The sequence below is a fragment of the Lycium barbarum genome, chromosome 4 (assembly GCF_019175385.1).
Source record: "Lycium barbarum isolate Lr01 chromosome 4, ASM1917538v2, whole genome shotgun sequence".
Classification (NCBI taxonomy): Eukaryota; Viridiplantae; Streptophyta; class Magnoliopsida; order Solanales; family Solanaceae; genus Lycium; species Lycium barbarum.
In genome coordinates this window covers 67671484-67743572 of record NC_083340.1, presented here as the reverse complement: position 1 = coordinate 67743572, position 72089 = coordinate 67671484, and the positions used below count along the sequence as shown (strand labels likewise).

The 72089-nt window shown below is 38.0% G+C and overlaps 1 protein-coding gene and 1 long non-coding RNA gene across 2 annotated transcripts; one reads left to right on the top strand and one right to left on the bottom strand.

The window, feature by feature from the left end:
- The first annotated feature begins 10202 nt into the window (after positions 1 to 10202).
- LOC132638440 (uncharacterized) lies at positions 10203 to 12065 on the top strand. The gene is made up of 3 exons (XR_009581736.1): positions 10203 to 10402; positions 11047 to 11118; positions 12012 to 12065. It is a non-coding gene; the product is annotated as an uncharacterized LOC132638440 (long non-coding RNA).
- Positions 12066 to 37796: 25731 nt separating this feature from the next.
- LOC132636068 (DNA gyrase subunit B, chloroplastic/mitochondrial) lies at positions 37797 to 55313 on the bottom strand. Its single transcript, XM_060352741.1, has 21 exons — positions 55069 to 55313; positions 53796 to 53940; positions 51334 to 51414; positions 51105 to 51218; positions 50647 to 50703; positions 48326 to 48427; positions 47015 to 47165; positions 46848 to 46924; positions 46417 to 46527; positions 45222 to 45292; positions 44869 to 45010; positions 41116 to 41214; positions 40862 to 40990; positions 40619 to 40733; positions 40283 to 40350; positions 39860 to 39973; positions 39652 to 39768; positions 39451 to 39504; positions 39262 to 39367; positions 38488 to 38618; positions 37797 to 38315 (listed from the first exon to the last, which is right to left on the bottom strand). The coding sequence occupies exons 1-21, from the start codon at positions 55194 to 55196 to the stop codon at positions 38247 to 38249; spliced, it is 2181 nt and encodes a 726-aa protein (XP_060208724.1). The 5' UTR covers positions 55197 to 55313; the 3' UTR covers positions 37797 to 38246.
- Positions 55314 to 72089: the final 16776 nt, after the last annotated feature.

The following is a 72089-nucleotide window of genomic DNA, read 5'->3' as shown; positions in this document are numbered from 1 at the left end:
GTTAGAACAAATGCTAACTATATTCATTTAGCAAGATCAAAGAACTGCACAAAATAAAACAGGTTTCAACTCCTATGTCCATACTCTCCCAATCCCTTCGTTAAAACAGGCTCTAATACCCCCTCCCCCCCCCCCCCCCCCAAGTAAGACAAATACAACTATAAAATACCTTTGTTTCATTTAACTAAGTCAAACTATTTGGGACCCATTTCAATCTTGTTTTATCATCTTTCTTATTTAGAATTTCCATAATGACTCTGAGAAAGGTAATAGAGGCTATATGAGTGACTCCAATTATAAGAACCGACAAAAGGTGTTAGATAATCCCTGTTTTACCCACTGTGTCTTTAAGTGAAGACATTAATAACCACATTCAATTCTAAGTACATTATCTCCACCTTATAAGGGAATATCAGAATAGGCTCATGTATGTATGTACTCAAGCAGACAGGATTCTTCTCAATAGGATTAAGACATTTACATGCTCATAATCTAATCAAATTCACACGGAGTCACCAAATAATTTAACTTCATCAAGTTCATACTCTTTAGGGAGTGTAGTCATCGAGACAGCTTGAAGTATTTAAGGCTATTTCCCTCTTATTTCTATTTTATTTTATTTTTAAAAAAAAAAAACCAAGGTTTCCAAGCAAAAGCATTAGAGTTCATATGAGCAAACAGTTGAAATAGGCTTGAACTAGTTCAATTTTAATGCAGGCCTCTCATTTTAGTCTAATTAAACCTTTGAAATGTACTCAAGTCCTCAGAAAACCAGTCTTAGTCAATGCTTAATCCCAATTTACCAAACATCATATGTAGATGTAACAACAGAACAAAAATAATTGTACTCACAAATGAGTGATGTAGTAAACATCTAGGTTCCGACCGCATTCCCAGTGACCTAACTTTAAAGACCAATTCAAAACAACTCATGATAGCTTTTCCTCTAGACATGACTCCATATAATGATAAACAGTATACTATAAGATTTAGAAAATGTTTATGTTGCTCTGCTCTTCCCTTCCCCCTACCTATTGCACATTTTTGGCATCACAACGGTTAGTTCTGTAAAGCAGTATACCTGCTCAATTCATTCTTAATAATTAATGACCCATTATTAACTCACACACTTCCTTCTAAATAACTAATAGCCTTCCATTAGTTCAAACACTTCCTAATCTCATTTACCTCCTAGTTCTAACCCTTTAATTAATGCATATCATTGACTCAACAATAGACAGCCTAGGCAAATGAGACCAAAATGTTTCATTACCAATCTTTCAGACTCAAATTACTAAACTCAAGATCATGTATCAATATATTGAGTGTCTAAAGAATTGTACCGTGCTCAACATATAGTTGAACAGCCAAATAAACTCCAATATCAAACACACTACTCAATTCATCCAATATTCAGTTGCCACATAATTAGAACATTCATACCAATAAATACCAAATCAATAATCAGATCCATACTTTAACTAAACGTCTTAGCTAAACATAAACTAAACAAAAGAAGAAAAATGATAAAAAATTTACCTTTTTGATGCGCAGCCGCGAGCAAGAATAGAGTTGAAAGCCTTTGTGCTTCCCGTCCTCAACTCAACCATACACAAGAAGGTAAAAATCAAATTTTTTTAACTAGAAACCTAACCTTTAAAAATTTAAGTGTAAAATTTTACTAGAACAGCCCAGAACTCGAGTCAAAACTCAAATCTTAAGCTTTTGCGTATGCGTGAGTGTTCAAGAACTTCTTCCCCTTTAATTCAATGAAGTGGGGGTTCTATTTATAGAACCCCTAAATATCCAACCTTAATTCCCCAACTGATGTGGGACTAGTGTGATTTCTGAGAAATCATCCTTCCATCCAACAACCAACGGCTAATATTTAACCAAAAATAACTTTGAACGGTTGATTCTTAACCATCACCCTCAATTTGGTCGGTTCATTAAGAACCAATGAGATTCGAGGGTTGAAACATATCAAACCAAGGTCATCAATGCATTGTGTACTTAGTTCAGATGAAAAAATTAAAAATAAGAGAGAGAGGAGCGAGAATTACCCAGCTTAGGTTGCGTTTGGTGAGAACGAGTGGAGAAAAGGGAAGTAGCAATTAATGCTACCTCATATGGATGTGCAGGGACTGAATGGGCCTGCTCTTCTCTGCGCCATTGCCATTTCTGGCATGAGAGAGAGGAGAAAGCCTAGGCGGCTACTAAGGCTAGGGTTAAAAGAAGAAGAGAGGTGAGAGAAGGGGATGTTTGGCATGAAGGAAAAGTGAAAATGAGGAAGAGAACTGGTGTTACCCCTCTTCTCATTGATCTGGGCCGGGTCAGTCCGGTATTAGACTGGGCCTGTTATGACCCGTGTTTTCACACGTTTGGAAAAGACTTGAATTACATTGGATTCTTGAGATATAAGATCAATTTGATATTTTGTTGAACATAGGAGTTATGCATGAAAGAATAGAGTCATGAAAGTGTGGGACAAGGTTAAGGGTAATTTTGGAATTTTGGAAATTAGTTTCGGGAATTACAAAATGTGAATTATAAGTTATTGGGCTCAAAAATTTAATTGGAGTTGAGGCCCAAAATAGGGGTCATGGCCGGCCATACAAGGCCTTGACCCAAGCCCAATTTTAGTTGGTCATGTGTTTGGTCATGTGACCAAGCACTTCAATTACATATATCATAGAAGACTTAAGGAATTAGAAGATAAGAACAACAAAGAAAAAAAAAAAAGAGCAAGAGGTTTCGGGTTTGCCTTGGAAATTTAGGTACCAAAAATATTGCTTCAAAAATTCTTTTCTTGTTGATTTCCTACTAAGTCAAGGTTCCTTTGTAACTTGGTATAGTTGGATTGGAGTGGGGAGCATTAGAATCACCAAAGTGATCATATTTCCAAGTGAAGAAGACTTGAAGAAAAGGTAAGAATTTCTACCTTTTTATTGTGTTATGAAGTTTTGATTGTGTTGTAGTATGTAGAAATGTGTTGATTGTATGGAAAACTGGAAGTTTGCAATGTGGGTTTGGTATATGGCTTGTAGCCGTGTGTATATGTATGTTGTATAGCCAAGTTGTGTTGAATTTATGTTATATTCTAGTTGTATTTGTGATGAAATGCATATGGGAATTGAAAGTTGGATGAATTTAGTTGATATGGAAAAATAGCATATGGCCGTGTGGTATGTTGGCTATGGAATGGAATTGACTAAGTTTGTTTAGTGTATTGGAGTGTTGTTGTAATGCTTGGCATGGAAATGAAGTTAGAATGATATAAGTTTGTATTGAATTGGAATGTAGAAACTTATGTCGTTTTAGTATGATTTTCCGACATTAAGGAAATGAAGTTGTTTGGTTGTTAGTTGTGATGATCATTGATGAATTTGGAAGTTGGAAACATGTTATGAAATTGTATGCCAAAGATTTGATGTTTTGCATAAGTTAAGACTTTGGCGGAAAGTTGTATATTATGGATATCGAGTGTATATCTTAAGGAAAATGAAATGAAATGTCTCTAAATCTATATTGTGATGATCTTGAGTGATAATGGATGTGAAATCATGATGTTAGTTCGAAAGTTTGGGTTGAATTGAAGATTATGTCAACTTGTGAGAAAAATGACTAGTTGAAGGATATTTGTGTTTTTAATGTTTATTGTTGATATTGATGTTGTCGTTTGGGTTGTTGTTGATGAATTATAGCCGAGTTGAATTCTCGGGGTGCTATATGTATAGGGGAAGTGCTGCCGAAATTTCGGTAGCCAAATATGCATTAAGTTGGAACTTTGGTATTCATAACTCACAATTGGTAAACTTGACCAATTGCAGTTTTTCGACGAAACGGGAAGTGAGTTTGGAAAGGCTTAAGGAGCGTGAAAGGTATGTAAAGCAAACCCAATTCTTCCCTTGGCATGCCCTTAGTGTATTAGGGTCGGATCCGGGCCTCGAAGGACCTCTTGGCCCTCGGAATCCGCAAGACAAAATTTTAGTTTTTCCTTCAGTAGAATTGAACCATTTTGATACGCTTTTTCTGAAATTATGCAATTGTGCTCTAAATTACTCAGAAAGTCATAGGATGTCTGTATAACCTTCGTAGATGATATTATATGTTTAGAGGGCACAATTTGAGCCCGCCGCCTTATTTGTTCTGAGGCGGGCCCACTATTTACGGTTTTGCCCCTAATATGCTAAAGCTTCCTTTTTAAGCGATTTTTGAAAGAAATGTTTTAATTACCCTATTAATCGCTTAACGAATATTATATTAGATATTCTATTAAATCTTATAAATTATTTTGACACTCGGAATGACTTCAGTAAAGTTATATTTCTGTAAATTATTATGATATCCGAATTGTGATAATTCTGATTCCGTCCGACTCCATTTGATTTGTTTGTCTTTGCTACGCCTCATCGAGTCTTTGAAAATACTTATGATATTTTTAAATTGCATTAGTCTCTCACTACTCCATTCGTGGATGTCCCAATGTTTCCCACACTGAGCCCGGGCCAGGATATGTTGTCAAGCGTAATTCTCTGCATTGTTCGCCGCGTCCCGATGTGAGGGGGCAGGTATACGCGTACATGGGTCTGTGGAGTATGATGTGCCATGTCCGCCTATTCTGATCTGATCTGTTATGGCCATTTTGATATGATATTATATGATACGGGGCCACACCCCTTTTCTGATTCCTCTGTATTGTGGCACCAGTGTCGGGAGGGTGACCACGTTCTGTCTGCCGAGTCCCGTGGCAAGGATCGGATATGATATGACATATGTTTCTGTACACATTCTGTCTGATTTGGAAATATGCATTTGACACTCTGGATTTTGTACCCATTTTCTGTAATCATTATGATTTGACTTCTGTGATTCCGCTTTACATATTCAGTACATATTTCGTACTGACCCCCTTTCTTCGGGGGCTGCGTTTTAATGCCGCGCAGGTACAGACGACAGGTTTGCTGATCCGCACGTTTAGGATCCCATTTCTGCTATTTTGGGGCGCTCTCTTCTACAGAGCCCATCTTTTGGTACAGTCTGTCACTGCTATCTGGATATGTACTTTGTTCAGGGTATGACGGGGCCCTGTCCCGTCTTATGATTATGATATGTTCTGTAGAGGTCTGTGGATACATCTGTGTGGGTTCTGTACATATGTTTGGGATGTTTTGTTTTATGATAGCCTTATCGGCTTCTGTGTGCCAAGTCTGCTCTTCGGCTAAATTCTGTAGCATCCATTAATGTTATTATTATATTATTATTCTGATAATATGCTAATTTGGGTATCGGGTACGTATAGGTGCCCAGCTAGGGCACTGGTCGCGGCCCACGGGGTTGGGTCGTGACAAAAGTGGTATCAGAGCAGTTCGTCCTTGGAATGTCCACAGACCGTGTCTAGTAGAGTCTTGTTTATCGGTGTGTTGTGCACCACGCCTATAAACAGGAGGCTACAGGGCATTTAGGATACTACCCTTCTTTCTGTCTTAGATCGTGCGATAGAGCTGTGTTATCAGGATGACCCCTTCCTAACGAGTGGCTATGTTTGTAGATATGCCTCCAAAAAAGGCAACAGCGGCCCAAAAGGCCAAGTCAGCAGCCTTGGGAGAGACTAGCCGGGTCCAGAGGATTACCAGGGCCCAGGCACATATTCCTCCGGGGACTTTTCCCCAGACAGAGGGTTCGTCTACACCGCCACTCGTGGAGGAGATTGGGGCGGCCGCAGCCGCAGATCGGGGGGCGGCTCCACCGCCAGCTCCCGCAGTTCTAGTACCTGAGCCTCCAGCTCCACGTCTAGGCACTGAGGATCAGTCTATGAGGGAGGTAGTCCGGTTGCTGACGAGACTGGTGGCAGGGCAGGTTCAGGGGCATGGACTGGGAGGTGACCGGACAGTCAGGCGTGATAGTTCGAGAGCCTGTGAGTTTTTGACTTGTAACCCTCCAGAGTTCTTTGGGACAAAGCCCGAGGAGGATCCTGAGGAGTTTATCAGGAAGATGCGACGCACTCTAGATTTGATTAATGCTTCCGAGACAGAGTCAGTCGCGTTAGCTTCGTACCGGTTATATGATGTGGCGGCAAATTGGTACGAGTCATGGGGGCTATCCAGGGGGGACGGCGCTCCTCCAGCAGCTTGGGGCGATTTTTCTCAGGCGTTTCTTGGACATTTTCTGCCCCCAGAGTTGCGACGAGCTAGATCTGATAGATTCTTATTATTGAGGCAGAAGGGCCGCAGTATCCGGGACTATAGTTTGGAGTTTGATTCCTTGGCCCAATATGCACCTACTGTGGTGGCTACTATGGCGGACCGGATGCACAGATATATTATGGGGCTGGATCGGTATTTTGTTGATAGCTGCTTAGTATTGGCTGCTCAGCCCGGTATGGACATTGCCCGTATCCAGGCCCATGCCCAGGGTATGGAGGATCGGGGCAGAGGAGGACACACCAGCCTGACAGGGGCCAGGATCGGAGACAGCCCAAGAGGGCCAGGTCATCTGGAGATTTTCGGGGCAGACAGCCCCAACAGCCGCAGCAGCCTAGCAGATTTTCATCTCAGCCGGCGCAGAGCGCGCCTCCCCAGCCTACAGGTCGCAGGTTCGAGAGCCCAGGGTATTCAGGAGCGGGCCAGAGCTCCAGGGTTTCAGGTTCACGGACAGATAGGGGTTCTGGTCAGATGAGGCCACCCAGGGTTCAGTGTTCCTTTTGCGGCAGATACCATACGGGAGAGTGCTACAGAGCCACCGGTGCATGCTTTTCTTGTGTCCGTCAGGGCCATTCTGTGAGAGATTGCCCGTATAAGGGTAGTTCGGGTGGTGCAGCGCAGCCTACCGGATCAGCCGCTGGGTCTTCATCTTCGTCAGTGGCTATGCGCCCTACGGGGCAGGGTATTTCGGCACCAGCGGGTCGCGGCAGAGGCCGTGGTGGAGCTTCTGGTATTAGCGGTCCTTCGAACCGCATTTATGCTTTGGCCAGCCGCCAGGATCAGGAGGCATCTCCTAATGTCGTTACAGGTACTTTATTGGTCTTCTCTCGGTCTGTGTATGCATTAATTGATCCAGGTTTGACTTTATCATATATTTCACCTCTTGTTGCCGGTAAAATTGGTATTATGTCTGAACCTATAGAGCCATTTGAGGTAGCCACACCGATAGGGGACTTTATTGTAGCGAAACAGGTTTATAAAGACTGTTCTGTGATTGTATGTGGCCGTGATACTAAGGCAGATCTGGTAGAGTTAGATATGACTGAATTTGATGTTATCATGGGTATGGACTGGCTAGCTTCCTGTTATGCTAATGTTGACTGCCAGAATAAGGTGGTTCGCTTCCAGTTTCCCGGGGAGCCAGTTTTAGATTGGGCTGGAAATACAGCATCGCCGAAAGGTAAGTTTATTTCATACCTTAAGGCAAAGAAAATGATTAGAAAGGGTTATATCTATCATCTGGTACGGGTGCAAGACTTGGACGCAGAGACGCCGACACTTCAATCAGTCCCCGTGATTAACGAGTTTCCAGATGTTTTCCCCGACGAGCTTCCAGGTCTTCCTCCAGAGCGGGAAATAGATTTCTCTATTGACTTACTCCCAGACACTCAGCCTATCTCTATTCCTCCGTATAGAATGGCGCCTGCAGAATTAAAGGAGTTGAAGGAGCAGCTGAAAGATTTGTTGGATAAGGGCTTCATCAGACCCAGTACTTCGCCTTGGGGAGCCCCGGTATTATTTGTGCGTAAGAAGGACGGGTCGCTGCGTATGTGTATTGATTATCGGCAGCTGAATAAGATAACTATAAAGAATAAATACCCCCTCCCCAGGATTGATGATTTGTTTGATCAGCTGCAGGGCGCTAAGTGTTTTTCGAAGATAGATCTTCGATCCGGTTACCACCAGGTGCGAGTACGAGAGGCCGATATCCCTAAGACAGCTTTCCGGACCCGATATGGACATTACGAGTTCAGGGTTATGTCTTTTGGGCTTACTAATGCTCCCGCAGTATTCATGGATTTGATGAACCGGGTATTCAGGCCATTCTTGGATATGTTTGTAATTGTATTCATTGATGATATCCTGGTTTATTCTCAGTCTGAGGCGGAGCACGCAGATCATCTGAGATCGGTATTAGGGGTACTCCGACATCAGAAATTATATGCGAAATTTTCTAAGTGTGAATTTTGGCTGTCTTCAGTGGCTTTCTTGGGGCATATTATTGCAGCTGATGGTGTCCGGGTGGACACACAGAAGATTGAGGCCATGAAGAATTGGCCCAGACCTACTACGCCCACAGAGGTACGCAGTTTCCTGGGATTAGCAGGTTATTACAGGAGATTTGTGGAGAAGTTTGCTTCGATTTCAGCGCCTTTGACAAGGCTGACTCAGAAGGGAGCTAAGTTCCAGTGGTCTGACGCTTGTGAACGGAGCTTCCAGTTACTGAAGGAGAAGCTGACTACAGCCCCAGTTCTGACTCTTCCAGAGGAACCGGACGGGTATGTTATTTATTGTGACGCTTCTGGCATGGGGTTAGGCTGTGTATTGATGCAGCACGGCAGAGTTATAGCGTATGCTTCCCGGCAGCTCAAAAAGCATGAGAAGAATTATCCTACCCACGATCTGGAGCTCGCGGCGGTGATTCATGCTCTGAAGATATGGAGACACTATTTATATGGCGTTCATGTGGATATCTATACTGATCATAAGAGTCTCCAGTATATTTTCAGGCAGAGAGAGCTTAATTTGCGACAGCAGAGGTGGCTGGAGCTTCTGAAATATTATGACGTGGATATTCTGTATCATCTGGGTAAGGCTAATGTTGTTGCCGATGCGCTCAGTCGGAAGTCTATGGGCAGTTTGGCCGATTTACAGCCAGACAGGAGAGAGATATCCCGTGATATTCAGCAGTTGGCTAGTCTCGGGGTTCGTCTGGCCGATTCTGGAGATACACGGATTTCTGTTCGAGGGGTTTGAGTCATCCCTCAGGGACGATATTAAGCGGCATCAGTTCGAGGATCCTGTCTTAGCTCGGTACAGGGACACAGCCTATGATAAGGAGAAGACTCCGTTCGAGTTTCCACCAGACGGCACTTTGTTATACAGAGGCAGGTTGTGTGTACCTGATATTGCAGGCCTTCGGCAGCAGGTTATGAGCGAGGCACATTATGCTCGCTATTCGGTCCATCCTGGGTCTACGAAGATGCACCATGATCTCCGATGCTTATACTGGTGGGACGGTATGAAGCGGGATATTGCAGAATTCGTCGCCCAGTGTCCTAATTGTCAGCAGGTCAAGGTTGAGCATCAGAAGTCGGGTGGACTGTTGCAGGAGATGGAAATCCCGACTTGGAAGTGGGAGGTTATTAATATGGACTTCATTACAGGTTTGCCTCGCACTCCACGGAAGTATGATTCCATCTGGGTCGTCGTTGATAGGCTGACGAAATCAGCCCATTTTCTTCCCGTCAGGACTACCTATTCGACCGAGGATTATGCCAGGCTCTATATTAAGGAGATTGTGAAGCTTCACGGGGTTCCTATATCTATTATTTCTGACAGAGGCGCCCAGTTTACGGCGCATTTCTGGAGATCTTTTCAAGAGGGACTAGGGACTCAGGTGAGTCTGAGCACCGCATTTCATCCTCAGAGCGACGGGCAGGCCGAGCGCACTATACAGACGCTGGGGGATATGTTGCGGGCCTGCGTTATTGATTTCAGAGGCAGATGGGATGATCACTTGCCGTTGATTGAGTTCGCATATAATAACAGTTACCATTCCAGCATCCAGATGGCTCCGTACGAGGCTCTATATGGCAGGAAATGCAGATCGCCGATTGGCTGGTTTGATATTGGCGAGTCAGAGTTGATTGGCCCAGATATGGTCCAGCAGGCCGTGGACAAGGTAAAACTTATTCGAGAGCGACTGTTGGCAGCCCAGAGTCGACAGAAGTCATACGCGGATAAACGGCGTCGACCATTGGAGTTTCAGGTAGGCGACTGGGTATTCCTGAAGGTATCGCCTATGAAAGGCGTGATGCGGTTCGGCAGAAAGGGTAAGCTCAGTCCGCGTTATATTGGGCCTTATCAGATTGTTCGGAAGGTTGGAAATGTCGCCTATGAGTTAGATTTGCCATCTGATTTGGAAGCGGTACATCCGGTATTCCATGTGTCTATGCTCCGCAAATGCATTGGTGACCCTTCCAGAGTATTCCCCGCTGATGATATTCAGGTGACGGAGCAGTTATCGTACGAAGAGCAGCCCGTATCTATCTTGGATCGTCAGGTAAGGAGGCTCCGGAATAAAGATGTGGCCTCCGTTAAGGTACTGTGGCGGAATAATAACCGGGAGGAAATGACCTGGGAGTCTGAGGAAGAAATGAAGAAGAAATATCCTCAATTGTTCCCTATGCCCACAGGTAACCTTAAATCCTGCTTAATTTCATTTCAATGTCAATCGTATGTCTTATATGTTGTTTGTAAGCATGAACTCCCCCAAAGTATTTTCCAACCCTATAAGATTAATTTTACATTCGAGGACGAATGTTCTAAAGGGGGGGAGGATGTTATGACCTGTGTTTTCACACGTTTGGAAAAGACTTGAATTACATTGGATTCTTGAGATATAAGATCAATTTGATATTTTGTTGAACATAGGAGTTATGCATGAAAGAATAGAGTCATGAAAGTGTGGGACAAGGTTAAGGGTAATTTTGGAATTTTGGAAATTAGTTTCGGGAATTACAAAATGTGAATTATAAGTTATTGGGCTCAAAAATTTAATTGGAGTTGAGGCCCAAAATAGGGGTCATGGCCGGCCATACAAGGCCTTGACCCAAGCCCAATTTTAGTTGGTCATGTGTTTGGTCATGTGACCAAGCACTTCAATTACATATATCATAGAAGACTTAAGGAATTAGAAGATAAGAACAACAAAGAAAAAAAAAAAAGAGCAAGAGGTTTCGGGTTTGCCTTGGAAATTTAGGTACCAAAAATATTGCTTCAAAAATTCTTTTCTTGTTGATTTCCTACTAAGTCAAGGTTCCTTTGTAACTTGGTATAGTTGGATTGGAGTGGGGAGCATTAGAATCACCAAAGTGATCATATTTCCAAGTGAAGAAGACTTGAAGAAAAGGTAAGAATTTCTACCTTTTTATTGTGTTATGAAGTTTTGATTGTGTTGTAGTATGTAGAAATGTGTTGATTGTATGGAAAACTGGAAGTTTGCAATGTGGGTTTGGTATATGGCTTGTAGCCGTGTGTATATGTATGTTGTATAGCCAAGTTGTGTTGAATTTATGTTATATTCTAGTTGTATTTGTGATGAAATGCATATGGGAATTGAAAGTTGGATGAATTTAGTTGATATGGAAAAATAGCATATGGCCGTGTGGTATGTTGGCTATGGAATGGAATTGACTAAGTTTGTTTAGTGTATTGGAGTGTTGTTGTAATGCTTGGCATGGAAATGAAGTTAGAATGATATAAGTTTGTATTGAATTGGAATGTAGAAACTTATGTCGTTTTAGTATGATTTTCCGACATTAAGGAAATGAAGTTGTTTGGTTGTTAGTTGTGATGATCATTGATGAATTTGGAAGTTGGAAACATGTTATGAAATTGTATGCCAAAGATTTGATGTTTTGCATAAGTTAAGACTTTGGCGGAAAGTTGTATATTATGGATATCGAGTGTATATCTTAAGGAAAATGAAATGAAATGTCTCTAAATCTATATTGTGATGATCTTGAGTGATAATGGATGTGAAATCATGATGTTAGTTCGAAAGTTTGGGTTGAATTGAAGATTATGTCAACTTGTGAGAAAAATGACTAGTTGAAGGATATTTGTGTTTTTAATGTTTATTGTTGATATTGATGTTGTCGTTTGGGTTGTTGTTGATGAATTATAGCCGAGTTGAATTCTCGGGGTGAGGGGAAGTGCTGTCGAAATTTCGGTAGCCAAATATGCATTAAGTTGGAACTTTGGTATTCATAACTCACAATTGGTAAACTTGACCAATTGCAGTTTTTCGACGAAACGGGAAGTGAGTTTGGAAAGGCTTAAGGAGCGTGAAAGGTATGTAAAGCAAACCCAATTCTTCCCTTGGCATGCCCTTAGTGTATTAGGGTCGGATCCGGGCCTCGAAGGACCTCTTGGCCCTCGGAATCCGCAAGACAAAATTTTAGTTTTTCCTTCAGTAGAATTGAACCATTTTGATACGCTTTTTCTGAAATTATGCAATTGTGCTCTAAATTACTCAGAAAGTCATAGGATGTCTGTATAACCTTCGTAGATGATATTATATGTTTAGAGGGCACAATTTGAGCCCGCCGCCTTATTTGTTCTGAGGCGGGCCCACTATTTACGGTTTTGCCCCTAATATGCTAAAGCTTCCTTTTTAAGCGATTTTTGAAAGAAATGTTTTAATTACCCTATTAATCGCTTAACGAATATTATATTAGATATTCTATTAAATCTTATAAATTATTTTGACACTCGGAATGACTTCAGTAAAGTTATATTTCTGTAAATTATTATGATATCCGAATTGTGATAATTCTGATTCCGTCCGACTCCATTTGATTTGTTTGTCTTTGCTACGCCTCATCGAGTCTTTGAAAATACTTATGATATTTTTAAATTGCATTAGTCTCTCACTACTCCATTCGTGGATGTCCCAATGTTTCCCACACTGAGCCCGGGCCAGGATATGTTGTCAAGCGTAATTCTCTGCATTGTTCGCCGCGTCCCGATGTGAGGGGGCAGGTATACGCGTACATGGGTCTGTGGAGTATGATGTGCCATGTCCACCTATTCTGATCTGATCTGTTATGGCCATTTTGATATGATATTATATGATACGGGGCCACGCCCCTTTTCTGATTCCTCTGTATTGTGGCACCAGTGTCGGGAGGGTGACCACGTTCTGTCTGCCGAGTCCAGTGGCAGGGATCGGATATGATATGACATATGTTTCTGTACACATTCTGTCTGATTTGGAAATATGCATTTGACACTCTGGATTTTGTACCCATTTTCTGTAATCATTATGATTTGACTTCTGTGATTCCGCTTTACATATTCAGTACATATTTCGTACTGACCCCCTTTCTTCGGGGGCTGCGTTTTCATGCCGCGCAGGTACAGACGACAGGTTTGCTGATCCGCACGTTTAGGATCCCATTTCTGCTATTTTGGGGCGCTCTCTTCTACAGAGCCCATCTTTTGGTACAGTCTGTCACTGCTATCTGGATATGTACTTTTTTCAGGGTATGACGGGGCCCTGTCCCGTCTTATGATTATGATATGTTCTGTAGAGGTCTGTGGATACATCTGTGTGGGTTCTGTACATATGTTTGGGATGTTTTGTTTTATGATAGCCTTATCGGCTTCTGTGTGCCAAGTCTGGTCTTCGGCTAAGTTCTGTAGCATCCACTAATGTTATTATTATATTATTATTCTGATAATATGCTAATTTGGGTATCGGGTACGTATAGGTGCCCAGCTAGGGCACTGGTCGCGGCCCACGGGGTTGGGTCGTGACAGGGCCTCAGTCCAGATTTAAAAGAAAAGGAAGGGGCACCATGTGTATATTGTATATGTGTATGTATATTTAGTGTATATACGCGCATAAAGGGCAAAGCGGGTAAATTGAATAAACAGGTAAATTTTAAAACATCGATAATTGGTCACAATATTTCAATTATAATCAAATTAGGATATAATTAACCGATTAATTAATTTAAAATACGGTCAATTATGCAAATGGGCTTATCTTTGCAAATACAGCGTTAATTGATTTAAGTTAATTGATTATTTCAATTATGGTCATATTTGGCCTAATTAGCCAATTTAAAGTTAATAATGACCTTAATTAATTTAAGCCAATGAATTTGGTTATTTTAATTAAGGCCATAATCAAATCAATTAAATCATTAAGAGGCCTAAAAAAGAAAAATGACCCCAATTACCTTAAACCATGAATTTGGTTAATCCAAATGTGGTCGTAATGTAAACAATTAGTAATTAAACCAATTTGCTATAATGACCCTCTAATTGATTAATTAATCTAATCCAACACTAAAATAATTTATTAATTTCAAACAGTTATGCAAACACACAGAATTAAAGATTGAGGGGTAAAATGGCCAATTCCCTTGATTACTCAAATTCCTTGGATTTAGAGGGGATAAATCATTTGTCAATTTGACTTTTAACAATTTAGCTATTAAGTAAATAATGTTTTGCCTTTGATTAATTCTAACAAAATATTTCCTAATGTCATAAAATACCAATTAATTCCTAAATGATTTGTAATGTCATAAAATCTCTTTATCAATTTAAATTCCTAAAATATTGACCTGAATAATTTTTATAAAAATTATTTAAACCCTTTAAGATGCACGGCTCATTTATTTATTATCCAAGGACTCTGAGTAACCAAAATAAACTATGTGAGGTCAAAAATTAGGTGTCAACAATGCTAAGTAAGCAAAAGACCATATAATGAAACAAGAATCAACATTTGGGAAATAATACTCAAAATGCCCCTAACCATCCAAAAGGGCGAAACCAAAATTTAAGGGTGAATTTATCCTACCCTCAGTCCAAACAATCATAATCCTCCAATTTATAGGTTTCTAATCATTTTAAATTCTTCAGATCAGAATTTAGGCAGAAACCCTCAATTTGGGTGAAACCCTAAGTCTCAACATATAATCCCAATTAGTTAATCAATTCCATCCTAGAAGGTGGAAACCTACATTTCCAGATAATATGAACAGTAAATATAATCAATAATCCATAATTTAAATAAAGGTTTACTGATTCTAGGGTTCTAGGATTTTCTTACACCATTAGAGCCTAAAACTAGCATAACAACTTAATGGGGGGAAGAAAATGAAAAAGCTAATGGTTAGGACTTACCCTCAAGGATGTTTCCACCAAAGTAATGAAATAAATTGCCTCTATTTCTCTGAGAACTTTTTAGGGGAGTTTATGGCTAATGACTCGTACTTAGCAATATACAAATGGGTTACTGTTTCCCGATGATCACTGCAAGGGTCGATATTTCTGCCCCAGCTGTCCCGTTATAGCGGTAAGACACCCCGCTATTGCGGACCTTATTAAAAGGCACGGCAGCAGTCCAGACCACGCCACTCTATGGCGGCCCACTACCCGCTATGGCAGACTTCCCCTAAACCCAACTCACCACGGTGCCAGTCAACACTCCGCTGTGGCTGTCCCGCATAGCGGCACCACGCCCGCTACAACAGTCACACCAGAACCAAAAATTTCTAGTTCTTCACCAAGTTTTCCCAAAATCTTAGCATCAGTTCGAGGCCCCACATACACAAACCAGATATGCACGCATGTGTAAAACAATGAGTTACAAACTCACTTGTGGTCTCAGAATTCCTAACGGAGGTCTAATTTACTAATTCAACCCCCAAATGGAATAAAAAAAAAATCAAAAAAGTGCACAAAATACAATCAAGCATCTTAAAAACCGAACCATCCACCCCGCCAAGTCATAATCAACCCTCCGGACCTCACGAAATCGACGAAAATTCAAAAAAGGTTTGTTTACCCGAAAGTCAACTATGGGTCAAATTCCTTCACTTAAGGATGCTAACTCCTTAAGTTTTCACTAGACTCTCTCCTAGTCTCAGAAACGAATCAGCAGGTGTAAAATGGTCAAAATGCATATAACGACCTAACGGGTCGTTACAAGATAAGCTTGGTTTTTTACTTGTGGCTGCTATGTGAGGTAAGTAAAAATAATCATCTTGCTTTTGCTTAAGGTTGCTTTGGTGTTGGTTAATGTAAATGGTTGAAGAAAGTATAAACCAGCTTACAAAGGTGCTAGTAGAGAAAGATTGAGTTCATGGGTTGTTTCCTTGTTATTTTTGTATGGTATAAGGCTGGAACTTTTAATGAAAATACTTGCTATCATGTTATGTGTAATGTTAAGGTAAGAAGTTCATAAGAGGTGATACGGGTTATACGGGTTCCAATCCAAGCTTGTCGCTCCTCGTGAAATATTAATGACTTGTCGTTATTATATGGTATTTTGCTGTTGGTGATTATACATGTTGAATTTCTCTGGTTATTGATGTTTATATATGAAGTTGGAGGAAGTTCATGAGATAGGGGAGATGCTGCCCAAATTTGCCTTAGACTAGCTACTAGCTTAAGTTACGAACGTAATCTCTATTTAGTATTAATCATGAGCCTCATTGTGCTATTGTAGATTGAATTGTTTTGTGGGCTGCTTGAGAGGTATTGAGGATTCAAGGAGATTAAGGATGTTAAGGAACTTTCTCTTATTCTTTGGCATGATTCCTAACGAAACGAAACGTAACGAATTATATTCATAACGGCTCTATTCCTAGAAATGTTAGAAGCTTATTTTCTTGCCCTCTATATAATGGCCTTGATTCTTGTTGTATTTCTCATTGATCCTTAAATGCAAGTTATGTTGATGATGTTGGTTCCATAATTTTAATCGGAGGTGCAACGACCTTACGTTACTCTGATAAGTTCATGACGTTCCTTCATGGCTCTTACACTTGCATTATATATACAATGATATTGATGCCCACAGTGGCTTGATGGCATTATATATATATATGTGTGTGTGTGTGTGTGTGTGTGTGTGTATGTTTGTGTGTGTGTGTGTGTGTATACATATACATCTACATATATATACACACACACACACATATATTATATTCATAACGGCTCTATTCCTAGAAATGCTATAAGCTTATTTTCTTGCCCTCTATATAATGGCATTGATTCTTGTTGTATTTCTCATTGATCCTTAAATTCAAGTTATGTTGATGATGTTGGTTCCATAATGTTAATCGGAGGTGCAACGACCTTACGTTACTCTGATAAGTTCATGATGTTCCTTCATGGCTCTTACACTTGCATTATATATACAATGATATTGATGCCCACAGTGGCTTGATGGCATTATATATATATAAACGACGACTGGAAATTTTAATGAAAATACTTGCTATCATGTTATGAGTAATGTTAAGGTAAGAAGTTCATAAGGGGTGATACATATATATATATACACACACACACACACACACACACATATATATATATATATATACATACACGACGACTGGAACTTTTAATGAAAATACTTGCTATCATGTTATGAGTAATGTTAAGGTAAGAAGTTCATAAGGGGTGATACGGGTTCCAATCCGAGCTTGTCGCTCGTCGTAAAATATCAATGACTTGTCGTTATTATATGGTGTTTTGTTGTTGGTGATTATACATGTCGAATTGCTCTAGTTGTTGATGTTGATATATGAAGTTGGAGGAAGTTCATGAGATAAGGGAGATGCTGCCCAAATTTGCTTAGACGAGCTACTAGCTTAAGTTACGAACGTAATCTCTATTTAGTATTAATCATGAGCCTCATTGTGCTATTGTAGATTGAATTGTTTTGTGGGCTGCTTGAGAGGCATTGAGGATTCAAGGAGATTAAGGATGTTAAGGAACATTCTCTTATTCTTTGGCATGATTCCTAACGAAACGAAACATAACGAATTATATTCATAACGGCTTATTTTCTCGCCCTCTATATAATGGCATTGATTCTTGTTGTATTTCTCATTGATCCTTAAATGCAAGTTATGTTGATGATGTTGGTTCCATAATGTTAATCGGAGGTGCAACGACCTTACGTTACTTTGATAAGTTCATGACGTTCCTTCATGGCTCTTACACTTGCATTATATATACAATGATATTGATGCCCACAGTGGCTTGATGGCATTATATATATATATATATATATATATATATATATATATATATATATATACATTTATATATATACATATACATATACATCTACATATATATATATATATATACACACACACACACACATATATATATATATATATCTATATATACACACACACACATATAGAAATACACGCACATATATATACACACACACACACACACATATATATATATATATATATATACACGACGACTGGAACTTTTAATGAAAATATTTGCTATGATGTTTTATATATATATATATATATATATATATATATATATATATATATATATATATATGTGTGTGTGTGTGTGTGTGTGTGTGTGTGTGTGTGTGTATATATACATATACATATACATATATATATATACACACACACACACATATATATATATGTAGATGTATATGTATATATATATATTTATATATACACACACACACACATATATATATATACACACACACACATATATACACACACACACACACACATACATATATAGACACACACACACACATATATACACACACACATACACACACACATATATATATACATACACAACGACTGGAACTTTTAATGAAAATACTTGCTATCATGTTATGAGTAATGTTAAGGTAAGAAGTTCATAAGGGGTGATACATATATATATACACGTATATATATATATATATACATACACGACGACTGGAACTTTTAATGAAAATACTTGCTATCATATTATCAGTAATGTTAAGGTAAGAAGTTCATAAGGGGTGATATGGGTTCCAATCCGAGCTTGTCGCTCGTCGTGAAATATTAATGACTTGTCGTTATTATATGGTATTTTTTTGTTGGTGATTATACATGTTCAATTTCTCTGGTTGTTGATGTTGATATATGAAGTTGGAGGAAGTTCATGAGATAGGGGAGATGCTGCCCAAATTTGCTTAGACGAGCTACTAGCTTAAGTTACGAACGTAATCTCTATTTAGTATGTTATACCCCGCATTTTCAGAGCATGAGCATGACACGTGCTTCCTCAAAAAAAAAATTGATTGACAATTATGTTGTTGCTACATAATTTAAACTCATGTTCATAGTGTTGTATCCCGTATTTTAGTACGTCGGATTATTTGTAAGCTGAGGTGGGGCCCACACATCGAGATTTGTTTTGGACATGTGACAAATTATATGAAGCACATATGCGAAGTTAAACACAACTCAAGAAGGACCCTTGAGCCAAATCGAAGTGGAAGTCCTCCAAACAAATATTTTTAAGTAACGTTTTCGGGTGATCTGATTTCGAGGGGAAACAACGGTATTGTAAGTTTGGAATTCGGAAAAATACCAAGAAATAGAAGTTGTAGATAATAGAATTATATTTCCAACCATAGGTCGTGGGTCCACAGGTGACGTCGGGACAAGGAGATATGGACGTTTTAAGGTAGAAAGGTCAATGGGCTAGGCCCAATCCGAGCCCAACCGGGTTAGGCCCATGACCCATGTTTATTTAAGTGAAACTTCAGCCCTTTTCTCCTCAATTTTCATACCAAAACACCAGAAAATTCTGGAAAAAGAGAAAGAGGAGCCTTGGAGAGAAGAAAAACAAATTTTGACCAAAATCTGAGCCCCGAATCCCGAAGCCCATGAAGGAAAAAGTGTTGTACGCTGCGTTGTCTTCAATATGAGCTAAAAATAAATCAATAAAAAGAGGATGGACGTAATTTCTGCACACTTGGGGTAAGATTACGATCCCTTTTCATTGTTAACAAGTTTATTTAAAGTTTTAACGGATTAGAACGGAGAAAATAGCGATATAAATTCGTTTGTTGATGTTGTTGAATTATGGATTGAGTTTGACGAGAACTTTGGATAAAATATATATATATTTATTGTAGGATGTTGTTATTAATGTTATTGGTATTGATTTCAGCTTCTCTACGGAAATAAAATTACTAAATAGTTATACCGCAAATTGGTTGGTTGAGAAATTTAGAAATCAGTGTGTGGGCTGTTCTATGGCATACGTTGGTATTGGAAATTATGTTAATACTATTGGTATTGTTGTTGATAATTTGGCCGAGTTGAATTCTCGGATTGTTGTTGATAATTTGGCCGAGTTGGATTCTCGGGGTTGGTTGTATTTACAGGGGAAATGCTGCCGAAATTTCTGTAGATAAAGTGTTAGTTTAGAATTGGATTCTTAAGAAGTGGTAGCTAATGTTTGGTATTCACTAATATTGTTGTAGATTTTGGAAAAGCCGAGACTTAAGTTCATATTAGCTTAGGAAGCGGACAAGGTATGTAAGGCTTACCCTTTCTTTCTCTTTGGCATGTCCTAGAGCCAAATAAGGTATGATATGCACCTCGGGGTTACTCTATTCTTGGATTCCGAGTCTGTTTATGATTCTTATGTACTTTTGATATGTTTTTAAAAGAGTTCTATAAGCTATTTCATATGGTTTTGATGCGTATCTATGATGTCCGAAGTTCTATTTGATATGTTTCCGAATGGCATTCGAGAGAATATTGGAGATGACTAATGTCTTGATTTTCAAAGGATAGCACGTTTGATTATTCCGTTGAGTCTTTGATATATTTGATACGTACATATGGTTCCAAAAGCTCTGTTTGATTTGATCCATAACGATATTCGAAAGGTACCTAACGTGATTGTTGCTTTGATTTTCCAAAATTGGCTTCTGAAACGTTCGTAGAAGGTTCTGTACTAAAATGTCCATAACTTTTTCATACTAACTCGGATTGACTTGACACGTGTTTATGATCCTTCAAATGTCGGTAAGTGTACGTATCTATCGAGTCTTGATTTATGTGCATATGGTTTTGCACTACTCTGTTCGTGCAAGCCTCAGTATGTCTTTCACTGCGTCCCGGGCCAGGTTCTGTTATCGTGCGCCTCCTCTGCATTGTTCACCGCGTCCCTCATGGGAGAGCCGGGATCCATTATATGTATATCTGTATATGATGATATGGGGATGGCGGCCAGGATGGCATGTGATAATACTATTCACCGCGTCTCTCCCTAAAGGGTCGGGATCTGTTATGTGCATATATGATATATGATGCCGGCATATATGATGACTCCATTCACCGCGTCCCTCACTAAAGGGCCGGGTTCTGTTATATGTGTATATGATATATGGTGTCAGTATACATGATGACTCCATCCACCGCGCCCCTCACTAGAGGGCCAGGATCTGTTATATGTATATGTATATGATGACATATGATGTCATTTTGGTACTCTGGATGATTTACTCATTTTCTGTACTTATTCTGACATATGACATCGGTATGCATGATTTACGTTCGGAAAATAAGCACCTTGGTATTCTGGCTAATGTACTTACTTTTTGTACCGTTGTTCCGGTTATGTTTCTGTTTTCTATATTCCATGCCTTACATGCTCAGTACATATTCCGTACTGACCCCCTTTCTTCGGGGGCTGCATTTCATGCCGCGCAGGTACACCCAGATGAATAGAAGATGTTCCAGCGGAGTTGGCAAGCTCCATTTGCCCTGGAGTGTTGCCGGGTCAGAGTATTATGCTATGATGTCTTGTTCGAAGTTAGAGACTTTGCAGACAGAGTCGTGGGTATAGAATGTCGGTATTGTAAGCGGCTCCACCAGCTGATGTGTCATTCTGTGTTATGTGATAAATTCCATATGTTTATATATTTTGTTTGATTTGAGAACAACGAAAAAGAAAGATTCTGAAAGCTTTACTATGTATTTCATTCTATTTGATTTAGGAGTCCAAAGAGATTATGTATGTAATAAGAGTCAGCGGGTTCGCTCGGCTCCGAATATGGGGTCGGGTGCCCATCACACCCTAGTAAGGTTAGGGTGTGACAAAGTGGTATCAGAGCAGGTTGTCCTAGGGGTTGTCTGCAAAGTCGTGTCCAGTAGAGTCCTATTTATGGGTGTGAAGCCGGCCACATTTATAAACAGGAGGCTGCAGGGCATCTAGGGATTGTTGACCTTCTTTCTGTCTTAGATCATGCAATAAAGCCAAGTCATATGAAATGAGATTCCTTATGTAAGCCTTACATACGACGGAAGAAGGTGAGTGATGATATGGAAAGTCATAGAGGTAAGTTTTGATATATTTGTTCTGTTACCTGAAATTGGAAGTTCTGGGTGGCTGGAATATGTCGTATGTATATATGCCCTGTAAGAATTGTAAAGGAGACTCTGTCAGAATTTTTCAAAATCAGGTTATTTAGTTAGGTACTTCTAACAGGAAGAAGCGTGGAAAGGAAATATCGTAAATAGACAATAAGTGGGATGCATTGTTTTAGAGGAGTTATGGATTTGGCATGGCATAAAGAATAATTGCGAGAAAGACAATTAGCAGGTTGAAGGATTAAAATGGATAACATTCGAGATCTAGTAGGAGCAAGGCCTACTGGGCGATTCAAGGAAAGTCGACCAAATGAGTTCTATTGTGGACTATTAAATAAGAGTGGTGAGTGGAAACCCAAACAGGCTGATACCCGAGTATTTATAGGTAATAGCGACGAAGGTGTGTTCCCTACCATCAGGAATCTGGAAGTCTAGGACAGAAAGTAGATATATATACAGGCGAAAGATAAATATTGAGAACTAAAAAGGTCAAAATAGTAATGGTGAAATCGGAAGAGCAAGAGACGTTCTCTAATTCGGAGAGAGATGCATTACGAGAATGTTTGGAATCTGTTAAGACTTCAACCTGCTCCAGGTCATGCAATGAAGGTCATGCGGTGAGGTGGATGCGAGTATATCAGTACTAATGCACCGAATTTCATCGAAGTTTCGAGGTTAAGCGTGCTAAGGTGAGGGAAATATTAGGATGGGTGACCCCTTGGGAAGTGTGCAAGAAATCCCACAGATTTAGACATAAGAGACAAATGAGAACCTAGAATAGCCTAAGGGAAACTAGATTATACGGAGTGGTTAGAGATCATAAGAGGTCGCGTAGGACGAGGCAGACTAGACTGGTGAAGAGACAGGGAGTGCATTACAGCTCTGGAATTAAGATGAGCTTGAATAGCGTTTGGAAATATTTTGTAGGCAGGATGGTAGTAAATATATATATGTATATATGTATGCATATGGTATCCTATTTATGACTGTACAGATGGGCATGCGTATCCCAGCAACCGGTGTTACGGTATGGAAGGCATCAATTGAGTAAGGGTATCGAAATTCAAGTGACAACAAAAATAAACGGTACAAGTGTTACAAGGTAAGCTGATGTTATATCCACTACCGGTTAAGATTGGAAAGTCCTAATACAACGACATAAGGAAAAGAAGGAAAGTGAGTAGATGGAAGGTAAGGAGATTAAAATGTCGTAAAAAGGTGAAAGGTAAGAAACCTTAGTGAGTGAAGCCCCGAGAGAAATTACCGGCAAAGTACGAGACTATTTGGATAAAAGATTCAAAGGTAGGTACGTGGAAAGGATAAAGTATGGTAATATGAAACAAAAGAGGAATATGTGGGGCTAAAAGAATAGCGACCACGACAAGGAATGTGAAGTAAGAGAAAGAACGATTAAGCCTTGTGACGATGTTAGGAGATTTTGGCCCTCGAAAAGTATATAAAGGGATAAATGTATGGTAAGATTAACACGGTTGCCTCGGACATGGAAGGGCTTTCCAAAGGATAATTTAAGAATAGAACGGATTTGCGAGTTTAAAGTAAAATTTTCACGAACTTCGGAGCCGATGCCACAAATGGCAAAAGAAGAAAAGTGGCATGGAAGAAAACCCAAGAAGGGTTAAGGATGATGAGTCGACACTACTGATTGGGAAGTTAGTGGTATGGAATAAGAATTCATGTGAGATCTGAGAGATTTGATCTTAGAGGGAATGGAATGAAATGCAAGGAACGTACATAGGAGACCGCTCGGTCATAGAATCATAAATATGGTTAAAGGTTCAAGGAGCATAGAATACTAAGGTTTGTAATGAATGTGAACAACTTGGTAAGACAACTTATGTGGTAAGTGTAATAGGGTCAATTAGAAAGAGTTACCGGTTAAGTAAGCTTACTCCACGAGCTTTATTCTGTTTTATAAGCAGTGTTACGAATGAGATCAAGAAATGGTACTCTATAGATTTGATTATGATTGGGATATAATGAGAACGTAGTAAGAACTACAATACAAAGTAAGTAAAGTACAGCTAGGAAACGACTAAAGATGTTTTGCAATGGCAGGACTGACAGCAAGCATGATGAAGAGGGAAGTCAACTCGAAAAAAAATAAAAAAAAATAAAAAAAGAGAAAAAAGAGAAAGAAAAGTGAAATTGGACTAAATTCAAGTATATTATGAAACAAACATGGGAAAGGAGGCATGACAAAATAATAAAGGAACTAAGCCAACGGAAGGTGAAATCATGGAAGTAGGTGACGACAAGGTCGCAGGAAAAGGATTCAAGGATGTAACTAAAAGGGATGGACATTTAAGGAATTAAAAGATCCGCTTGATGGATAAACCAAAATGACAGATAAGTACGTCAGACTATGGGAGGACTTATTAACTGAAAATCAGGCAAAGGTTAAAAGTAGAAGGGAAAACCCAAAGAAAAGTATTGAAGGGTATCATGTTTGATTGGAGCAAGCGGGTGCTAATTAGACCGCGTGGAACTGGAAACATGAAGGCTCTTATTGGAAACAGAGACGAATGAGGGTTACAGACAAAGGAAAGAATGAAAGGATTCGAATTCACTGCATGACTGGAGATCTGGTTTTTTCCGACAGACTTCTGAATTCACTCCTAATTTGTTAGCCGAACTAAGGATCAGAAACAATAAGAGTAAACTGAAGGAAATGAAGCATTAAAGGAAAGGTTTGAGATATTTTTGAATACATGTACAAGAATTGCCGTTAGATACCCAAGGCCCAGAAATCCAATTGGAGGAAAGATAAATCAAACGAGATGTTTCGGTGTTAAACTAGTCGAAAGACAAAGTACCGCAAAGATTGATTCGACTGCTACAGAAAGCAAATGAGGCTAAAGTAAGAATAAGAATAATTCAACTTTAAGAAAATAAAGGCTTGGGTCATCTAGGAAACGTAAGGAAGACACATGGAGATTGAAGGGAACAAAAAAAAGATGAAACAAAAGGATTGGATAAAAGTATGTGGTAAATACGGCATGAAAGGGCATGCAAGAGTGTAAACAACGAAAGCTGAAGAGGCAATGAGAACGATAAAGTATAAACAGTTAGTAGACAGACATATAATGCGAAAAGGGACGATTTTGAGTACAGGCATAAATTTTGGCCACAAAAGAAGAAAAATAGACTGCATAATTTGGATAAATTCGGTTTCAATGAGAAAGTAAGTAAAGTAATTACTAACAAGTATAAGTAAGAACATTGATGTCTACCTCAACATTCGAGGAAGAATGTTTTTAAAGGGGGGGAGGATGTTATACCCCGAATTTTCAGAGCATGAGCATGACACGTGCTTCCTCAAAAAAAATTGATTGACAATTATGTTGTTGCTACATAATTTAAACTCATGTTGATAGTGTTGTATCCCGTATTTTAGTACGTCGGATTATTTGTAAGCTGAGGTGGGGCCCACACGTCGAGATTTTTTTTGGACATGTGACAAATTATATGAAGCACATATGCAAAGTTAAACACAACTCAAGAAGGACCCTTGAGCTAAATCGAAGTGGAAGTCCTCCAAACAAATATTTTTAAGTAACGTTTTCGGGTGATCTGACTTCGAGGGGAAACAACGGTATTATAAGTTTGGAATTCGGAAAAATACCAAGAAATAGAAATTGTATATAATAGAATTATCTTTCCAACCATAGGTCGTGGGTCCACAGGTGACATCGGGAAAAGGAGATATGGACGTTTTAAGGCAGAAAGGTCAGTGGGCTAGGCCCAATCCGAGCCCAACCGGGTTAGGCCCATGACCCATGTTTATTTAAGTGAAACTTCAGCCCTTTTCTCCTCAATTTTCATACCAAAACACCAGAAAATTCTAGAAAAAGAGAAAGAGGAGCCTTGGAGAGAAGAAAAACCAATTTTGACCAAAATCTGAGCCCCGAATCCCGAAGCCTATGAAGGGAAAAGTGTTGTACGCTGCGTTGTCTTCAATATAAGCTAAAAATCAATCAAGAAAAAGAGGATGGACGTGATGGCTGCACACTTGGGGTAAGATTATGATCCCTTTTCATTGTTAACAAGTTTATTTAAAGTTTTAACGGATTAAAACGGAGAAAATAGCGATATAAATTCATTTGTTGATGTTGTTGAATTATGGTTTGAGTTTAAGGAGAAATTTGGATAATATATATATATATATATACATATATATATATATTTCTTATAGGATGTTTTTATTAATGTTATTGGTATGGATTTCAGCTTCTCTACGGAAATAAAATTACTAAATAGTTATACCGCAATTTGGTTGGTTGAGAAATTTATAAAACAGTGTGTTGGATGTTCTATGGCATACGTTGGTATTGGAAATGATGTTAATACTATTGGTATTGTTGTTGATAATTTGGCCGAGTTGAATTCTCGGATTGTTGTTGATAATTTTGCCGAGTTGGATTCTCGGGATTGGTTATATTTACAGGGGAAATGCTGCCGAAATTTCTGTAGATAAAGTGTTAGTTTAGAATTGGATTCTTAAGTAGCGGTAGCTAATGTTTGGTATTCACTAATATTGTTGTAGATTTTGGAAAAGTCGAGACTTAAGTTCGTATTAGCTTAGGAAGCGGACAAGGTATGTAAGGCTTACCCTTTCTTTCTCTTTGGCATGTCCTAGAGCCAAATAACGTATGATATGCACCTCGGGGTTACTCTATTCTTGGATTCCGAGTCTGTTTATGATTCTTATGTACTTTTGATATGTTTTTAAAAGAGTTCTATAAGCTATTTCATTTGGTTTTGATGCGTATCTATGATGTCCGAAGTTCTATTTGATATGTTTCCGAATGGCATTCGAGAGAATATTGGAGATGACTAATGCCTTGATTTTCAAAGAATAGCACGTTTGATTATTCCGTTGAGTCTTTGATATATTTGATACGTACATATGGTTCCAAAAGCTCTGTTTGATTTGATCCATAACGATATTTGAAAGGTACCTAACGTGATTGTTGCTTTGATTTTCCAAAATTGGCTTCTGAAACGTTCGTAGAATGTTCTGTACTAAAACGTCCATAACTTTTTCATACTAACTCGGATTGACTTGAAACGTGTTTATGATCCTTCAAATGTCGGTAAGTGTACGTATCTATCGAGTCTTGATTTATGTGCATATGGTTTCGCACTACTCTGTTCGTGCAAGCCTCAGTATGTCTTTCACTGCGTCCCGGGCCAGGTTCTGTTATCGTGCGCCTCCTCTACATTGTTCACCGCGTCCCTCATGGGAGAGCCGGGATCTGTTATATGTATATCTGTATATGATGATATGGGGATGGCGGCCAGGATGGCATGTGATGATACTATTCACCGCGTCTCTCCCTAAAGGGCCGGGATCTGTTATGTCCATATATGATATATGATGCCGGCATATATGATGACCCCATTCACCGCTTCCCTCACTAAAGGGTCGGGATCTATTTTATGTGTATATGATATATGATGTCAGTATACACGATGACTCCATCCACCGCGTCCCTCACTAGAGGGCCGGGATCTGTTATATGTATATGTATATGATGACATATGATGTCGGCTCTCATGATCTGTGTTTGGAAAGTAAGTATTTTGGTACTCTGGATGATTTACTCATTTTCTGTACTTCTCCTGACATATGACATCGGTATGCATGATTTACGTTCGGAAAATAAGCACCTTGGTATTCTGGCTAATGTACTTACTTTTTGTACCGTTGTTCCGGTTATGTTTCTGTTTTCTATATTCCATGCCTTACATGCTCAGTACATATTCCGTACTGACCCCCTTTCTTCGGGGGCTGCATTTCATGCCGCGCAGGTACACCCAGATGAATAGAAGATGTTCCAGCGGAGTTGGCAAGCTCCATTTGCCCTGGAGTGTTGCCGGGTCAGAGTATTATGCTATGATGTCTTGTTCGAAGTTAGAGACTTTGCAGACAGAGTCGTGGGTATAGAATGTCGGTATTGTAAGCGGCTCCACCAGCCGATGTGTCATTCTGTGCTATGTGATAAATTCCATATGTTTACATATTTTGTTTGATTTGAGAACAACGAAAAAGAAAGATTCTGAAAGCTTTACTATGTATTTCATTCTATTTGATTTAAGATTCCAAAGAGATTATGTATGTAATAAGAGTCAGCGGGTTCGCTCGGCTCCGAATACGGGGTCGGGTGCCCATCACACCCTAGTAAGGTTAGGGTGTGACATAGTATTAATCATGAGCCTCATTGTGCTATTGTAGATTGGATTGTTTTGTGGGCTGCTTGAGAGGTATTACGGATTCAAAGAGATTAAGATGTTAAGGAACTTTCTCTTATTCTTTGGCATGATTCCTAACGAAACAAAACGTAACGAATTATATTCATAACGGCTCTATTCCTAGAAATGTTAGAAGCTTATTTTCTCGCCCTCTATGTAATGGCATTGATTCTTGTTGTATTTCTCATTGATCCTTAAATGCAAGTTATGTTGATGATGTTGGTTCCATAATGTTAATCGGAGGTGCAACGACCTTACGTTACTCTGATAAGTTCATGACGTTCCTTCATGGCTCTTACACTTGCATTATATATACAATGATATTGATGCCCACAGTGGCTTGATGGAATTATATATATATATATATATATATATATATATATATATATATATATATATATATATATATATACACGACGACATTATATACGCAACCCTGATCAGGTGGGTATTATGATGATGACGATGATGCCTACAGAGGCTTAACGGCGCTATACGCGCGTATACATATTATATGATGATGGCTATATGCGCGTATATATTGTATTCATGCATATCATGGCCCTTAGTGGTAATACAGAGCCAAGGTTGAGTTTGTTATTCCTCTATTACATTGATGTCTTTCTTTATGTTGTTATCTGCCTTACATACTCGATACTTTATTTGTATTAGGGACGCTGCGTCTCATGCCCGCAGGGCTTGATATACTGGTTGACGGTCCTCTCAATAGGCTACCAGCTCAATAGACAGTGTCATCGCACTTCACTTGCTCTGGAGTTGCCTTTCTAGGTCAGTATGGATATGTATACATGTTTATGGGTATGGTGGGGCCCTATCTCGACCTTATGATGCTTATGTACTCCTTATAGGCTTATAGATAGATGTCACGTATATAGATATTTTGTATGGCCATTTCGGCCTATTGTTTGACATACGGATGTCCATGTCAACCTTGCTGGCCCGTATATCTTATGCATATCATGTTTGGGTGATTTCTTGTCGAGTATTCCTTATGTTCTATTCAGATTGTCGCATGGCGGCCTCCTGGCCCACTTATATATGTTAGTATGACTATGGATGTACTTTATGGTGGTGCCCAGCAAGTAAGGCCCGACTGCCCATTGCGGCCCTTCGATTTGGGTCGTGAGAGAGGTTCTTTTGTATCTCTAAGTTCTAAATATTACAAGTTAACCATTATTTTACTTAATTAGTGTTTAAGTGAGTAAAAGAAAAAAGGAAAAAAAATTGGACCCACTTATCCCTTTTTTTTTAATTGAAAATGAATGTCATCTTCACCTCATTCTCCCGAGTTTCTTTGAGTTATGTTTCACATCTCTGATTCATAGATTAATGCATGAAATATATTCGAGAATTGGGATTCCACTTGACTTATGTATTTCCTATTCACATTTTATATTACAAGAGTTCTTCCTATACAATTAATAGCATGTTTTCGCAGTTTTAGCAGGCATTCAACTTAGCCGGTTCACCTAGCGTGTGCAGAAGCTCATTGGGTGTCAATTACAACTAAGTGCCATATTTAGATAGTGGCACCTCCATTAACGCCTTTAACTCTTTTTATAGAGAGCGGCCATTCTCCACCTGTGTAGGGTAAAATTCGTTGACACAAAGTGGATGTATCAAAGGATGGCATGTGGTGATGATGACATGTCAGATTTGAGTCAGCAAGTAAGGGGCTCCGGGTAAGCATAACGACGCTCCGGAGGACTAACTTGACAGCCGCTACAGGAGACAGAAACTACAAAGGGTCCAAAGAAGCATGCCAACTCACCGGTCAAACGTCATTGAATGTGCAACCATTGCAAGAAACCCTAAATCTTCCCGGTCTTAAATACGCATTATTTCCCTTCATTGTCATAGCATTAAACCCCTTTATTACCTTTTATTACCTTTGGCATTAATATTGGTAATAAAGAGGGTATGATTTGTGATCATGCACCCCATAGCTCTAGTATAATAGAGGTACTCATTCTATTGTAAGGCATCTGAAACATTATATTGAAATACAAAGTATTCATATTATTCTTAGCATTTTCTCTTTCTTCCTTAATTCGTGGTGATTCACCGCCCAGAGGCAGTAGCTCAAAGCTTCTCCAAGGCCCAGGATACATAACTAGCTATGCTTTACTTTCACTTGTCTTGTTAATTATTACTTGCTATTTCATAATTTTGGTTACATTGATCCACGTGTCCTTGACCTCGAGTACAAATTCAACTGTATCGATTTTCCATGTAAACAGTTTGGCGCCCACCGTGGGGCCAGGACAATTGTGTTATCATTGTGACCCACTTTCTTATATTAATTCTCTTAAATATCTTTTGTTAGAACATATATTTCAGATATGACAAAAACTACTGGTAACCAAGCTCATCTCACTAACCGAAACAACAATGGAGTGACTGCCCCTAGAAATGGTCTAAATCAACAGGTTACAGAGGAAATAACACCTGCTGATGAAAACCCCTAAGAAGCAATTCAGATCGTAAGGGAGCAACAACGGTCACTAATGGAGGAGCTGAAATCCCTGAGGCAAAATATCTCAGCTCTTTCTGGCAATCAAAACGCCGGAGTCAGAAGGCCCCGGGGGACTCCTCCGGCACCAACTGTCGAAAACAATACACCAAGTGAAGACCGAATAAAGGAAAGAACCGTTGGGAATGAAGACGCATTCGGGAGCGAATCCGTCGTAGATGATCTTTTCCGGACACAAGTCTTGCAATTTATGAAAGACATAACTGATAAGATGAATAAAAGCACTAAGGAAACAGAAAAGAACGCAAAGAAGTTGCAAGCCTGTGTAGATCAAATCTCGAGGGCTCCGCTAGTCGTGGAGGGCCTAGATGCAAAAAGATACAACCAGCGGGCATAAAAGCCTGAAGTCGTGCCGGAATTGCTCCCAAAAGGGTTCAAGATGTCGGACTGTCACGACTCAACCGGAGGGTTATGACGGGCACCCAGAGCTAGCCTACCGAGCACCTCTTAACATGCTTCTGATTATCATTCCAGGTGGACCATAAAAGATAACCTATGAATATTATAATATATAAGGGCATGAATCCACAAAATAATAGTTCATCTATATGATCATCATCAACTATGCTCTCATATATATAGATAAATATATATATAAGCTGACAAGGCTGCCAAAAATGATATACAAAAGATATGAACCGGTAAGGTTATAGGACATCTAACTATATACATCTGTCTACGAGCCTCTATAAGGAGTGCATGATATCATAAAGACGGGACAGAACCCCGCCGTGCCCAAATATGTACACAAAAGCATAATACCACTAGAGTGTAGCTCCGAAGCAAATGGAGTGCTCCTATGTAACCGCTAATAAAGCACCTAGGGATCTGATCCGTCTCCCTGGCTACCTGCGGGCATGAACGCAGCATCCACAAGCAAAAGGACGTCAGTACGAATAATGTACTGAGTATGTAAGGCATGAATAACAACATAATAAACATATGGAAAGTAACATGAGATAAGAGGGAAAACCTGTACATCTGGATGCCTCTTAAGGCAGATGTCATGTATGCTTAGCTTTTGAAAAAAATATTTTTCATACATACATAATATATATATATATATATATATATATATATATATATATATATATATATATATATATTGCTGCGAAACGTGCAGCCCGATCCATATATCATATCATCCCGCGTCCGAGGCATCCCGTGTCCGGGGTATCATCATAACGTACCCACTGCAGTGGTGTGCACATCTACGTGCCATACCCGACCGACTATAGCGCAGCTCGGTGTGAGAAAATAGCTACATATATATATATAAAAATCATGCATGAGAGCCCAAATAAAAGGTTACAATCCTATCGGAGTGACGTAAGGTCGGTAAACCTCGATTTCTCTTATGGAGTCATCATCATCTCTATATCCCACCTTGAAAGAACAATTACCATAAGGTGAGATCAACAACAATGAATAAACTCAATAATCATATAACAAGCTCAATAATATCATGAAATCATTGAGAAATATAAGCTTTGATATCATTAGAGATGGAATCTTCATTATCATCATCATGAAGAACTTTTTATCAACAATACCATGGGGACCTTGGAAATCATGAGTTTCTAGCATTTCTAGGAAGTAGGACATTATGGACATCATGTACGAGTTCACAATAAGGGAATCATGCCTTTAGAAAGAAAGGGTAGCCTTAACATACCTTCACGTCTCCTTAGTTACTTAACGTTATCCTCCCAAGCCCGCAATCTACATTCAAGAAGATTCATACTAAAGTTAAGTCTTGAAAATACCCTTAAGTTCAAACAAGAGTAATTAGCAAGCTAACGGAATTTAGGCAGCACTTCCCCTATTTTATCGACTTCCACCAAACTCCAAAACAACTCCCAAACATCAATAATAACATCAAAAATACCATAATCAAGGAATTATATTCAATTCAATCCCAAATTAATCCAAAATCCCCTTTCAAATTCACCTCATAGTCATCAACTTCTATTCGACACTTTATGACTTCTCCACTTTAATTCTTTTCCTTTCCAAGAGTTACTAAATCTTTAAACCAACTCAATCATAATAATAGGATGGATAAAATACCTTATAATAGAAGAAATTCACCTCACTCAACTCCTTCCAAGACCAAGTTCATCAAAACTTTGAAAAGAAACAAGAACCATCATCTTCCATGGATTTACCTTGAGGTTTTGATGTTTGATGTTTGATCTTCTCTTTTAATGGTGTGGAAGGTTTTTGAATGTTGAAGAACTCCCAAGAACTCTCTAGAAATTTGGGCAAAGAAGTGTGGAAAGTTAATGTGAAAAATGGGGTCTTTTGGGATTTAAAAAGGGCTGAAAATCGCCTCACCGCTCCGTGTTGCAGTGAGTATACGGGACCACATACTCAGTATGCGGCCGCATACTTCCTCCAAAAAATGGGGGTCGTGTTGGGCAGTAAGCTCAGCCATAATGGCGAGTTTGCTTCTAATCTGCGGCTCAGCATACTGAATATGTGGCCGCATATTGCCCCATTTTCCCCGATTTGCGAAAATGCGTTCTTTTCGATTCGTTTGACCTCCAATCCTTATGGAACCTTCTTGGCACTTGTATAAAACTTCATTAACCATATAAGGAGTCGTATACCTCCCTCTCAAGGTGATTCTAAGCAATGTATAACTCAAATAATATGAAATCTCCCAAAACATGACTCAAATTCCAATTTCTTCAACGAACTCACTTCCGCCGATTCATATGACTCCAAAATCTTAAGGTACATAATTAGAGTAATCAAATACCCTCCTTAACCTTGTAGGGGCCTCATGTTCACTTTAGTCTTCATGAGTTTTACTCATAATGCAAACGACACGAAAATTTCCAAAGTGTAACACGGACATCCCCAAGTATGACGGGACGATAGATCCACAATAGCACATAACGGCCTACACCATGGCTGTCAAGGGAAATGACCTGAAACCGAATGAGATCGAGTCGGTCTTGATCAAGAAGTTCAGCGAGACATTCACTAAAGGGATTTAACTTGGTATTCTCTTTTGCCCGAACACTCTATTGATTCATTTGCTATGCTCACAGATATGTTTATTAAAGCACATGCTGGAGCCTGGAAGGTGCTAACGCGAGAGACAGAATTCTTCCGCATAATGCAAGGGGAGACTGAGTTGCTCCGTGATTTCGTCACCCGATTCCAGAAGTAAAGGATGTTGCTGCCCGTGGTTCCAGATGAATGGGCAGCTAAGGCTTTCACTATGGTTCTCAACCCTATGAGTTCGGATGCTTCACGAAAACTCAAGGAAAATCTGCTAGAGTTCCAGGCGACGACGTGGGAAGATGTTCACAATCGGTATACGTCGAAGATTCGCGTATAAGATGATTAGGTAAATATACTGACATTTATTATAGCCCAAAATCAAGGTCAATTGAACTTTGATCGGAGGTATTCAAGACACCGGTTTGAATCATACCCGTCAGGACCACGGACTGACAGAAGGCATGAGCGTTTCCGGAGTGAGTCACCGAAAAGAAACTCAGATGAAAAATAGTAATGTCTACGTACACTAGGGATTGTTACATCAAAGCAGCGCAAACTGCAACAATAAGTACCGGAAGCATCTAAAGATGGATCCTAAGCAGTGACTAGAAAAAAGGAGGCAACTGTGCCTAAATGCATCATGTCCGAATAAGATACCGTAGATAGCCCGAACTAGCTCCGAAATAATAAATAAAAGGACTGGGGACAGTCAGATCAATCCCAGGAAAAATAGAAGGAATCAGAATCAGGAACCGGCTAGACCTAATAGATATCAGTCCGGCCGCAATTCTCTTGCAAGGTATTTTTGTTCATTTCATGTAAAATATCGTATATGCAAAGTTGTAAACACTTGTGTACCTTCAAGGAATGGAATGAAGAAAAACTCGCGCCTTCCAAACATTCTTGTATACGTCCGAATGAAATGAAATCATTCTTAAATTTGTTCACGCTTAAAAGCAAATAAGGATTACAAATCCGAACAATTATGCCTAAATGAACAGGAGACATCCTCTTCTTAGCACCGAAATAAAAGGGCCCTCTCTTATAAAGTCGTCAAGTTAAATGGCCAAAGCCGGATGCTGTGATTCATGGTCGTAAAGTTAACTGGACATGTTATTTCGGACTTAACCATAACCAAAAGATTTAAATTCCTGGTCATTAACATCCCCGGTTTCCAAGCCTGCGAGGTTATAAAAGTTTCGGGTATAACTAAAAACCCTAGAGCCAAGAACTCTACAATCAAAAGTTTCAAGTGTAACTAAAAACCCTAGATTCATGAACTCTACAATCAAAACTTTCGGCTATAACTAAAAAACCCTAGAGTCATGAACGCCACAATTAAATTTTTTGGGGAAAACTAAAAACCCAAGAATCACACTCAAAGAAAAGTTTTGGGTACAACTAAAAACCCAAGAGTTAAGACTCAAAGATTAAAAGTTCCGGATAAACACTAAATATCCGAGATCAAGCTTTCTATAGTGATGGTACTTTTTCAGCACCAACCGGCCGTTGACAGAAGAAAAAAAAGTGGTAGAGTTGTCATCTGAATTCCTAAGTCCTGCACTCTTTTTTCCTTCACTCGGTTTTTGTCCCAATTGGGTTTTTCCAGCAAGGTTTTTAATTTGGCAGGCGGGAGGGTGATTACATGAGTTTCTAGCAAGAAGGGAAAAATCATCCACTTCCCGGTTACATCTAAGCGAGTAACCGGAAAGTGGGGTGACTATCTTTATAGGGTAAAATCCCTCGACACCAAGTGACCGTATCAAAGGATGGCACGTGGCGATGGTGACATGTCAGATTTGAGTCAGCAAGCGAAGGGCTCCGGAAAAGCATAACGACGCTCCGGATGAGTAACTTGACAGCCGCTGCCAGAGACAGAAACTATAAAGGGTCCGGAAAAGCATGTCAACTCATCGGTCAAACATCATTCAATGTGCAACTGTTGCAAGAAACCCAAGGTCTTCCTCTGGTCTTAAATGTGCATTATTGCCCTTCATTGTCATAGCATTAAATCCTTTTATTATTGTTTATTACCTTTGACATTAGTATTGGTAATAAGGAGGGTATGATTTGTGGATCATGCACCCCATACCTCTAGTATAAATAGAGGTACTCATTCTATTGTAAGGCATCTGACACATTATACAGAAATACAAAGTATTCATATTATTCTTAGCATTTGCTCTTTCTTGCTTAATTCGTGGTAATTCATCGCCCGGAGACTCTAGTCAAAGCTTCTCCAAGGCTCAGGCTATATAACTAGTTAAGCTTTACTTTCACTTGTCTTGTTAATTATTACTTACTATTTCATAAATTTGGTTACATTGACCCACGTGTCCTTAACCTCGTGTACAAATTCAACTGTACTGATTTTCCATGTAAACACCACCATAATCACTAGATCTAGACTTCAAATTATTCGAATATTCCATAACGAGGCCAAATTCCACTCAATATTTGTTAGCAACACCATTGCTTTAATCTGCTGATAAGCAAATGGTATCATGGTCAAATTTGTGTTCTTGTAGGCATTAGACCAACAAGGAAACAGGGACATGAAAAGGATGGGGAAGTAAATGAGGAGAGATTCCGCTGGTGAAGGGACTCTAGTGGAAACTGGATACCAAACACTAAACTTGGCTATGGAGAATTTATAATGGGTCTCACATGACAAGTAATGTGTGTGAGGCTCTCATTAATTGACATCTGGAATTATTGGGCCCACCTGTACAGTTTCTTTACAACAGGTATTTTTCTCTTCCTCAGTTCTTTGATTTATTTCTTCTTTTTTAATTCTCTTTTGAATCGTCTTTCTACTCCCAACTGGCCTACCACCAACCCCGACATCCATCGCTTACTTATACTTGAGCATGCAAATGTCTTCAAAGAACCATCATATACATATTTCACTAATTACAAACTTCACCAATATGTTGTACTTTTAACTGTTTTAGTCAAATGTGCTTCACAACTTTAAACAATTAGTGTGGGTAGTCATTGCAATTGATTTCCATTTTCCAAAAGCCAAATAATTGAAGAGAGGAAACCAACACAAATAAACATAATTAAGTAAATAAAGATCACAAATCAAAACTATCAGAAAACCCAAATTTCATACCCAGTACATGTTGTTAGGTGGTCAAATTTGAAATATTAGAACTTAGTTTTATGTTGCGTTCATGACTTCTTTTTCCCTGCTTCAAATCAAGATCTTTTTTCCATTTTTCTATGTCTTCTCAAAATGGGAGCAACTGATCAAACTGGAATTTAGGGTTATTATCCTCTATTCCAGTGTTTTAAAGTATTGGCGGAAGTCTTTAATGATCTGATTCCCTGAGGTTGTGTTGAAGGAGGAGGGGGTGAAATAAATAGAAAGATGATGCATTCTCATTCAGTAAAGAGATGAAAAAGAGAGAATAAAGATGAGAAAAAATAAATCGGTAAAAAAGAGGAGAAAACGTAACACAAGAAGAATGTGGGACCCATATCACCACGTGTCTAACCGGAAGGATGCCCTCACACAATTTTTGTTGGTTGTGCCATACCAAATAAAATTTCTCCGAGGTTATGTGTTGTATAATGCTAATATGACTTGCGTTCGGTAAAAATCCCAATAAATAATCAGCTAATCACAGTTTTGATAATCAGAATGTGTGCTTTATGGACACGTTATACCAGTATATTATGCACCGATAATATTGTATAAATATTACACTATAAAAGAAAAAATTAATCAGCATAATAGACCACAAAAAAGGCAACAGGTTTTAAGAAACTGCTCTACAGTCCATTCAAAATATCAAATAGCATGGCTTTACTCGATAAAATAAGCTTAGTGCTTAGACGTCAACAATATAAAATTCAACGAACATGTGATACTGAGATTAAGAATGGATACCTCGGCCTCGACAAACATGGGAGTAAAATTATGACACTTACCTTTTCCAGGTTTTAATTTTATCAAACTTCCCTTGCTCCTAGCAGTGTTAAGAGTAGAACACCAAAATTGGACACTTTTGACTCTTAGAAAGGACATTCATTGTTCTATGTTGTCATCAATATAAAAGGTGGAGCCACCACCATAACTCTATTTCATTCTCATCAGCAGATCACTCTGATCAACTAATCGCTAACAAAGAAACAATTCCGATATCTTTACTTACATAAACATTTATGCTACATTGCTAACTACTAATGTTAAATTACAAAGGACAAGAGTGCAAATTACAGGGAGCAAAACTAAAAAGGGAGGACAAGAACCTATGATGTAGGTCATGGTACTTAATACTTATAATCGAAGTCCTTTTCTGCTTACTCTGCAAGTTCCAGGGAGAACTGGAGAAGGAAGTGCCTCAAAAGCCCAATTCATTTGGGCATCAAAATCTCGGTTGTGCAATACAGGATACAAGGCATTTGGTCCCTCCAGAAGTAATGAGTTGTATTCTTGCAGGATTTACTACACATTTATATATCCAGTTGCTCGAGGTCGATCATGCTCGCTGCCTGTTGTATAAGTTGCTTCCTAACGTCCACCTGTAATCGGCATAATGGAGATGATCAATAAAATCAAGTCAAAAGCGCAAGAGTGGAAAGATATGGAAAGTCCGGCATAGTTATAAAAAGAAATGCATTACGTCTGTCACAAGTCTCACAACAAATAGATGTCCCTAATAAAGTCTCAGCCTTTCAGAATAAAAAGACATACCCTGGAACCCATTAGTGAAGAGAAGACAACATTTGCTTCAGCTGCATCCTCCACTACTAATTGCTTTAACAGCCTACTCTCTGGGTTCATTGTAGTTTCCCATAACTGGGCTGGCATCATCTCTCCCAATCCTGAAAAGTTTTCCATAGATATCTCATGATTAAATAAGGGAGGTTTAAAGAACTCGCATGTCTATGTATAAGAGATGCATAAGCTTGTGTATCGACATTACAGGAAAACCACACTAAAAACTACGATTTTCATCCATCAATAGGAAAGCAAGCACCCAATAGACGATATCTAAAGTTGGCAAAGCGATGCTGCCCTAACAACTTATGAGAAGGATATAGGGCCCCAATTATCAGCATATATAGTTATTTCCGCCAATTAAATGTAGTCTATTTTTATCTTACTTTTCCAAATATATGATTAGTCAAACCATAAACCATGGAATGTTGGCAGTTGGACTCTTCGAATTCTGAAACCATTTTAAGGTGATGTCAAGTAGTGAGACTTATATTGCTCATCCAGCATTTCCCGGCTCATGTCCCTATGTTAGAGATGTTGATGCAGCAAGGCTTTCTGTTTCCACAAGCGCCCTAAGGTATATCTAAATTGGCTTTGTCAGTTGCCCTAGGGACCCTCATTTAGCTGGTAATAAGTTTGGCAAAGAGTTCTCTATAGAAAAATGCATTCCAAACAGCATGTCTCATGTGAAATATGCAGTCTTCAAAATCCAAAAAAAAAAAACACATATCACACTTCCTATCTCACCTTTGAACCTCTGTATGTTATATGATGCATTCGAAGGGAAGGAACGTTGGACTTTTTTAAGTTCGGTATCATCATAGCAGTAGTATACTTGTTTTCCCCTCTCAACCTGAATAATTCCGAATAGAACATAAAAACCTGGAGGACAGTAAATACATAAGCTGTTAAAACAACACCTGAAAGAAAATATACCTTATAAAGAGGCGGAACACCAACATAAATGCAACCTTCGTCAAAAAGAGCTCTCTGCAACAAGTTAAGAATATCTCAACCAGGTTATCCAAACAGTCAACTAGACATCTTGGTTATTTCCTTAGGCAATTCAAAATTCCCAGCAAGGAAAACGCTAGTTAATGTTTCATTGGACCATGAAGAACAATGGAAGGGACGCACCTGATATCTAAAGAAAAATGTCAACAACAATGTTCGAATATGAGCACCATCCACATCAGCGTCTGTTAAAATTATAATTTTATGATAACGGAGAGCTTCCTTTTTAAAATCCTCCCCCTGAGATACAGAAGATTGAATAAGAATTGAATAAGAATAAAATTTTGAAAGAAAGAACAAATTGCACAAACCTCAAAGATGAACATAGTACCTTAACTCCAAGTCCTAAACCAAGAATAAGATTTTGAATCTCTTCATTTTTGTACATAGCTGCTTCATCCTTTCTTTCAATATTCAAAATTTTGCCTCTTAAAGGAAGAATAGCCTGCAAAGCATGAATAACTAATACATTTTACATTGGAGTTGGAATATGAGATGAACTTAGAAAGTAGTATGAAATTAGTCTTCTAATCGCCACTTCCGCAGCACAATTTTTCTCTGGATAAGTTTGATCTATCTTTTACCAATGTAAAATATGCAGTGTTTGCTTTAGTTGAACAATTCCTTTTTTTTTTTCAGCCACAACGAGTCGGGTGGGAATCAGGTTGCAGAACTTCCATCAGAATTTTCATAAGCTGCTGCATAGTCTGGAAAGGGGGATAACTGTTTACAACACACCAATGAGTTTAATTACCTGAAAGCGCCGATCGCGACCTTGTTTTGCACTTCCACCAGCTGAATCACCCTCAACAATGAAAATTTCTGAAAATTTTCAAAAGAGAAGGATTCTTTTAGAAAAAGGCAGTTAACTTAACATGATATTACTACATTATATCCATGCCTATATTGAAAGAAACATTATCCAATTACACATTTCAGGAAACATTACACAAAGGATCCTAGCATCTGTGCTAATATTGGGATTTACATTTAAAAATTTACTCCCTATGCCATTAAAATTAAAATTTTAATCCAATTACCCAAAAAAAAAAATTATATGGTTGTGAAATCCATAATAAGTTAAAATTACCAGCTTCTTCAGGATTTGTGGCTGAACAATCAGCAAGCTTCCCTGGAAGAGAGGATGATCTTAAGACACTTTTCTGTCTCACCAACTCCCGAGCCCTCTTTGCTGCAAGAGCTGCCTACATAAGGCGCAATAGATGCTACTGGTAAAACAATTTTTTATAACACCACTTAATGTTCTTGAGCTGCCAACGTATTCAGCTTAATCATACAGAGTTCAATCTTGTGAATCTAACAACATAGGTACCTTTAGAGCATTTAGTGACTTGGAAAGAATTGAATCTAGCACATCTGGATGCAACTCCAGATACTCAGTCAGATAGTCTTGAACTGACTGATCGACCATCTTTCTTACCTCAGGATTTCCCAACCTAGTCTTCAATGGATATAGATAGTATAAGTAAACAATGTCAGCGCTCAGACAATTGAAATCTTAAGGCTTTATAGAACTTCTATACCAAAAAACGAACAAATATTACAACCATGAAAGGAGAGAGATACCTTAGTTTGTCCTTCAAATTCTGGATTCGGAACTTTAACAGAGATAACACAAGTTAATCCCTCTCTTACATGCTCACCACTTAAGTTTATGTCCTTCTCCTGAATAATACAAATGAACAAAACAAAACGTAAGAGTAACCCAAATATCCCTACTTATAGGAACATTAAAGAGAGAGAGATCATGCTAACACAGAGGATTAAGGGTAATTCACTAGTTTGATTGCACCCAATCAGTGCGTCAGAGGGAAAATGAATAGCAATGTTACACCTTGGAAAATTTCGCGTCATTTGCATTATAAGTAAACTAACGTAAGCTCAAAGTGGACATGAAGCACTTACGATGTTAAGGAGGATATCTAATAATTTTAAGTATGTACCTTAAGGTTTCGGAGTTAAATGAATCGGCGGAAGTAAGTTCGTTGAAGGTTAGAATTGGTGTCATGTTTTTGGGAAGATTCCGAATCATTTGTGCTATACATTGTTTAGCATTAGCTTGAGAGGGAGTTATAGGGCTCCTTAGATGGTTAATGAAGGTTTACATAAGTGTCAAGAAGGTATCATAAGGATTAGAGGTCAAACGAATCGAAAAGAACGCATTTTCACGAAAGGTAGAGTTTGTGGGCAGTTTGTGGGCAGTTTGTGGCCTCATACTGAGTTTGAGGTGCAGCATACTGGCCGCAAACTTGCCATTTTGGCTGAGCTTACTGCCCAGCACCACCCCCATGTTGTGAAGAGAGTATGCGGCCGCATATTGAGTATGCGGTGCCGCATCCTCCCCGTAACACGGGGCGGTGGGGCGGTTTTCAGCGATTTTTAAACCCCAAAAGACCCCATTTTTCACATTCACTTCCCACACTTACCTCCCCATATTATTAGAGAGTTCTTGAAGATTCTCTAACTTTCCAAAACCTTCCACACCATCCAATGAGAAGATCAAACATTAAAACCCAAGAGAATCCATGGAAGATGATTATTCTTGCCTCTACTCAATGTTGTGATGAACTTGGTTTTAGAAGAAGTTGAGTGAGGTGAAGTTCTGCTATTACAAGGTATGTTCTTCATATGATTTAGTGGACTTGAAGGTTTAGCAAGTCTTGAAGAGGAAAGGAATCATAGTTGAGAGGTCACAAAGTATCAAATTGAAGTTGATGGCTATGAGTTGAATTTGAAAGGGGATTTTGGATTAATTTAAGTTTAGTTTGAATGAAATCTTTTGATTATGGTATTGTTGGTGTTGTTATTGTTGATTGGGAGTTGTTTTGGAATTTGGTGGAAGTCGATAAAATAGGGGAAGTGCTGCCCAAATTCCGCTAGCTCGCTAATTACTCTAGTTTGAACTTTTGAGTGTTTTCCAGACTTAACTCTAGTATAAATCCTCTTGAATGTAGATTTGCAAGCTTGGAAGGAAAACGTTAAGTAGTTAAGGAGAAGAAAAGGTATGTTAAGGCTAATTCTTTCCTTCTTATGGCATGATCACTTCGATACGAACATATATGCAAATGTCCTCCATGATTACTCCATTTCTAAAAATACCAAAGCTTATAGTTCTTGATGTTCTTATGATATTATTGATCTTTGATTCATGATTATTGATCTTGTTCATTGTTGTTGATCTCATCTTATGGTAGTTGTTCCTTCAAGGTGAGATATAGCAATGATGAGATTCCATAATGGTAATCGGAGGTTTAGCGACCTTACGTCACTCCAATACAGTTATAACTTTCATTTGGGCTCTCATGCATGCTTTATATATATATATATATATATATATATATATATATATATATATATATATATATATATATATATATATATATGTATTTTCTCACACCGCGTCGCGCTATAGTCGGTCGGGCAGACACGTAGATGTGCACACCACTGCTGTGGGCAGGTTATGATGTTACCCCAGACATAGGAGGATGATGATATGATGATAACACCGAGCCTAAATGGCCGGGCAGGATATTATATATATGTATGTATGAAATGTTTTTTTAAAAAAGCTAAGCATGCATGACATCCGCCTTAAGAGGCATTCAGAGGTACTGATTGATCTCTTTATCTTATGTTATCTTCATACTTTCCTTATTTTGTTACTCATGCCTTACATACTCGGTACATTATTCGTACTGACATCCTTTTATTTATGGACGCTGCGTTCATGCCCGCAGGTAGACAGGGAGACGAACTAGACCCCTAGGCTGCTTCATCAGCGATTGTACAGGGGTGCTCCATTTGTTTCGGAGTTGTGGTTCAGTTGGTATTATTCTTTTGAGTACATATATGGGCATAGCGGGGTCCTGCCCCGTCTTTATGATGTTAAGCTCTCCATGTAGAGGCTCGTAGACAAATGTGTATAGTTAGATGTTCTATGACTTCTTCAGTTCATATTTTGTATATCATTTTTGGTAGCCTTGTCGGCTGGTGTATGTATACATATGGGCGTAGTTGATGATGACTATATAGATGTGCATATATCTCTTGGACTCATGCCCCTACAGATTATGATATTGATGAGTTAGCCTTGTAGTCCACCTAGATATGAGTATAAGCTGTATGTTATGAGGTGCTCGGTAGGCTGGCTCCGGGTGTCCGTCATTGCCCTCCGGTTGGGTCGTGACAAGCAAATTCCGAAAAGCAAAATTAGAGATTTAAAACTGAGTTTTAATTTCTGTCTTTCCCTCTTTGATTAAATAGAATTCTTTCTGGAAGGCATCAATTAAATAGGATTTATTTTAAAGACAAAAAACACCTCCTCTTACCAATCTTATGGTCATTGATATTAATAATTTGAATTAAACACTGACAGTCATACAAAGACCTGGGACTAAGATTTCGTGATGGCCCAGAAAGCACTGCTACTGTGCTTCTATAAGATGTGCGCATATAAGCAATTCAAAGCTGAGGGATTTAGTTAAAAATTGAAATCAGCACTACCAAAGTTACACTTGTGTTCACCTAATAATATACTCCATCCCAGTTCTTATCTAACATTCTTCTTCCTTTGTTCAATTTATTTCACCACTTTTCCTGAATCAAAAGTTTGCTGTCTGAAAGGAAAGGGAAAAAAAAAATAATAGCCCTCAATGTTATAGTGGTCTTGGTGTGGCAGGAACTAGACCAATATATACACATCTCAACTTTTATCTTAAATAGATTCCACTTAACTCTAATCTATAGACTATTTAAAAATTTAAACTTTTTTTTTTTTTTTTGAAGAAGAAGGTAACAAAAAATTTAAACTTTTTTGTCTTAATATGTAGTCAATAAAGGATTTCTAGATTAGGAAGGAAGGAGTCAATTAAAAGTTACTGAAACGGAAATCCTTTATTATATAAATTTAACTGATTGCGATATACATAACTCCAAACACTTTAGGTTGTAACTTGTAAGGTGGTAATCTAGATAAAGACTCGTACAATTTTAGAATAATCCTCTAGCTCTTGTAAACACAAAACAATGAGAACATAAGGTGGTTACTGGTGATGAAGTCAAAGTATTTGAAGGCACTAAAGCTCCAAGGTGCGGACTGATATTGTTTGAATGAAACCAGCAACGGAATTACAAGGGATACCATGCACATCCGAGCAAAATGATCAAAAGAACAGAAGTGCAAGCAAAAACCCAGAAGACGTCCAACATATTCAGTGTTGTATTAGCAGACTGGAAAGACTGGAGAGATACAAAAACAACCAAAGATTTTTGTTGGAGCAAACAGAAAGAAAAGAAACAATGTGCCTATATTCAACAAACCTTGATTGTCTTTGACTTCTTCCCCAAACTGTTGAGGGTTCTTGTTAGGGCAGCTTTCACACCATCTATGTGAGTGCCACCATCAATGGTCCGTATGCTGTTTGCATAACCTAGCATCGTGTCTGAATAAGCATCTGAGCACCTGCAATAGAGAAAAGAGAAAACGTAAAACTAACAAATCTTACCATATTCATATTGCACACCAATTGCTGGAAGAAAAATAACTGGTGCAACCACTGCATGACGATGTGGTGCAGCATATAATTGTGTGCTGCTATAATTCCAACCATCCTTGACGTTAAAAAGAGTAAGGAGAGGAAGATGGGGAAGAAGGATAAAATGATACATCTTACCATTGAAGAGCCATATCAATCGTCATTCCATCAGCTTCTTTTCTGAATCCCAGCACATCATGAAGTGGTTTCTAGAGCAAGAAGACGTCAGGCACTACTTACTAGACTTCACACAACAAAAGCATCACCGGAAAAGACAGTCCATCATTTTTTAATAACACGCGGTGTCCGGGCGCTTGCGTGCACCTCGACTTATTCCACAGGGTACCAGGTAACTCTGTCCACTAAAGCTTAGACAGAGGGGAAACAATCACCTAGTGTTTTGTCTCCTCTGGGATTTGAACCTTTCTCAATCTACTTCATTGACCAATAGGCCACACCCTTGGGTGCTGAAAAGACAGTCTTTTTTTTTTCTTTTGATAACCTGTAAATTTCTGAGAGCCGGTGGTGCACAATTTGAAACTCGGTAGATAATTGCCCACCCCTTTACCCTTCTCCACTTAAATACTACACACATTGTGCTCTTACACTAGACCAAAGCCCGAGGGCCAAGACGGTCATTAATTTTAGTCATTCTTAAAGACACATGGCTGACATTATCTGACAGATTGCAGACTTATTCAGATATACGATTCCTTTTGTGCAAGATCAGTAGAGTGTGATACCCCAAAAGAGATACTCCATTTCAGAAAATGCTTGTCCTCCTTTTTCTTTGGAGTGACACAAATGTTGCCCACATTTCTCAAATGGAAACTTTAAAAATATTATACACCACAAAATGTTTATAGAAACGGTTTCTACTTTTTTTGCTTTTCGATCGGAGAAGTCAGTTCTACTCTTCCCAATACAGGTTCACCCTCATTCTATTATTCTATAATACTAAAGTCAGATGTGTTTTTAATAAGAACAAATACACCCAAATATGTTTCTCAACAAATATTAAACAAATCAAATTTCAAGTCCTCTTAAGAATAGTGCCAAATCAAATGGGGAGAAGAATTTCGAAACAAGGGAGCATAAAATATAATTTGTTAGCTCCATTCAATATTTTAGAAGTGAAGGCACTGATGAACCTAGTGACCAAGACACTATGTTACATGACATGTAAGTTTGTGAGATCAGTAAATACATAGGTGAAGATTAACCATGATTCTTTATCGGCAGTTCTAAATTTTTTGATAACAAGCATTTTATTCAATAAATTAGAAAGAGGATATGAAGCGCGTGAAAAGTAAAAGGGAAAAGACAAGCACACTTTGTCTGCATTCAGCCATTTCATGTATTCAACCAATCCTCCAGCATAAAAGTACTCAGCGTGTTGGATCTTCTCCGGATCTACGTCATCCTTCTTGAGAACAATTGTAAGCTGAAATAAAATATATGCTCAATTATTTGAAACTAAAATGAATCCAGCATATGAAGATAGCTATCAAGAATAAGAAGCTTTAATTTCTTCGAAGAAGTTTATGTATGTCTATGCACCAAAATGCAGCAGGTATACGTGAGGAATGTCAGTTCCATTGAAATGAACTTCAACATGCAGTCACCAAATGGCATAAGCAATTTCACGTAAACCATAGGTTGAAGAAGGGAGACATTGAAACACCAATAAAGTTGCTTCCACAAACAAAACCTCTTAATGGCGTCATTTGACAGCATGAATCTAACTAATACTACCAACAATACCTCAGGGTTGAGGAAAGCAAGCTCCCTAATTCTCCCAGCTATGGTGTTATAGTCAAATTGTATTTCAGTTGTGAATACTGCAAAGGACGATGCCATCAGAATTTAAATATTAATTAAAAGGAAATTGGAAACATGAAAATATTGGAGTTTGAATACAAAATAACTACCTTCTTTATCAGGCCAAAACCGAATGGCAGTCCCTTGCCGATCTCTCATTTTCACTGGGAGCTCCTGACATATCAAAGTTGTTACTGGCTTCCCCCGTGAATATTTCTGCTTGTATTCTTTACCATCACGCCATATGGTAACTTCTAGGGCCTATCAGAGAATATGATATAGATCACTAGGTCAGGAAAGCTGAAAGACCATTAACACCTCAAGTTAGTAAAAGAGGGCCATTGTTTGGTGTTTTGCTCACTGTAGAGAAATTCCAGCACTATCTTCTAACTTTTTGCTGTTTATAAATAAAAAATTACCTATTCCAAGAAAATTGATCATGCATGTAAGCATTTTGCTGAACAATTTCAGCCACGCTAAAAAAATAATGAGAACTACACTATATATAAAAGCAATAAATCAAACACAATCCATGTTTACATGTATTAGATTTAAAAATGTCCTAATATTAGCATCCAATTTAAAGGAGGAAATCCTCAGCAGTCATATTTTCTACAAGGAGAAAAGAGAGATATCTGACCTAGAAAGCATAAGCAATTATTGGTTTACTTTATTTTCCTTTATCGATTTTTCTTTTTAGACATCCATTGGACACAGCGTTATTTGGAGATCAAAAGGTCACTGAATAAAGAGTTGAACTGTTCAACAATTGATTTGTGTCCACACATGCAAGAGGTGTATGTAATCTTCAGAATGTAGTCTTTCTCTGATTAGAGCCTACATTGATATCTGCTTTCCTTGAAATGAGATAAAACGGCCCCCCACGATGGAGCACAATCAACTTTTGAAAAATGAAAATCCAGAACTAGTCTAGGTTAGAACTCAACATCTTGAAAGCTCCTGAACTGTATATCTAGTCACAGGAAAAATAATCTGAAAATGCTTAAACAATTTAGTAAACACGCTGGAAGTTAATAACACTTGAGGTCATTCTACCACGAGAGACTACATATCAGGTTAAAGCAATGGCAGTGACAGATTTGATTAAAGTACCGCTAGACAGTCAAAAAGAGAACATAAAGCCGAAGTATACAACACATATTAAGAGATGAATAACTAGCTAAAACTGGCAAAAAAAGAAAAGGAGCAATAGCACAAATATTTCAAAAACAGATTCTGTATTCTTTATCAGTGTATTAGGAAAATGCTAGAACATATCTACAAATATTTCAAAAACAGATTCTGTATTCTTTATCAGTGTACAGGAAAATGCTAGCACATATCTACAAATATTTCAAAAACAGATTCTGTATTCTTTATCACTGTATAGGAAAATGCTAGCCGATATAAATGATTGATACCTCTGACAATGCATTAACAACTGACAAGCCCACACCATGTAATCCACCAGACACACTATAGCCACTACTTGAGCCTCCAAATTTACCACCTGCATGCAAAACCTGCACATTTTTCTACCACATCATCAAGATATACTCTTGCTTCATTCTCTATTTTAAAAGCATTATTTCCATCTAAAATTCATAAACCGTTGATTTCCATGATTTCAATAGCATCTGCAATAATGCAACCAACATCAGTAAATAGCATGACTCAATTCAGAAGAATATGATAAATTCTAAGAGCCGGAACCTACAATCTCATTAGTCTGTATAGTATATAACTAGGAGCTTAGAAACAACAAACTTTTCAAGATCCGTAAGAGGGAAACACATTGGATATATTTGTGACTGCATATCGGACTTTCTGCTATATCTATCATCTATTACTATTATATAAGCCTAAAAATCCATGCTAAAGTATTGATAGACAAAAATGACCTTATAAAGTTGAAGGGCTTTTATACCCTTCTAGTAACAGAATTACCCATTCAACATTAGTCTACAAAATGTAAGAGCGTTACAGAAATAATGTATTTTATGTCTCTCCCTTTACTTATCATTATTGTATTCTTTAAAGCACTTGCATTGTCCAAAGGGTACAGGCTGTGGTTCCCTTGTCATTAAGAAAAAATGCACTTACATTGTATACTCACCCGAAATACAATCATGTGATCTGAATGTGAGAGACATGAAGAGACATATAAATTGCATTAGTTGTGCAATAAGTGTAATTTTGGTGGATCCATGTAAAGCATATACGTTTCCGAGTTAACTTATCATTTGTTAAAGCTTTGCTGTTTATGCTCCTAGATGATTGTGATTTTAGCTTATAAATACATGTCTTCACAATTTGAAAACATTTTGATTTTAAAGATGTAACTGCCTTTTGTCTGACATTGTTACCTGGATTGGCATCCCAATGTAGCAGCGTTCTTGGGTACAAGACTTTTTATTTGTGTCTTTCCTTTAGATGCACTAATTTGTGGTGAGCTCAAATTTGGTAGCTTGAAATGTGGTGAACTTAAATTTGGTAGCTTGAAATGGGGAAAGATTTCTTCCTTTATTGAGCTAGCTAAAGAAGGTCAACATTCATCAATTTCAAAAGCTTTAACTTTTGTGTTTAATCTTTTTATTACTCAAACACATTGTTTAATTATATGTGTGTGATTTTAGAAGAGAATCTTGTGTACTCGTGATATAGGACTCACGTGCAGAGCGCGTGTCCAAATACTAGTAAAGAATGATAAGCAAGAGTGAATTGTGCTTTGTGCAGGCTTTTACAGTCTTTGAGCCATAGCTCTGCTCTATAAGTACCTTTTCTGGAATACACTAAGAAAAAATAAATCTAAACATGTGATTGTGCAGGAGTGGAAGTGGAACCTTGCACCTTACTCCAAGCAATAATGCTTTACTGTTCTAGTGTTTTACAAATGGCTAATGACGCTTCTTGTAAATCACATAAACCTCGGGTCGCTGATACCACTGCTCCGAGTTTCTTTGATCATGTTCTGTTTAACCAAAGATGATAAATAGAAGACTATGCTGCACTGGTTGATATTTAGTAAATAATCACCAAAGGTATGGGCAGGATAAGACAACTGGGGAAGGAAGATGTAGGAAAAGTACAACTAAGCTCCACTAACTCTTCTATAAAACTTCAATGAGAGATTACTGACTGTTGAATCTTTTTAAATTATTTTTAGTAACTGAAAAATTCCCAAGGAATAGCGGCGCACAATTCGAAACACGGTGAATTAATGGACCTTTAACCTTGTCCATTTAAATACCAGACTATTGTCTAAAGGGTTCGGACCTGTGATGTACGTTTAACCCACACATCATGCACTAGATCAAAACTCTTGGAGCAACTATACCTTCAGTGTTGAATCTTGAATGTACGTTTAACCCACACATCATGCACTAGATCAAAACTCTTAGAGCAACTATACCTTCAGTGTTGAATCTTGAAGCAGCTATAACCTTCAGTCTTTCAATATCGGGAACCATCTTTGGGAGTTCAAAAAACTTGCTTTCATAACTCCTACTTCTTCCTTATGATTTTACAGTTAATGTTAAGGATTTCCAAAAGTATAAAATATCTCAATTACCAGTAGGTTAAATGATCCTCATAACTTTAAACACACTTCTATAACCCTGATATTTAGATGAAAAGTTGACATTGAGCCCCACACATTGAGTAGGAAAAAACATAAACGCGCACGCGCGCGCACACACACACATATATATGCATCTAAGAATGGCTATCCGTACAAACATACCGTCAAGACTGTTTCCAGAGAAGATTTCTTTGTCACTGGATGCAACTCTGTTGGGATCTGAAAAATGCCAACAAATGTTAAATTTAATCAGAAAGTGTGTTTTTTTTTTAATCAACAAGCATAAGGATTTGATCAGGATAGAAATTTCAAGGGTCTTTGAAAACTATAGACAAGCAAATCAATTTCTTATTAGCACACTTCCTGAAACCATTTCTATCAAATGCAGCAGTTCAGGACCTCTCCTTGAAAGGGGACGGACCATGGAAATGTGCAAAGGGAGAACAGGAGATAATCACAAACATCATCTTATGTGCTAATACAACATAATATTCAGGAGAAGGTTGAGTCAATCCTTTATGAGATGACAGACAAACCACTTGACATATAAATAAGCTAGAGTGCACAATTTCCCATGACATTAGTTCCACTTCTGTAAAAGAGAAGAAGACAGCTCATACCCCACGACCGTTGTCAGTGATGCTAGCGGAGTTATCAGCATGGAGGATCACATCTATCTTTGTTGCAACTCCTGCTTGTGCCTCATCAACGGCATTATCCAAGATTTCATAAACCTAGGAGGAAATATGATTAATAACTGGGGCAATAAAGTTCAGTCAAGAATTAACAGAAGCATAATTAGCACCACCAAATACATCAAAAGGAAGGAATCAGAAAGGCAAGAGATACCAAATGGTGGAGACCACGGGGTCCGGTGCTTCCTATGTACATTCCTGGTCTTTTTCTGACTGGATCCAAACCTTCCAATACCTAATCAAGCAGCAATTTGCATAATTATATTTACTGGTAGATGATCAACATATTATTCACATCATTAATTCTTTTCACTATTAAATAGAAACAATTTATGAAGAAAATTACTGCTGAGAAACAAATAAATAGAAGATGTCCTAAATAACTATATTTATCTGCTTTGCTTTAAGCTGCAAGATATTAATGAAAGGTAAGTCTGAAAGTTACTGTCTCTTTTACATTCTTATCCAAGTAAACTATATCTTAAAAGCTGACTGTGCCTTGCAGAGTTTCTTAATAGGTAATGCACAATACAGTAGTGCTGATTCACTCTTCAGTCAATGAGCGACTAAACACTAAGTATCCACTGCATGTACTTATGAATATATACTTACACTCAAAATAAAATATTTGACATTTGTATGTTGCATTACCTGTGAAAGCAATTATTTTTTATTCAGATATTTTCCTGATCACCCTAAGCTACATGTTTATTTTCAAGTCAAACTAACTTATAAGTAAGGAACAACTCTAAATCTACAGAACAAACTGATAGAGCAGATTAATGAGCAAACTATACATATATATCCTTGATCAAATAAGGGACAAAGGTAAAGAAGAAAAAGAAAACTGAAAAAGGACACAAAATTAAGGGAAATTAACAAAAATTGAAAAGAAAGAATTGCATTTTTTTCACAATTTACATGTAAACCACCAGATCACTTATATATGGACGATAATTTTCCAAGCTCAAAATAAGATCGGGTGTGTTTGGTATGAAGAATATGTTTTTCTTCTGAAAAATCATTCAATGTCTAGTTACACTGTATTGTGGAAAATATTTTCTCAAAGGAAATTATTTTCCACCAAAGGGAGGAATACGACTTCCGTCACTAATGAGAAATTATTTTCAATTACAAATATCTCAATTCTTACTTCAATTCACTTGCCTCAGGCCCATTGGCCATAACAATACTAGAACGGAGGCAGTAAAAGGAGAAAGACGACATTGTGGTGGAATACAATCCCAGCATTCATATGGTAGACTATTGGAACGAAAGAAAGAAGATAAAGCTAACCCAATTCAACAGATCAAATTTAACTGTATACTTTTATTTTCTTTTGGTCGAAAGAGGAATCTGTGAATGAACCAGAGTCAACACTTAGCCTCTTAGAATCCCCATACGAAAGGGATTCTTCTTTTGCTTTTTGCTGAATCCCCATACATTGGAAAGGGATTCTTCTTTTGCATTTTGCTCACCTGTTAATATCTCAACACTTTTTATTGTTGCTCTTATAATACAATTACCTTTCTCTCAAGAAAATTAAAAAAAAAAAAATCAATAGCTTCAGACCTTAACCAATACTTAGACACTCTTGTCTTGTCAAAAAAAAAATTACTTGGACATTGTTGTCAACTTTTAATAACTAAGGAATATCGCCATAATACTATACTCGTACCCTATCATCCACTTCTTTTTAATATTCTATTCGGATCAACTTGTGCATTCCTCGACTAAATCACGGTGTAACTATTACCTCCCACCAACATGGGTACCGGATAGCTCTGACTATCAATACGGGTAGATAAGAAAAATTCACCCAGTTTTGCATCTATTGAGCTTCAGACCTTTGTGACCAAGGTCGTTACTCTAGCTCTTCAACCGCTGGGCTGTCCCTGCCTGCTTGACTTCTCTCATCCTTGTTTACTTGGTCACTATGTATGGATTCTACTGACATTGAAAATTGTGATTTCTCAATTCCATATATTCAGTAATTGACAATTGTTCATGGAAGCGCATTTCATCAACTTTTTGTTATTGGTTACCCAACAAAATGTTGGAAAATGATGCAACAAAAAATCTCCCAAGGTAAAACACGTCCCCACAGAAAACATTCTCCATCCTAAGTACACTACCATTTTACTGTACATCTTTCAATTTATTTTCTAATAGAGAGAATATCTTCAAATACTTAACACAGAATTCAGACATTTCTTTTTTATCTAGCAGAGATTGGTTAATAATCTATAGAGGTTAAATTCATAGTGTTCTGAGCAACGACAATAGCAAAGGCCACATGCTGTCTAAAGCATCCTGTTTTACATGTCACATGCCTGTCATTGCATCACTTTTGATATTCGAAAGTGCTTTCACATTAGAAACGGATCGTCCACAAACTTAAAATCCAGCATCAAGCTGTAATCCCATCTTTGTAGACATTACTCCTTAATGAGATATTGTGATAGACATTAATCTTTCAGGTTTCACAAAAGGACCTACCACTATCTAAGACTCCAAAGGAAATATGTTCCTTTCCTACAAGACTCTGAGTTCTTTGCTTTACCCAATCTTACATTAGAACAAAACATCATATAATGATAGTAGCTTTTCTTTCACCTGAATTTGCTCAGAACCATAAGCTTTTGACTTGGTATTTTCTTGAAAAGCCTCCGTAGCAATGCTTGATGACATAAAAGCTCTTGGAGACACCACGTTTCTAATCAAAATTCCATCCGACGCCCTTCTCAGCCTATTAATCACCCTGCAACAAACCCAAAAGTTTTTTAGCAGATAAACCGATAAGCAAATTTTCAAGAACTCAAATAGTAAGAAACAAAAGAAAAGGGTTGCATTATTTATCAATAATCAATAAATAAATAAATAAATAAATAAAAGGGCTGTATTTCCCTCTCCTTTAAAATAAGACCAACAGCCTCTCTTTTAGAAACATTAAGCTGACCAACATTCCTCCAAAATGAAGTTAATATGTTCCCGCCACGCAAGAACAACAATTAATTTTTCAAAATACAGAAAAAAGAACATATAAAAAACCAAATGAACATGTATCGGTGTGCAACATTCAACTCACTTGATGAAATACATTACACGAGCAACTAAAGTCCAAAAACAAAAATAGCTAAACAGATAGAAAGAAGCCATCTTCCCCCTCTTTAAATACAACACAAAATAACAAAATATAAAAACTTTTTTTAAAATTTAAAAAAAAAAAAAAAAAATAGAAGCTCCCACAAGGTTCTGTTGTATGTAGCCTTAGTCACACAGAGGCAACTTTACCACTTACAAAATACTAAAATATAAAAATGGTAAAAATAAAAAAAGAGCGAGTTGTCAAATTAGCCTTCATTTCAACAAATAAGCCAACCCAAAACATTATATTAATCCCGCTCAAAATGAATTATTCCCCTCGAATGGTCACAACAGAACCGAAAATCCATAACCAAAACAAAAATGTGAAAAGAAGAAAGACTCTTGCTAATAGAATGCCCTTCATTTTAACAAAAAATCAGCTAACTTTAATATTCTTCCCTCGCAAAATTGGTCCCGTCTGGCCATGAGAATTTCACTTTATTTGAAAATCAGCATTTGGCCGTGAAAATGGAATTTGAAACACACCTAAAACACTGTTTTCACTTTCAGTACATTCAAACGACCAAATATTCTTTGCAAAAACTATGACCAAACACAACCCGGTCTTCAACTCCAACTTCAAAAATTCCAAATAAACTGAAAAATATTTGGTTTCTACCGCCAAACGCCTAATTAATTTTTCACATTCAATCAACCAGAGAAAAAAAAATGTTTTCTAGAACTGAAAGAGATAAATATTTTCCAAAGTGAATAAGTATAAAGAGAGCAGAGTGTAGTTAACCTGGTATTAAGGAAAATAGAGGGGCGAGAAGAAGATGAAAAAGGAAGAAGAGAATGATGAGAGTGACAATTAAGATGAAGAAACCGAGAAGCCATTCGTTGAAGAGGAAAAGGCTTTAGCACACCCATTTCACTCACTCGCACATTTATTCAAACACTATGTTTACTGTGCGGGAATTCTATGAAGAAGATAAGAGAGAGCTTTTCTCATGCCTCAACTAGTAAGTACAGTAATTCCTTTTTCCTTTTTATTTTGTTTTTAAATTGTTTACTTGACTACTTTATCCCTCCCTCTAAACCCTATTATTCAATTTTTTGGCCAACACGAAACTAATGTTTGGGCTCATTTTCACCTCTAACCGGCCCATCAACAATGGATTTAATTTGGGAGAAATGGGAAAATAACCATTTTTTGGATCGTTAATCTAAGTTTTAGCCACGACACAAAATTATTCAAGGTCTGTTTGGAAAGTCACGATTGGAATTGGCAGTCATTCCGTAGTATAGTAAAAGATGATTGATATATATATTTTCAAATTAATAATATTTTAATTTAATATATCTACATCTACATCTGTATCTATATCTATATATACAAAATAGGAGAGTTACAAGCAACGTGGTTAAGCCCAATAAAAAGCTAATAACAAGCCACTTGACAATTTTAAGACAAAATTAATATGCTTTGTAATGAACTTTTTGAATTGTTAAATATAAAATTATTGAAAAGATTTGAAATGATATGATTAGAATAAATTAGAGGTAGTATAACCTCTATAGGGAAAATATTTACCACGGCTAAAGAGTCCTAATAGAACTCTTATTGTTGTCTAATCCCATCAGATATTGAATTTCAAAATAAATTGAAGCTTGAAGTAATTGCACATTTTCTTATCAAGTTCAAGTGTTTACAATTCCTTTGTTTTATCATCGTAATTGCAGGACTTTTCAAATTTAAAAATTTATATTTAATTAATTTATATATATATATATATATATATATATATATATATATATATATATATATATATATATATATTAAAATAAGATAGAATTTAATTACTTTTTCATTTTTATTCTTACTCTAATAAATGTGAAACGAGATTAATGTCATAAAAGAAAAAATAATATTAAATGGAGATCAAATAATTAATAAGGTAAATTAGTCAAATTATAATTCTAATTGACGTTTCTTTAAAAAACATGCAAACGACAACATGACAAGTAAAATGAGCTAAACCAAGAATAACAACAACAACCCAGTGAAATTCCACATCGTGGGGTCTGGGGAGGGTAGAGTGTACGCAGACCTTACTTCTACCAAGGTAAGACGGCTGTTTCCGAAAGACCCTCGGCTCAATAAAAGCATAAAAAGAAGTCAGATAAGGTTAAGAGATTCAAAGCGATACGAAATGAAATAATGCAAGCGACACAGATAACACAGGATAATCAAAGCACAAGAAATAACAGATAATAGCAGAAATCTGAGCACAAGAAATTATATTGCGATAATGCGACTACTAATAAGAACGGAAAACGAGACTATCTACTAGCCTTCTACCCTAATTTGGGTCCTCTAAACCCTCCTATCTAAGGTCATGTCCTCGGTAAGCTGTAATTGCGCCATGTCGTGTCTAATTACCTCTCCCAATACTTCTTCGGCCTACCCCTACCTCGTCTGAAACCATCCATGGCCAACCTCTCACACCTCCGCACTGGGGCATCTGTGTCTCTCTCTTCACATGCCCAAACCATCTCAATCTCGCTTCTCGCATCTTGTCTTTCACCGAGGCCACCCCCACCTTATCCCGAATATGCTCATTCCTAATCCTGTCACTCCTGGTGTGGCCACACATCCATCTCAACATTCTCATCTCGGCAACTTTCATCTTTTGAACGTGAGAGATCTTAACTGGCCAACACTCCACCCCATACAACATAGTCGGTCTAACCACCATTTTGTAGAACTTGCCCTTAAGTTTTGGTGGCACCTTCTTGTCACATAGCACTCCGGAAGCAAGCCTCCATTTCATCCACCCTGCCCCAATACGATGTGAGACATCATCGTCAATCTCCCCGCTGCCTTGCACAATAGACCCAAGGTACTTGAAACTACTTTTCTTCTGGATGGCCTGGGTACCAAGCCTCACTTCCAAGCTAGCCTCTTGCGGTGATTCACTGAACTTACACTCCAAGTACTCTGTCTTGGTCCTACTCTGTTACACCTCGGAAAATTTTCCGTCGGTACGCCAGTGGATGAACTAGTGATGAATATGAGTGCATGATGTCTATGAGCGAGAAACGATGTTTGATGACCTTAGGTGAGATCTCGAAAGTATCCGATGTGAGACGAGGAAGTTGGCTAAGTTAAGATGAGATACCAGGTGAGCAATGCATGTGCATGGACGGGGGTGATTAAAATGAGAAGTCTAAGAAATATGGGAAGTTGCAGAATTGCAACTGCCCAGTGGTCGTATTGCAAAATACGGACCGTAAATTGCTATACGATCCGTAAACTGGCAGTCGTAAACTGCCATGCAAAAGCTTCAACTTTCTGCCAGCCGAGGAAATGGTTAAATACGACCTGGTGGACGGACCGTAAAGTGATTTACGGCCCGTAAACCATGGTCGTAAATCACCATGCATGCAGCCTTGAGTTTCTGGTTCTGCTTAAGCTTAAAAACGACCACGAGGGACGGTCCGTAAACTGAAATACGGACCGTAAACCTCCATGGACGACCACTGTTCACCCAGTACAGATTTCACAAGTCATTAAATAAAGGGACCAACACTTGTTTTATTTCATTACAACATTACACCACTTCTCTCTAAAACTTCTCTCTATATTTATTATATAAGTTTTCAAGGATTATAAGCCATCAATAACATTAAGACAAGTGAATCAAGGATAAGGGAATCATCAAGGATCATCCAAGTCAAGAAATCCAAATGGAGAAAAACTAGGGTTTTGCTCAAAGAGGAGTATTATCAACCAAAGCTTGTTCCTACAACTTCTAAGGTAAGATTCATGATTTTTACAAGATGTTTAAGGTATTGGAGAATTAAAATACATGGATTGTAGAAAATGTGGTCAACTAGGTCATGAATGGTGAATAGTGACTTTTGAGGAATAGTTTGAATTGAATTATGAATGTTGTTGTGTTACGATATGAATGTCTTATAAATGGTACTAAGATCATGAACTAGACACTTTAGACGAATGGACGAAGTTGGAGGTCATGACCACAAATATGGGAGAATTAGAAGCAAATTGAGAAATCTTGGTAATGTGAATGACTAATGGCCATTGTTATGATATTAATGAAGGTATAGACGCTAGCATTGGAAGGAAACGTGCAAGTGTAGAATAGTCCGACGAAAAGGTATGTAAGGCTAACCCTTCTTTCATAAGGCATGGTTCTTGGTCAAATTCCTAATTCCTCTATATGAGTATGTTGTCTCCAAACGATTGATAATCCGAGCTCATAAGCTCACGATACTTGATATGTACGACGATTGTACTACGCACCTCATATGACGAGTAAGTCTATGATATAGAAGTAACGATAATGATGATGATAGTAATGATGATGATATCAATAATGATGCTAAAGGTGCCTACGGGCTATTATACTTATATGTGCCTATGAAGGGCTATAATGAACCCCGAGCTTATAACGCCGGGTAGAATATATGTATATGAATATATATGAAGTATGTATACGATTACGAAATGCGCGCGCACGTCTGCAGATGGTACGGATAACCCTGAAGCCTTGGTAGGGCCAGGTAGAAATAACATTGAGCCTTGGTTGGCTAAGTACGTATGAAACACCGAACCTTATGGTCGGACACGCTATGTATGTATATAAGTGTATGGCTATGTATATAATATGAATATGAATATGAAAAGACTATGTATACGAATGCGAATAAGGACATGTATACGAATATGAGCACAAGTATGGTACGAGTACTATTATGGAATACGGATGATGACGTAGGTGTACAAATACGTATGAAAAATGGAAAGTCCTACGAAAGGCAGGTAAGCGCTATGACGATGATATTATTGCCTCCCCTCCTATGCTATTTCATATGTTGTCCATGATGCTTATTTATCGATGTTGCTCATGCTTTACATACTCAGTACATTTTTCGTACTGACGTCCTTTTGTTTGTGGACGTTGCGTCATGCCCGCAGGTGCACAGGGAGACAGACTTGATCCATAGCTGCCTATTCGGAGATTACATTAAGAGCTCCATTTCCTTCGGAGCCATATCTTTTGGGTACTCATTCTTTTGTGTATATAATTATGGGCATAGCGAGGTCCTGTCCCGCTAATGTGATATGTCATACTCTTAGAGGCTCGTAGTCATGTGTATGTGGGTAGAGATGTTCGGCCATGTCAGCCCATGTTTTGTATATCTTTTGTTGGCCTCGTCGGCCTCGTATTTATGATGTGGCATAGATGCCTATGATATGTTAAATGATGATGGTCGTCTAATGGGATCAATATGATTAACGATAAGAAGAGCACGAATTGACTTATGGTTCACCTAGATGTTATGTTATGTACGATAAGGGGGTGCCCGGGTGGGGTAGCACCGGGTGCTCGTCGCGGCCCCCTAGCCGGGTCGTGACAAAAGTGGTATCAGAGCAGTTCAGTCCTAGGATGTGTCTACGAGCCGTGTCTAGTAGAGTCTTGGTTATGGGTGTGTTGCGCGCCACACTTATAAACAGGAAGCTGCGGACATTTTAGGAATGAATGACCTTCTTTCATCTCTAAGATCGTGCGATAGAGCTAAGCCATAGGAGATGAGATTCCCTATACTAACCCCTCATTGCAGCGGAAGGTTGGTAATGATAGAAGAAAGTGATTGATGACAATGAAAGCTACAGGGGTAAGCCCCTTTGTTGAGGCTACGTTACCGTAATATGTAATACTATGATGATGAATTTATTGCTGTGAAAGTAAGTCGGTGCTCATATGATAGAGGAATTGATTAAATGTGTCTTTTGATGATAAGTTCAGCTATAAGTTGAGAACTAAGCAAATTGGATGAATCAGAACAGAGATATGCGTCGAATAAAGTAAGAATGTTGAGATATGATTGAAATGTAAAGCTGAAGGGTGAAAGAGAAATAGGGAGAGGTAACAGGCAGATCGCTACAGGATCAGGTACACCTCGAAGTGCAATATATGAGGTAAGTTTTGACGTCCTTGTGCTTTTACTTGAAAGTGGGAGCCCTGTGTGACTGAGATATGTCGTATATTTGTATATATATATATATTGGCCCTGTGAGGCATTGTTGGTATTTGCTGCGTGCTGGTTTTGAGATAGTAAGAAATACAGAGGAAACTCTATCGAAAGTTTCCCAGAATCTAAAGGAGATAAGATATAAGCTTGCAATATGCCTTAACGGGAAAATATGATGTGCAAAAGAGTAATGGCAGAATGCGACTAAGTTAGGAGTATCGTTAATGACTACAGGAGTCGAGTTAGATAGTATTGAATTGATAGTAATGGCAGTGATGAGAGCGATATTGATACGGTAAAGAGAAATGCTAGAGTAAAACAAAGGGGGGTTGGAAGCACTAAAACATGACATGGAGGAGAAAGTGTAACTCTAATAAAGTGCGATACTGGAGTAGCGATTGGATGTATAAGCACGAGTAAATTACGATAAGTTTATTAGCAAAATAAAGTAACAGCGCCCGAAGACAGAGATACGAATATGAAGGGTTATAGTGAATGTGAATACAGTGATGAAATGACTTACATGGTAAAGTGTAAGACGGCCGATTAGAAGGAGTAACTGGTTGAGTATACTTACTTCGTAAGGTTTATATTATTCTGCGAACCGGCTTGCGAATGAGACCAAGAAGTGTCACTTGTAGAGTTGATTATTATCAGGATATAATGAAGACATGGAGAGAACTGGGATACGGAGTAAGTAAAGTATAGCAAGGAAACGACTAAAGATGTGACATGTTCTATATGAATAAGGAGTGAATGCAAGTATGAAACCAACAAGTGAGCCCTAGAGAAGTAGATGAGAAAGCTTATAAGACCTTGCTAAAGGAAAGCCCAGCATATAGGTTCTTCACTGACAAGAAATGATAGTAGCAATGAAAAAAAAGGGGGGAGTTAACTTGAAAAGGAAATTAGAGAAAGGTGATATGGCAAAGTCGCAGTAGTGGGTGATTGGTATAATCAAGAGGAGGAAGGTATGTAGAGGAATAAGAATGACAATAGAGAGAAAAGGAAATGAAATACGTATGCTTAAGAAGAAATTGTGTTATGGCTAAAGGAAGGTGCATCTCCTCCGAATATCTTATACCAAGTTAGAACGAGTAGAGTATATGAAGTAACAATTGAAAAGAAAAGATGATCATGAGTTATGAATGCTTACCGTACGGCAGTAAAATGATAGAATAAAGCTATCGCCAAGGACAAACGCCATATGATTACGATTGGTTTTGAAACCAACGTGGAGTGCAAAACAAGAGTAAAAGAGTATGAGGCATAAGGAATATTAGTTGCGCATGAGGCTTGGGTCCTGAACAGCAAAGGCGACGTTACAGGTAAAACCCAGGGGGAAGCGAGTGAAGAGAATATAAGTGTAGAGATTGAAATGATGGACTCCAAGGTGTGACAAATATAGACTCTAAAATAAAGAATGAGAGTTATGTAAAAATGAGTCTAACAACGAGTAAATAAACGAACTTGAATCGAGCAAGCATCTGACACTGTAAGGGGAATCATTTACGAAGACCTTGAACCATGTGACATTGACGAGTAAATAACTCAAGGGGTATGTAAAGGATATGTGTATGATATGATTACGAATAAGAATATGTACATGACATGCATATGAATATGACTATTGATACGACGGGTAAATGAGTACGATTACGAATACGAATACGGATGTCGATACCTGTATATGTATAGAAACGTATGTACACGAATCACACAAGAACGAGTATGCCACTTGCAAGTATTGATGTGTCGCCAATGAAACCAGGTGATTGCGTATGCTTCTAGACAATTACGGAAACATGAACAGAATTATCCAACCCACGATTTAGAATTAGCCGCAGTGGTCCATGCATTAAAGATATGGCGACATTATTTATATGGTGTCCATGTGGATGTTTATACAGATCATAAGAGCCTTCAGTATATCTTCAAGCAGAAAGAGTTGAATTTGCGACAACGACGATGGTTGGAGTTGCTAAAGGATTACGATGTTGATATCTTGTATCACCCCGAAAAGGCTAACGTTGTGGCTGACGCTCTTAGCCGCAGATCCATGGGAAGTCTAAGTGATGTACGACCAGAAAAGAAAGAGATGGCCCGTGAGCTTCAATAGTTAGCGAGCCTAGGAGTCCGAGTAGTGGACTCAGGTAGCAGCGGAGCTACTATTCAGAATTCAGTAGTTTCATCGCTAGTAGCGGAAGTAAAAGAGCGACAATATGAGGATCCCATGCTAATGCAGTACAGAGATACACTCACTCAGAAGGAGGAGTCATCATTTGATATTTCGGAAGACGGAGTTCTCCGATGTCGAGGCAGGTTATGTGTTCCCGATGTGGTAGGTCTACGTCACCAAATATTGAGGGAAGCTCATTGTTCCCGTTACTCCGTTCACCTCGGAGCGACGAAAATGTATCATGATCTTAAGTCTATATATTGGTGGAATGGGATGAAGAAAGACGTGGCGGAATTTGTAGCTCAATGTCCTAATTGCCAACAAGTGAAGATCGAGCACCAAAAGCCGGGTGGCTTATTGCAAGCTATAGAAATCCCAACTTGGAAGTGGGAAGTGATTAATATGGATTTCATCACAGGGTTACCCCGTTCTCGACGTAAATATGATTCTATATGGGTGATCGTGGATAGACTCACAAAGTCAGCGCATTTCTTACCGGTTAGGATGACCTATGTGGCAGAAGATTATGCGAAGCTTTATCTTAAAAAGATAGTGAAACTCCATGGCGTTTCAGTATCTATTATCTCGGATAGAGGGACCCAGTTTACAGCCAAGTTTTGGAGATCGTTCCGAGAGGGTCTAGGGACCCAAGTACGCCTAAGCACGACATTTCACCCACAGACCGATGGGCAAGCTGAACGCATTATTCAGACTCTCGAGGATATGTTACGAGCATGTATGTTAGATTTTGGGGGAAATTGGGATGATCATTTGTCACTCATTGAATTTGCTTACAATAATAGTTACCATTCCAACATTCAAATGGCACCGTATGAAGCTCTATATGGGCGAAAGTGTAGATCCCCAATTGGGTGGTTTGAAATCGGAGAAGCTAAGTTGATAGGGCCAGACTTGGTCCAGCAAGCAATAGAGAAAGTTAAGCTTATACAAGATCGGTTGCTAGCGGCTCAAAGTCGTCAGAAGTCCTATGCGGATAATCGTCGAAGAGACTTAGAGTTCGAAGTGAAAGATTGGGTATTCTTGAAAGTGTCGCCGATGAAGGGAGTAATGAGATTTGGAAAAAAGAGGAAGCTCAGTCCCCGGTTGTCACGACCTAACCCCGTAGGCCGTGACTAGTGCCCGAGTTGGACACTCGTATGTACCTGTTAACTATAATCATCCACTACTAGCATAATACAAACTTATCAATACCAAGGCAAGACGTCGTCTCAAAACTGCCGCATTATTTAGACGTATCACAACAACCTGTCTCCTGGGGAGTTACAGCTTTTAACAGACATTATAGTACATAAGCCGACAAGGCTTTCATAATATATAAGGGAACATCCCCGCCATACACGAGCCGACAAGGCTATCATAACACATTACTTCTCAAAACACACACACACACACACACACACACACAGATATATATATATATATATATATATATATATATATATATATATATATATATATATCTACGCAAGCCGACAAGGCTGCCACTACGAATGGGAACGTCCCAAAACATAAGCCATATAGACAACACTGAACAACATCGATACACAACCCACACATATGTCTACAGACCTCTAAGAGTAACAACAGTATCATATGACGGAACAGGGCCCCGCCGTACCCCTGGATAAAATACATATACACTACAAGAGATTCTGTACCAAAATCTAGGCTCCGGAACAAGGGAGCTCTCCAAGATAGCTGAACAGGACTCCTAAGCTGGCGGGTTACCAACGTGAGCATCTGTACCTGCGGGCATGAACGCAGCCACCCGAAGAAAGGGGGTCAGTACGGAATATGTACTGAGCATGTAAAGCATAAATACAATAAACAGGACCATACTGAAGTGAGGAGTACAGAAAACCAGTACAATAACCAGAAAACCACAAGGCTTACCTTTGAATCATAAATCATGGTGTCAATATCAGACTTAACTCGTTATGAAACTTAATGTCACCATTAGAGAATCATCCTGTTCATATGCATATGTATAACGTGTCCCGGCCCTCTAGTGAGGGACTCGGTGAATAATGCAGTGGATCTGTGCACGAAAACATGTCCTGGCCCGGGACTCAGTGAAGGATGTATTGAGGCATGCACGAGCAGAGTAGTGAGAAACCATATGCAAATTAAATCATATCTGAGACTCAATAGAATAATCAAAACGAATCATCATTTGAAAACCAAGACAATAGTCATATCAAATACCTTTCGAATGTCGCTGTGGATTATATAAAAATAGAACCTCAAGGATTATATACACGTATCAAGACATAATAAAATAGTTTCTAGAAATCAAGAACATTAGCCATCCTAGTGGCTCTTTGAATATCATTATGAACTATATTAAATAACATCTTAGGGATCATAGACAGGTATCAAATCAATACGAGACAGCTTATGAAAGTTAAGGACATTAGTCATTATAGAGCCTTTAGGAATAGAGACTTATACATACGATTATACTATACAACATATAGAAAGCTCGAGGGCAGTGGCTTAACTACTTTAAAAGCTCTAACATCAAGAAGTGAATAAGAATCATGAATCATATTCGGAACTTATGAATGGAATTACCCCAAAGCTCATGTCATTCATCACTTACGTCTAGGACATGCCAAAAGAAAGAAGGGGCAGCTTTACATACCTGTCAGCGACTAATCGTGAATCCTTTTCGCTTCATCGCTCTTTTCGCCTATCTATATATAAAGGTAACGTTATCGTTAGCAACTACATTTTCTGGTTCACAAATCTATAGCCCGTTTTTTTTTATAGGACCTATATTTCAGTTAGTATATTCTCGTTTAAGGTTTTCTATTATCTATAGATTTAGCGAAAAATCCGGCAGCACTTCCCCTATAATTTCGCCTATCCCAAATTTACAGTTACCCTCCTGTAACACAGAAATACCAACAACAACATATTGACATAACCATATCTTCAATTCTTTCAATTCGATAAGGATAACAATATGTTCATATCAACATAACTTCAATTTTAACTTTCTAATCCTTTCACCATATAATCCGTGATAACAACAACTATCACGCAACTTAAAATTAATCTTCCGTGCCTAATTAAAGCAGCCCCCTACACGGATCAATTTACAATTCAACACCAACATCTACAACTCCTTATATTCATTACATATCTACCAATCTATACAAGCCTAAATTGCCTCCACAACGTATAAAAAAAAAGGGATTACATCATACCTTAATAAACTTGGCTTCTTAGCCTTACTAATCACTTGAATGTTTCCAGCAAATTAACACTCTAATCTCTCTCTTTTTCATGCTACTTCTCGGCTGAATCACCATGGCCGAATGCTTCTCACACTTTGCTCATTTCTCATTCATTTTTTTTTTTGTTTTAGTGAATCACCATGACCGAATGTCTTGCAATGTTGAATGCGATGCCTATGAGTCATTTTAGTGACTTATATGTGTGCCCCCCTATGACCTACACATGCCCTTCTCTGTGGCATGTATTTGATGATTTCATTTCATTCATTTTTTTAATTAATTCGGGTGGGGCCCACCAAACCTAATTAAGCTAATTAATTTTTAATTAATCACTAAATATTGTCTAATAATCTAATCACGATTAATTAATTCCTAATCTCCAATAATAATATTTTTACACTAAATACAATTTATAAACAATTTATATTCTAATTGAAGATTAAAATTTCTATTCCGTGTTCGGGAAAGGTTCCGTCTTTAACTCACGTTGATTCTTTTGCGAACAGCTCGACGTATAAAAATACGGGGTATAACATATAAGTTGGCTAATTTCTCCCAAAGTTGGTCCCAAAAACGTTGCTACCATGTTTTCTTGGAATGGAAAATAGTTGCTGCCATGTTGTATCATTGTAAGCACAACTCTAGCTAAGTGGGAATATCTCTTATTTTGTGCAAAATGTTTAAAGATATCTAGACAATGAGAATCCAAGACCTTTTCATCTTTTCCTAACCGTGGGGCCCATCCACCTCTTCTATGTACTACTATATCACAACCTTATTTAAATGATTTCCACCTATACATGCTATAAAAGCATTAACTATACTTGCTGCCTTGCCATAGCCACACGTGGAAATTCAAGATAATAATTATCCTTTTGTTCAATTAGTTAAGTACTTGTTCCCCCTTGCAATCCAACACTTGACATTTACCCGCTTAATTAATTTCTTGGTCTCAATCCACTTAAATGTGCTTATATATTTCCTTATTATACCCATGTGATATAGCATTAGTCCATAACCTCATTTGCCACACATAAAATATTATTTGCAATCGTCATCGTCACATTTTTTTGTCTTAAATCATTTCGGAACTTCATTCCTCGTATATACCGAATTCTTGATCCTCATGCTTGAATATAACTAAATTCTCCGAACTCGGATAAATTTACTCATGTTGGACGATTAAATTTTCTAGTCCAAAAATACGGGATGTAACACCGGTATATTGGGCCATACGAAATTGTACGCAAGATAGGCAAAGTGGCCTACGAGTTAAATCTACCTCCAGACTTGGAGTCAGTTCATCCAGTATTTCATGTTTCGATGCTTCGGAAATGTGTTGGAGATCCTACTAGGATTGTCCCAGTGAATGATGTGCAAGTGACAGGGAAATTGACTTATGAAGAGATACCCATTGCCATACTAGATAGGCAAGTACGGAGACTTAGAAACAAAGAAGTGGCCTCAGTTAAGGTTTTATGGAGGAACAACAATCGAGAGGAAATGACGTGGGAAGCAGAAGAGATTATGCGATCCAAATGCCCACATCTATTTCATCCCTTGGAAGAAGTACAAAATGAGACGTCGATATCATAAGGTATGCATGTTTTCCTTTTATGCTTTTGGGTTGTGTGTGGCCAATTTTTATGTTATTACGTAGTGGCCCTGTGTGGCATCGATATTATGGGCTGTTGTGGCAGGATGGCAGTGCCATAATGTAGGGGAAACTCTGGCGAAATTTTTATAGAATCCCCGAACACTTTGACATTCGAGGACGAATATTCTTAAGGGGGGGAGAATGTTACACCTCGGAAAATTTTCCGTCGGTACGCAAGTGGATGAACTAGTGATGAATATGAGTGCATGATGTCTATGAGCGAGAAACGACGTTTGATGACCTTAGGCGAGATCTCGAAATTATCCGATGTGAGACGAGGAAGTTGGCTAAGTTAAGATGAGATGCCAGGTGAGCAATGCATGTGCATGGACGGGGGTGATTAAAATGAGAAGTCTAAGAAATATGGGAAGTTGCAGAATTGCAACTGCCCAGTGGTCGTATTGCAAAATACGGACCGTAAATTGCTATACGGTCCATAAACTGGCAGTCGTAAACTGCCATGCAAAAGCTTCAACTTTCTGCCAGCCGAGGAAATGGTTAAATACGACCTGGTGGACGGACCGTAAAGTGATTTACGGCCCGTAAACCATGGTCGTAAATCACCATGCATGCAGCCTTGAGTTTCTGGTTCTGCTTAAGCTTAAAAACGACCACGAGGGATGGTCTGTAAACTGAAATACGGACTGTAAACCTCCATGGACGACCACTGTTCCCCCAGTACAGATTTCACAAGTCATTAAATAAAGGGACCAACACTTGTTTTATTTCATTACAACATTACACCACTTCTCTCTAAAACTTCTCTCTACATTTATTATATGAGTTTTCAAGGATTATAAGCCATCAATAACATTAAGACAAGTGAATCAAGGATAAGGGAATTATCAAGGATCATGCAAGTCAAGAAATCCAAATGGAGAAAAACTAGGGTTTTGCTCAAAGAGGAGTATTATCAACCAAAGCTTGTTCCTACAACTTCTAAGGTAAGATTCATGATTTTTACAAAATGTTTAAGGTATTGGAGAATTAAAATACATGGATTGTAGAAAATGTGGTCAACTTGGTCATGAATGGTGAATAGTGACTTTTGAGGAATAGTTTGAATTGAATTATGAATGTTGTTGTGTTACGATATGAATGTATTATAAATGGTACTAATATCATGAACTAGACACTTTAGACGAATGGACGAAGTTGGAGGTCATGACCACAAATATGGGAGAATTAGAAGCAAATTGAGAAATCTTGGTAATGTGAATGACTAATGGCCATTGTTATGATATTAATGAAGGTATAGACGCTAGCATTGGAAGGAAACGTGCAAGTGTAGAATAGTCCGACGAAAAGGTATGTAAGGCTAACCCTTCTTTCATAAGGCATGGTTCTTGGCCAAATTCCTAATTCCTCTATATGAGTATGTTGTCTCCAAACGATTGATAATCCGAGCTCATAAGCTCACGATACTTGATATGTACGACGATTGTACTACGCACCTCATATGACGAGTAAGTCTATGATATAGAAGTAACGATAATGATGATGATAGTAATGATAATGATATCAATAATGATGCTAAAGGTGCCTACGGGCTATTATACTTATATGTGCCTATGAAGGGCTATAATGAACCCCGAGCTTATAACGCCGGGTAGAATATATGTATATGAATATGTATGAAATATGTATACGATTACGAAATGCGCGCGCACGTCTGCAGATGGTACGGATAACCCTGAAGCCTTGGTAGGGCCAGGTAGAAATAACATTGAGCCTTGGTTGGCTAAGTACGGATGAAACACCGAACCTTATGGTCGGACACGCTATGTATGTATATAAGTGTATGGCTATGTATATAATATGAATATGAATGTGAAAAGACTATGTATACGAATGCGAATAAGGACATGTATACGAATATGAGCACAAGTATGGTACGAGTACTATTATGGAATACGGATGATGACGTAGGTGTACAAATACGTATGAAAAATGGAAAGTCCTACGAAAGGCAGGTAAGCGCTATGACGATGATATTATTGCCTCCCCTCCTATGCTATTTCATATGTTGTCCATGATGTTTATTTATCGATGTTGCTCATGCTTTACATACTCACTACATTCTTCGTACTGACGTCCTTTTGTTTGTGGACGCTGCGTCATCCCCGCAGGTGCACAGGGAGACAGACTTGATCCATAGCTGCCTATTCGGAGATTACATAGAGAGCTCCATTTCCTTCGGAGCCATATCTTTTGGGTACTCATTCTTTTGTGTATATAATTATGGGCATAGCGGGGTCCTGTCCCGCTAATGTGATATGTCATACTCTTAGAGGCTCGTAGTCATGTGTATGTGGGTAGAGATGTTCGGCCATGTCGGCCCATGTTTTGTATATCTTTTGTTGGCCTCGTCGGCCTCGTACTTATGATGTGGCATAGATGACTATGATATGTTAAATGATGATGGTCGTCTAATGGGATCAATATGATTAACGATAAGAAGAGCACGAATTGACTTATGGTTCACCTAGATGTTATGTTATGTACGATAAGGGGGTGCCCGGGTGGGGTAGCACCGGGTGCTCGTCGCGGCCCCCTAGCCGGGTCGTGACATACTCAGCTTAAATCCTTTAGACTCCAGAGTATGTCTCCAACCGTCCAGCTTAGCGTTAACTCCGCTACGAGTCTCGTCGATCAGGACTATGTCGTCCGCGAAAAGCATACACCATGGCACCTCACCTTGAATTTGCCGTGTCAATCCATCCATCACTAAGGCAAATAAAAACGGACTAAGAGCTGATCCTTGATGCAACCCCATAAAAGAATATTTACCAAAAATTAAAAAATAGTAGTTCTTCGTTTAAATAGAAAATCATTTTAAACATGTAAAATTAATTTAATAATTTGAATTAGAATTATCCAAATCAAAATTTATCCAAATTTAAAAATTTATATTTAATTAATTTATATATATATTTATATTTTATATATATATATATATATATATATATATATATATATATATATATATATATATATATATATATATATATATATATATATATATATATATATATTTAAATAAGATAGAATTTAATTACTTTTTCATTTTTATTCTTACTTTAATAAATGTGAAACGTGATTAATGTCATAAAAGAAAAAATAATATTAAATGGAGATCAAATAATTAATAAGGTAAATTAGTCAAATTATAATTCTAATTGACGTTTCCTTAAAAAACCATGCAAAAGACAACATGACAAGTAAAATGAGCTAAACCAAGAATATTTAGCAAACATTAAAAAATAGTAGTTCTTCGTTTAAATAGAAAATCAAATTTATACTTTGTTTCATTTTAAACATGTAAAATTAATTTAATAATTTGAATTAGAATTATCCAAATCAAAATTTGATAAAACATAATAAGTATTGTTTAGGTCCAATCTGCATACATTAACAATAGAATATTTTACACCTTTAAATTATTCGAATTAAAATTCAAAGTATCAACTGATGCTTAAATATTGCTATTATTTTATCTCAAAGAGAGGAAAATAGTTTTCGTTTAAACAATTCTCTTTTAAAAAATATTAATAAATTTTTGCCAACTTTGTATTCGTCGCAAACACTAATATAATAAAGTTTTAGATACGGAGCACAAACTACAATGTTATATTAATCGTGTTTTGAACATAGTATGTATGTATATATATATATATATATATATATATATATATATAGAGAGAGAGAGAGAGAGAGAGAGAGAGAGAGAGAGAGAGAGAGAGATAAAAACAGTGCAAACTTATGTATGTTTATTAGCAATATAAAATATATATATTATCACTACCCAAACACAACTACATACACATAGATACACTATAATCCAAAGTGTAGGGCCCGTGCGCAGCACGGCCATACGCCGTCTAGTTTTGTAAATAAAAAGTCAAAGTGGTACGCCATGTTTAATGTATGACCCTGAGACATTTGTAAGTGTATGGAGTGGGCAACTTAAATGACCCCCATTTGGGGCTTTTGAACAAAAATAACCGCCCAAAAAAAAAAAACTTTTGCTCACTAAATTAGTGTGTAATAAGGGTTGGTTTTATTTTTTTTCACATTTTGTATAATTTCAAAGTTTTGATATTCACGTTTTTTCATATTTTGACCGAAGATTAGTCGTGTCTCAAAACTCCGGAATATCAATATTCTAAATAGAACCTGATATCTTTTTCTGCGAACAATAATATAGGTTCAATACATCAGGATCGTCGTTTTAGGGGTTGTAAAGTGTTCTGAAGTAAGTTTTCATTGGAAACTTGTTATCGTTAAGTTTAAGTGCTTTATTTTATAAGGTTTTGATTTAAGCGTTTTATTATTTAGTCAAGACATTACTTTATTTCGAATATGTCGAGACTTTTTTCATAACTAATTTAGGATGTCGCACGAGTTATTAATAAACGATAATAAAGACTAAGATAACTAATTATCATTAAGAAAATAATATCAAAAAACTATAATATTAACATAAAATGTACAATTTTATTTACATATACACAATCTCTAATGGGCCCCACATGTGGGAGTCTTTAGAGTAATTTTAGGCCTAAGGCGATCCCCACCACCGCCACCACCCTCACCATCATCTCCATTCCCCCTCTTTCTCTTAATAATAGGATGCTCTATGTCATGATCATCTTCCCTTC

Coding starts and splice junctions, on each gene's coding strand:
- LOC132636068 (XM_060352741.1), bottom strand. CDS start 55,196: ATGGGTGTGCTAAAGCCTTTTCCTCTTCAACGAATGGCTTCTCGGTTT. Junction 48,428..50,646: donor CTCTGGAAACAGTCTTGACG/GTATGTTTGTAC, acceptor AAAAATGTGCAG/GTTTTGCATGCAGGTGGTAA. Junction 46,528..46,847: donor TTGCTTTCCTCAACCCTGAG/GTATTGTTGGTA, acceptor ATTTTATTTCAG/CTTACAATTGTTCTCAAGAA.